The sequence below is a fragment of the Lissotriton helveticus genome, chromosome 6 (genome assembly GCF_964261635.1).
Source record: "Lissotriton helveticus chromosome 6, aLisHel1.1, whole genome shotgun sequence".
Lineage (NCBI taxonomy): Eukaryota > Metazoa > Chordata > Amphibia > Caudata > Salamandridae > Lissotriton > Lissotriton helveticus.
The window spans coordinates 1227737390-1227809478 of NC_136067.1; positions in this window are offsets into that span (position 1 = coordinate 1227737390).

The following is a 72089-nucleotide window of genomic DNA, read 5'->3' on the forward strand; positions in this document are numbered from 1 at the left end:
CTCCCACCAGCCAGATTGAAATTAAAGAACTCTTATCTGCCTCATGGGGGCAAAAAGGCTGTTGCGGGTCATTTGAAGGGTAGGGCTAGGCCCAATACTTAGGCAGGTGGCCCCCACCCATTTCTCCATGAAAAAGATCCCCGGTGTCTAGTTAGCTTCCTGTCCCCCTGAGGGCAGATTGAAATGAAATGAAATGATGAAATGAAATGAAATGAAAAGATGCTTGCTAAAGCGCACTGCGGCCAAGCGGCTTCCTGGCGCTGGGGGGGAGTCAGATTCTACAGTGCTACCAAGGGACTAAACTAGGAAGGCCTGGGAGAAAAGAAGAGTTTTTAAGGCTTTACGAAAGGAGGAATAGATGGGGATGGACCGAATGGACAACGGAAGGCTGTTCCAGAACTGGGGGGCCAAAACCGAGAAGCGGGTACCACCGGTTCGGGATTTGCGGAAACGGGGTACTTGGAGGAGCAGATGAGAAGAGGAACGAAGGGTGCGAGTCGGGGTATAGGGAGTGACTAAGGAAACAATAAAGAGAGGAGCAGAGTGGGTGTAGGCCAGAAAGGCTAAGCAGGCTAGTTTAAAGAAGGAGCGGAAGTGCACCGGGAGCCAGTGGAGGGACTTGAGGACAGGCGTGATGTGAGAAAATTTGGGGAGATGGAAAATGAGACGAGCTGCTTGATTTTGGATTGCCTGTAGCCTTCGTGATTCGAAGGCCGGGATGCCAACATAAAGGCAATTCCCGTAATCAAGACGAGAGGTGATGAGAGCCATGATGATCGATTTAAGGGCAGTGGTAGAAAAGAAACGGGAAATTTTTCGGATGAGACGGAGGGACAAGAAACAGGATGAAACAACGGAGCTGACTTGGGCGTGCATGGAAAGGTCATTACTAACCTTGATGCCCAAGGTGCGAACAGAGGGAACAGGGGCGGGGGGGGGCCAAAGGAAGGGGGCCAGTAGGAAGGGGACCAAGGATTGGTGGGACCACCCGTGAGGACAAGCTCCGTCTTGTCCGGATTCAACTTGAGATGGTTCGTGATCATCCAATCCGAAATAAAAACTAGGGTTGAACTAAGAAAGGAGGGAGAGTCAGGAGTGGACAGGTCAAAGATGAGCTGAAGGTCATCAGCGTAATTGTACACGGAGACCCCCAGCTCCTGAAGAGAAAGAATAAGAGGGTAGATGTAAAGATTAAAAAGAAGAGGGGAAAGAGAGGAACCTTGAGGAACTCCACACACAAGAGGGCGAGGAGGAGCGGAGAATCCTGCGAGATGGACTGCCTGGGTTCTGCCCTGGAGGAAGGATGCTATCCAAGAGAGTGCAACACCTCTAATGCCGGCTGCGCTGACACGGTCGATGAGAATGACGTGGTCGACCGTGTCAAACGCAGCCGACAGGTCGAGGAGCACCAACGCCTGGGGAAGGCCGAGGTCAGCCTTGCCCTTGAGCTCATCCAGAACGGCGGTGACAACACTCTCTGTGGAATGGCCGGGGCGGAAACCCGCCTGATGGGAAGCTAAGAGGCAGTGTTCCTCGATGTGGGAGGACAGACAAGAGGTGACATGTCTTTCCAAAATCTTTCCGAGGTAAGGGAGAAGGGAGATGGGCCTAAAATTAGGGGGAGAAGAGGATCCAAGCCCGGTTTTTTGATGATAGGGAGGACTATTGCGGATTTAAAGGAGGAAGGGACGGAGCCAAGAGCCAGGGAAGAATTAAGCAGGGTAAGAGGGGGTCCAGGACAGGAGGTGAAGAGAGTTTGAAGGATCCGGGCCGGGGCACAGTCAGCTGGGGAGCCGGACTTAACTTTAGCAAGCAAAAGAAAAAATTGTTCAAAGGTGATAGGGGGAAAGTGATCCAGCAGCAGAGGTGGCGGAGGGGGAGAAAAGGTAGCTTGAATTTGAGAGACAGTGGAGATGTTGTTTTTGATAGCAGTAATCTTGTCGATAAAATAATTGTTAAGAGTGAGGCAAAAAGACTGAGATGGGGCAGAACTGATATTTGTGCGGTCAGAGGTAGCAAGCTGCTTGACCAGAGAGAAGATCTCGCGAGGTTTATTAATAGAGAGAGCAACCTTCTCTGAGAAATGGGCTGTTTTGGCCGACACTATAGCTTTCTTATAGCTATTCAGTAACAGTTTGTACCTAGTGCGGAGCAAGGGACAATAATTGCGTCTCCAATGGCGCTCCGAGCGCCTGAGACTAAGTTTGAGGTCTTTAAGTTCACTCGATAACCATCTATTGGCATCGTGAGGCCAGACAGATTTGACTTTCTTAAGGGGAGCAGCGATGTCACAGGACGAAGAAAGCCAAGAGCTGATAGCATCAGCTTGGGATTCAAGAGGGAAATCCGTCAGATCAGGCGCTGTAGAGGCCAGGGAGGAGGAAAGAAGAGCGAGGTCCGTCTTGCTCCAACAGCGGACTGACACATTCTTGGTGAATGGAATTTTAACAGGGCGGGCGGAAAAAATATTAAAAGAAATCATAAAATGATCCGACCAGATGCAGGGAAGGATAGAGGAAAGGGAGATTTGGCGGCGCAATGACCAAATTTGGTCTAGAATATGGCCCTTGTCATGGGTAGGGAGAGTGATGTGAGGAGAAAAGTTGAGTGACTGAAGAGTGGCAGAGAAGTCTTTGGAGGCAGAGCATTCTCTGGGATCGTCGGGCCAGTAATTGAAGTCCCCAAGCAAGATTACGGACGAGTTGTTAACTGCCAGGGTGGCCAAGAGGTCCTGGAGTAGTGGGACAAACTGAGGCATGGACTGGGGAGGCCGATAAACAAGCACAAAAGTGAGGGGATCAGTGAGATTGATGGACCGAGCAACCAGAAAGTCCACATAAGGTATGGGAGGGTGGTCAAGGAGCTGAAATCTGAGCGTTGAGCGAATGATCATTGCCACACCGCCACCGGCTTTGCCCGCCGGGCGATCCATGCGGAGAGCATAGTAGGTGTCTGGGAGGATAGCCAGAAGATCAGGAAGTGAGTCTGTCTTAAACCAGGTTTCGGTAAGAAAAGATAATCGGGGGAATCTGAGGATAGGAGATTGGAGAGTTCGATTTGGTGCTTGACTGCCGACCGAGTGTTGAGCAGAAGAGCAGAGGCTACGGATGGGGAGGGAGACGGGGGGAGTGTTGTCAGTTGGGCAGGAGGTAAGGAAGTGAAGTGGGGGGAGAGGGGAAGTGAGCAAGGGCAGTGAGCCGCAAGGACACCAAGTGAGTCAAGGTGAAGTGTCAGAGAAGGAGAGAGAGGGTTGGGGGTCATGAGAGCAGATAATTGAGTAGGGGAGTATGTCAAGGATTGAGCAGGGTCTATGGCCCCTGGTCCCGGCCGGTCGCGGACGGGCGCAGACAGGCTTGCCTTAGGCGTGCCTTTGGCGCGCAAACGGCGCGCCCGCTGCGCCCGTCCGCTGCGCATACGGGGGAAGCACATGTTTTATAGGGCCGTTAAGGGCGTGGCCAGAGAGAGTGGGCGTGGCTGGGGGAGCGGCTCGCTGAAAGGCGGCGAGCGAGGGATCCTGGGACCACTGCAGCGTCTACCTCAGCTGCGCGGGAAACTGCCAGGCAAGGGAGAGGTCCCTGAATGAGAGGGTAAGTTTTCAGTAAAAAGCGCGAGGCGAGCGCTGTGAAGGACAAACAAGGCTTAAAAAAATTAGGGCTTTAAGTATAGCTCCCGCGGAAGGCAGGGGAGAATCCAACTGATTGAGCTCGTAGTCAGCTCCTCTTTTAGAACCCAAAGTGGGCGTGGCCAGAGAGAGTGGGCGTGGCTGGGGGAGCGGCTCGCTGAAGGCGGCGAGCGAGGGATCCTGGGACCGCTGCAGCGTCTACCTCAGCTGCGCGGGAAACTACCAGGCAAGGGAGAGGTCCCTGGTCCCAGGTCAGAAACCTTGGGGTCATCATAGATGACAGTTTATCTATGACACAGCAAGCCAATAAAGTGGCAGGCATATGCTTCACCATTCTTAGATGGCTTCGCAAAATTGTCTGGATGTTACCAACTACCACCCAGAAGACCGTAGTCAATGCCTTAGTTACATCCCGGCTTGACTACGGTAACATCTTGTACCTGGGCTCAAACAAAGCAGGAATAAGACGCTTGCAACTCGTGCAAAACGCTGCTGCCAGACTGCTTTGCAGAATCCCTAGATACGCCAGGATCACCAAACATCTTAGGGACCTGCATTGGCTCAGGGTTGAAAACCGGATTCGCTTTAAAACCCTGAATTATCTGTTTAAAATCAAAGCTGGTACTGCCCCCAAGTATCTACAAGACCTTGCCAAGCCTTACCTCCCCAATCGCAGCCTCCGTTCATGTACAGCAGCGAACTTCGCGGTGCCGAGGTACAAACGGGCCAGAATGGGCGGGAGATCCTTCTCATATCTGGGTCCAACTCTCTGGAACACACTGCCCATCCATATACGCAAGGAAGAAAACTATACAAGTTTCAGGAAAAGCGTAAAAACCTGGTTGTTCAACAAATAATTGCCTGCCGATTGCTTTCTCTTTCGTTGTGTCATGTGCTTTGCTAGTCCGGCGCCGGGAAACCCTTTGTGGGTAGCTGCGCGCCTTATAAGTGCTATAAAATAAATAAATAAGAGGGTACGTTTTCAGTAAAAAGCGCGAGGCGAGCGCTGTGAAGGCGAGCGCTGCCTCAGGGGCTGTTTGGAGGTAACAACCTCCAAACTGCCCCTGAGGCAGGATTCAGCAGAAAGACTTTTGCACCTGGGAGGAGGGGAGAGCATTACCTTTTGTGAGCAGGCCTCTTTCTCCCTCCAAATACACTGCTTGGTGGCCTAGTGGGCTTTCGGCCATTTGCCAGGGTCAGATTAAAGGAAAGACATCTCTTATCTGACACTGAGGGTGAGCAGAAAGACTGCTGCTGGTTATTTGCATGGTTGAAGGCTGGGCCCAAAACCTTGGTTAAAGGCTGGGCCCAATACCTGGAAGGGCAGCCCCCCACACATTGTGCCATAAAAAAATCCCTGTTGTCTAGCGGGCTTTCTGCCCCTACTTGGGGCAGATTGTAGGTAAGAATTTCCAATTTTACCCTAGGGGCAGAAAGGCTTTTGGTCCTGGGGAGGGGGGCACTAGCCCATTGCCAGGGTGACTGCTGCACCTTACCAAATAAAATGCTTGGTGGTCTAGTGGGCTTTCTGCCTATCTGCCCTCGTTGGGTGGCAGAAAGGCTGCTGGGGGTTATCTGGCTGGATTGGGGCTAGGCCTAATGCGTGATAGGGCCACCCGGATCCATTTTAACATTACTAAACCAACCCCTGGGGTATAGTGAGTTTTCTGCCCATTGGAGGTAAGAACCTCCAATCTGCCTGGGGGGGGTAGACTTTTGGGACTGGGGGAGGGGTGAGCACAAACTCATTGCAAGGAAGCAGCTCCCGCCTAAATAAATAGTCCCTGGTGTCTAGTGGGGTTTGCCCTCCAGCAGTGATCCTCAAGCAGGGATCCCCTAGGGAAATGTACCATTGGAAAGGGGAGATTATCCCCTTTCTAACAAGACCTCCCCCTTCCAAATCATTACTTGAAGGCTGAGATATGCCCCCAAGAACTGATGAAGTGAAAGTGAAATGAGCCCCTCAGCTCATTTCACTTTCTCTTTCTCTGAAATGATGTCAGCGCGCCATGCCCGCAGATTATCATTTCAGACAAAAAAAAATAGCCTTAGGTGCTCGGGAAGCTCCTCCTGTGGAAAATGGATATTTTTCGTTATTTATGTCCCATTATACACCCTCTCTTTCACGTCCCGAGCTCATCATGATGGTAACTAGACAACCCGGGCACATCAACGTAAGGTTGCACGCAAACACATCTCTTCCTCAAACTGCAACTGTACATTCTTATGGTCAAGCCGAGAAACGAGCCCCCGTTGTAACCACCCCCGCTTATGGTTAAGGCAATTCCGAGAAATAAGCCCCCGTTTGTCAAGACACGACAACAATTCCGAGAAACCGGCTCCTGTTTGCTAAACACATGACACCAGACATCCTGTCACGACCATTTCTCCTTTTCTTACCAAAGGAACCAGCCTAGGGTTATTTCTTAACTCTCTGCCTCTGCCTCTGCCATGACTTCCTCTCTATTGTGACACAGTTTCATCTCAACTGCCATGATCTCTGTCTGATCGCCATTCTTTGTAACTGACATTACTCAAGGGAAGCGCCTTCCTCGTTTTTGTGTATAATTGCCATGTTTTCTGTGATTAAAGTAGAGACTTTTCCCGAGCCTCCTTAGGTGACGGAGCTCTCCCTTAACTCGAGTTACTGAATAAAGACCCCGAATTCTAACCACCACGGACTCTGCTCTTCATGCTTGACCTTATTGATATTATTGAAATTCCGATCAAGGTAAATTACTAAAATATTTACCACAGTTAATTGGCGCCTGAACAGGGACTTCCCTTTCTCCCCACACGCCGGTGATGCGGACCCGAACCTATCTCTCCAGACACCGACGGACTTCCAAGTGCACACTGCAGGGTGTTCCTGCATGAACTCCTTTGTGTCGAAGAGGGACCGAGCCGCGGCCTAGCCATCCACACGAGGCGATGAGGACGACAGCGGAAGTCTCGACCCAGAGCCCGAAACTTGTGAAGTTGCAGAGTCCGAGGTCTTCAGAACCCCGACAAGTCCCTGATCAAGAGCGCAGCACAACAAGTCCAGTGACCTGGGTTTTCAAGGTCCTCAAGTTCTCTGCACCTCGGTGAGTACTGCTGGGAGTGTATCAAGACGGGTTCTGATCTTTTTCAGAAAACGGTCAAGACGGGTTCTGATTCTCAGAGCACGGTCAAGACGGGTTCTAGGTTTCTAGAAAACGGTATGTTTGTATTCTGATACTCAGGGTATATCAAGTTATCAAGTGTAAATTTGTGTTTTATTTATTGACGAAAATGCCTTTGTTTTCTAAATTGTGTAAACTGGGTACCCGGAAGGGGTTACTGGAACAATCTGTACCAGTCCCCCCAAAGGATACTCCTGGTTACTTCATGTATACGAAATATGGAATTGGGGCCATCTTGTATTTGGATCTTTGGGAAGGTTACACTAAAGATTTAGAAATTGCGATCAGATGGCCAAAGAGTGGACATGGGTTTGAATTGTATCATGGCGGTTGAAAAGAAATGTTGGGAAAAAAAAGCAAGACCCACGATGTTAGAGAGTGTCGAAATATGGCGAAAGGAAGCACATCGAAGGGAACAGAAAGAGCAAGGGAAAGTAGAGAAAGCAAAGAGAATGTCGGAAGAAAGTAGGATGAGAAAGTTACAGGAACAGAATGATGATATTAATTTTGAACAAATGAAAAGGGAGGTCTCGGCCTCTGTGATGGGTATATATCCCGTCCTTTCGCAAAAGACAGGGTCCGAGGATAGTTCAGACCCTAATATCCCCACGGCACCTCCACGTCCTAAGGTTCCTTCCATGCCCGAAGACTTCATTACCACCTATTTAATGGAACCACCTCCTGCTTATACTAATCAAATAACAGCCACACAAGTAGTTACCCAGACGGAACCCATCCCTGACACTAAGGGTGGCGTTCCACCTATGTTAGAATGTGAGTACGACCCCATTCCAGGGGAAGGTTCACAAGTAAATGTCTCCTATCGCTTACGGGAAGCTCTAGAAGGCATACGGGAGGTACCAAATATCACGAATTGTCTGAATAAAATTTACGAGGCTCTCTGAACAGGAGAAAATTTAGAAGCCCTACAAGAGGCTATTAAAAATAGACCTATCGCTCATAGAAAATGCCTCTCACGATTTATGCTTACCTGTTTTATCCGCATGATCTCAAGTGCTGGAAAAAAGGTTCCCGACGATCTACTTCAGCTAGATCAAGCAGTGGTAACGGGAAGTTATAATACAATAAAATAAATAGATCTATTTATCCCTCTCTTTACCAGTAAGGTTTCCGACTCTCACCAAAAAGATGCCCCTACCCAGGAGACCGAGAATGAGGGTACAGACGAAGACAGAGAAGACGGAACTGCCTTTCACGGAGCAGTACGTTCTCGTATCCCTCGCTCCCTAGGTAGCGGACAATTCAGAATTAAGACTAAAAAATTGTCAGCTTCTTCAGATAGATTATTCCAACAAACACAAGAAGCTCTGGATGATTGGATGGACGACAAACCTCCACTCACCACACAAGAAAAAGAACTTACTCGATCAAGCACCCATTGGGTATCCCAATACTCCATATACAGCCCTGACATAGTCGCTCAAATGTTTTTATCGCTCCCTATCACATCTCAAAGACTAGCCAGTATATATATGGTACAACACCTCATTACCTTGTACGAAGACACTGGCTACCCGCCAAAATGTTACGTCCTCTCTTACGGAATTGTCTAGAAGGAAGGTGGGTGGCAAGGGGACAAGAATTCCTCAATATTTTCCTGGATCAGCGACAGTTCTATGTCCAATGCTTTTCTGATATATATGACTCAAATCCCCCATAGTATGGCCAAGGTCAATTTCCCCTTCGAGAAGTACACCCTGTCGTGGATTCTGCAGGAAAGCTACAACAGATATTTGTCTACACTCCCTTGACAAAATTAGAAATTTTAGAAATGAAGAAAATGGTCCCTTCACACGAAAAAGATCCTACGGGTTTCCAGTGGGGACTCAAAGATATTCTTCAAATGGGTTCCTTTACTTATAAGGATCTCAATATTCTCCTAAAAGTCCTGCTACCTCAAGGAACATACGACAAACTAAAAGGAAAAGATTGGGAGGTTGAAGGGAAAAAGGTAGCATGGGCAGATTTAGAGAAAGAAGAAACTTCTCGTGATCCTGGACAAGGCCTGGGATCTCTAGTCCTGGAACTCCCTCGCCTTCTCCCAAAAATACTCTCTCAGTTGCTGGCCACTAAGAAAGAAGATTGGGATGCTATCTCTGCATGCAAAAAAAAACCAGATGAGGATGTAGGGGACTATTATACAAGATTAGAGAAATGTTTTCTTATCAATAGCGGTCTCTCCTCAGGTGGAGACGCCTATAGTCGATTGTTTGTCTCAGAATTTGTAGAAAATGCCTTACCTATGATCAAAAGTAGAGTATTAAAAGTTGAAAGCACTTGGCAAGCTAGTTCCCCTTCACAAGCACTTCAAATGCTCCAGTATCATCAAAACAGAATTAAGGACAAACAAGAACAGGAGAAAAGAAGGACAAAAGATACTCAAATTAAGATATTGGTAGCACAGACTAATACAATTCATCAGACCTTTAAGCAACCTCCAGCATCACAAGAAAATGTTACCTGTAATTATTGCAAAAAACCTGGCCACTTTGTACGTGACTGTCCAGTATTACAACACAATATTGCCACTGGAAAGACACAACCTCGCACCTATACCCCTCGACCCCATGCTCCCACATCAGCTTCCCCAGCTGATACTAAACTAGCGACACAACTCTACCATTACCCAGTGTCGTCCTATCCTGAATTCCCCACAATTTCATGTGACAGCTGGGAGGAAAACGATAGTCGTCCACTGATCCCGGTCGACCAAAAGGGTCCCTATGTGCATGCTAAGCTCCAAGGTAAGGAGACCAAATTTCTGATAGACACCGGGGCCAGTAGGACGACAGTGCAACACAACGAAGTTCCCAAGGTACCCCTCTCTGGCTCAAATAGTATTTCCTTGGGTTTTTCAGGTACACCAGTCATCAACAAAGTTTCTGAACCAGTATCACTTCAAGTTGGCCCTCTTACAACTTCCACCAATTTGGTACTTACGAAGTCCTGTGCCGAAAATGTACTTGGCATCCAGACACTAAAGGAACTGGGTGCTGTGATATGCTGTTCCCCGGAAGGAATACAACTATTCCTCCGAGATTTCAAAGGTCATTTCACCACACAAGAGTTAGATGTCAGATTAAGGGGCATTCCTGCTACATTATGGGCTACTGATCCAACAGACGTAGGATTCATGGATATTACACCACACATAGTCACATTAAAGGAAGGTGTTGTCCTACCTCGTGTCCGACAATACAAGTTACCTCCAGACGTGGAACAGGCCCTTATTCAGATTATCGATGACTTGATACAAAAAGGAGTAGTCAGAGAAGTACCTTCAAACATATGTAATTCGCCAGTTTTGCCAGTACGAAAGAAAACAGATGACGGTGCACCACCAGTTTGCAGACTCGTGGTTGACTTACGTGAACTCAATAAATGTGTGGTACCACAATACCCTGTGGTCTCTGACATCAGTACTCTACTAACAGCTATAGATCCTGATGCCACACATTTTACAGTTATTGACCTTAAAAATGCGTTCTTTAGTATACCCATTCACCCAGACAGTCAGTACCTATTTGGATTCTCACTACAAGGTCGTAGTTTCTGTTTCACAGGAGCTCCTCAAGGATACACAGAAAGTCCAAGTATTTCCAGTCAGGCACTTAAAAGACAGTTGGACGACATTGTTCTGCCCTCCAATACGACATTGTTACAATATGTCGATGACTTACTGATCACTGCACGTTCCGAACCAGAATGTGAACAGGCCTCACAAATTGTCCTAATGTTTCTTGCACAACATGGCCACAAAGTTTCACCCTCTAAATTGCAATTGTGTTTACAGCAGGTGGCATACTTAGGACACCTGCTGTCAAAGGAGGGTAGGGCACTCACACCTGAAAGAATCCAACTCATTTTTAACCCCTTCCATGCTCATGACGAAACGGTTCCGTCATGAGCATCGGATGAGCTGTGCTCATGACGGAACCGTTCCGTCATGAGCCCATAGGCTCATTAGAACCTTCAGCACAGCGCGAAAATTCGCGCCGCTCTGAAGGGGTTAACATTCCTGTCCTTAAGACACAGAAAAAAGTCCGTGCTTTTATTGGCCTTACTTCCTATTGTAGGCAGTGGATTCCCCAGTTCGCCTACTTGGCCAAACCCCTGATACAACTAACGATCTCCGATTTTGCCACCTCTTCTCCATTGCCATGGACACCTGAACATACTTTTGCTTTTGACACCCTTAAACAAGCATTATGCTCTGCACCTGTCCTAGGTACACCTGATTATAACAAACCTTTTGTCCTCTTTGTCACGGAACGGGAAGGTACAGCCTTGTCAGTACTCACACAAACACAGGCCAATAAACATTGCCCCTGTGCCTATTTCCCCAGTACTCTCGACCCTGTTGCACAAGGTTTGCCTGCCTGTTTAAAATCCGTTGCAGCTACGGCTCTGGCAATCCGACAAAGTGATTCCATAGTGCTAGGACATCCTCTTGAAGTGCAAGTCACACATGTAGTAGAATTACTTTTGAATAGGACACAGACACAACACTTGACCATAGCTCGCCTCACAGGTTATGAAGTCACATTATTCCAACCCCACATTATCATCAAACGATGCAATATCCTCAACCCAGCTAAGCTACTGCCTGCTGTTCCAGTTGACAACCAGACTCACGACTGCTTAGAGATAGTCGAACTAGTCACAAAGCCCCGGTCTGATCTTGTAGATATTCCATTAAATGCACCAGAAAACACACTGTTTGTAGATGGTTCCTGTATGCGCCTCCAAACAGGCGAACTTTCTGCAGCTTATGCTGTCACTACAGAAAATACAGTCCTACTGGCAGCTAGAATACATGTACATTCATCCCAAGCAGCAGAACTCATAGCTCTTACACAATCATGTGAATAGTCAACAGGGAAACGAGTCAATATCTACACCGATTCGCAATACGCGTTCGGGGTAGTCCATAACTTTGGTACGTTATGGAAGGAAAGAGGTTTCCTAACCTCTCATGGAACTAAGATACAGCACGGAGATCTTATCCTTCAGCTACTAGAATCAATACACAGACCCACAGAAGTAGCTATACTGAAATGCAAAGCACACACAATGGTCATAGACTCTATCACTAGAGGTAATGCTCTGGCGGACGCCACAGCTAAACATGCTGCTCAGACAGGAACACTAAATACTGAAACTACTGTTAGGACTGTTTGTCCAGTTATCGATCCTACCAAAGATGTAGTAGACATCCAAAACCAAGCTACAGAGACCGAAAAAAGGAAATGGGAAGAAGAGGGAGGTTCTCACACAGATCGGGGTTGGGTAACAAAGGATAGGTCCAAATGGTTTCTCCCTGACATAATGGTTCTTGTAATCATAGAAACTGCCCTTGGTCCCGCACATCTAGGAGAAAAAGGAATGTTAGACGGTCTAAATTTGATATGGCATAATAAGCATCTACGTTCAGCGGCCAAACAAAAGGTACGAACCTGTATGATTTGCTGTCAGTTCAATCCCGGGAAAAGTGTCTCAGTTGAACAAGGAGGGTTCCATCCTCCAAATTACCCCTTTGAAGTCCTCCAAATGGACTACATACAAATGGAGAGATGTCGGGGACATAAGTATGTCCTCGTATTAGTCTGTCCCTTAACCCGATGGACTGAAGCATACCCCGTCCCAGACTATGGTGCCCAGATGACAGCTAAACAATTGATGAGGGAATTTTTCCCTCGGTATGGGATGCCAAGAGTCATATACTCTGACAACGGACAACCATTCTCCTCCAAACTGATGGAGGCTGTTAGGATACACCTGGAAATTCCACTGTGTTCGACACCCCCAAGCGACAGGACTAGTCGAACGACATAATCAGACCCTAAAGACCAAACTAGCTAAGGTATGCGCTGACAAACAAATAGACTGGGTTACAGCCCTTCCGGTTGCTCTCTTCTACATGAGAATGGTGGCACATTCCCGGACGGGTCTGTCACCATATGAGGTCACATATGGGAGACCTCCGAATATCTGGGGTGTCCCATCCCCTAAAAAGCTAACTGATATTGATTCAAATGTATTGACAGATTACCTAGCTTCTTTGATGTCTGCACTACGTTCTTGCCGTTCACAGGTGGCCGCAGCCTTTCCAGACAAGACAACGCTCGAGGAACACGCCCTACAACCTGGGGACTGGGTTCTAGTCCGGAATTTCTACCGCACCAGTCCCCTGGAAAGAAGGTGGATGTCTCCCAAGCTGGTACTACTCACGACGAGGACTACAGTCAAAGTGGAAGGACGAAAAGGGTGGCTCCACTCAAGCCACTGCAAGAAATTCTTCGGATCAACTCCTACTGACATTGTTACTAACTCCAAAGACATTGAGACAACAGACTTTATTTCACCCCTTTCTAAACTTTCCCCTCAAGAAGAGTACAAATCACGGCTGCGATCCCATCAGAAACAAGCTAGAGACATTGCATCTGACCTCGACCTACCGGTGGCTATTTAAGTCCAAGACGTAGTTTCGGTGAAGCGGTTGCTGGGAAGTGTCGGGTCACATATGCAAAATTGACTCAGACTAGCCGCCCAAAACATGGAAAATACATTTTGTATAAAATTATTACGTAACAAAGTTTCTATCTTCCTACTCTTTATGATTTCTATCTTTTGTATCACGGCTTGCCTAGGTTGGTTCCTTCATCTAGCTTTTCCACCGTCTTCCCCCACGCCTTTGAACAACACAGCTATGCACTCACATGTAGATCTTCCTCCACATCTCGAGAATAGAAGAAAAGAATTCTTCAATAACACGTTCATCTCCACGCTCCACCAGCACCAACTGGTTATTAACAAAACCAACTGTTGGGTCTGTGGTTTAATGCCACATTCCGTACACGGAGGAATGCCTTTTATCCCTCTCCCTTTTGGCTATGCTGGATCTACCTATGCCCTCTCTATGATATTCTCCGCTTCTATTAGAAACATTCCTGAGACCAAGGCCAAGAACGCTAGTACCTGGAACGAGATAAAATCAAAGACAGTACGAGCTGCTCAAAAGATGGTAGATTTCACCGCGACATGGGGACGAGCAGATAATAATGAAAATACCAATTATTCCCTCTTTAACAACACTACCTCCTTCAGGGAAACATTCTCAGTGCAAAAGAGACAGACAGAACAGGGAGGATGGGCTGTGCCTCATAAGGGCCTATTCTGTGTAAGAGGAAAGGGCAAGGGTCAGAAAATTGGAGACAGTGAGTGTAATAAGACATACACTCTACCTGATCTGAACTTCCCAACGATGGCCACTGCCCCCAACACCTATTTCATCTGTGGACCTCACGCACGTACTTGGCTACCCCAAGGCTGGTCCGGGAAGTGCTACGTTGCATTACTCCTCCCCCCTACCTACACCGCCCCAGCAGATTACCATCTAAGTGACCCTCCGACTGTAATTAATAGACGGCAAAGGGGGGCCATAGATGCTGAAGATACAGCGGACCAAGAGGCTGGCGATTTCTTTAAAGGAGTTATCCCTTTCTGGGGCCCATGATCAACAGCCGCCACATAAGGCAACTGACTTGTGTAGTCCAGGGAGCCATAAACGAGACAGCTGGTGCATTAAGCAACATCACGGCTGAGATGGCTGCCGACAGACTCATGACGTTGCAGAACCGCATGGTTCTAGACATCATATTGGCCGACCGTGGTGGCGTATGTGAACTGATCGGGTCCAGCTGCTGTATATCTCTTCCAGATAATGCACCCTTGGTGTATTATGCTATTTCCCGCCTTCATGTACTTTCCAGAAAACTAGATGCAGACACTGATGCCTGGTCCCTGACGGTTTGGCTCTGGGGCCTCCTGTCCTCATGGGGATGGAAGGCGCTTACAGTTATAGGTCTTGCTCTAGCCATTCTCTTCCCCTGCTGCCTCTGTATTCAGTGCGGTCCAGCACTCTTTAGTTTCTGTATCACTACATACATTCCCAGATCCCAAACTAGAAAGAAAAACAAGGAAAAGATTATGTTTCAGGAACAAGTGGACAACCTAATGCACATAGAGGTAGGTTAAGAGAAACAATCTTAAAAGGGTATATTATGGGACAAGGAGGGAATGTGGAAAATGGATATTTTGTGTTATTTATGTCCCATTATACACCCTCTCTTTCACGTCCCGAGCTCATCATGACTGTAACTAGAAAACCCGGGCACATCAACGTAAGGTTGCACGCAAACACATCTCTTCCTCAAACTGCAACTGTACATTCTTATGGTCAAGCCGAGAAACGAGCCCCGGTTGTAACCACCCCCGCTTCTGGTCAAGGCAATTCCGAGAAATAAGCCCCCGTTTGCCAAGAAACGACAACCAATTCTGAGAAACCGGCTCCTGTTTGCTAAACACATGACACCAGACATCCTGTCACGACCATTTCTCCTTTTCTTATCCAAGGAACCAGCCTAGGGTTATTTCTTAACTCTCTGCCTCTGCCTCTGCCATGACTTCCTCTCTATTGTGACACAGTTTCATCTCAACTGCCATGTTCTCTGTCTGATTGCCATTCTTTGTAACTGACAATACTCAAGGGAAGCTCCTTCCTCTTTTTTGTGTATAATTGCCATGTTTTCTGTGATTAAAGTAGAGACTATTCCCGAGCCTCCTTAGGTGACGGAGCTCTCCCTTAACTCGAGTTACTGAATAAAGACCCCAAATTCTAACCACCATGGACTCTGCTCTTCATGCTTGACCTTATTGATATTATAGAAATTCCGATCAAGGTAAATTACTAAAATATTTACCACACTCCTCAGCTCCTGAGACTGAAATGAATAAATGAAAATCCATCTGGTGTGAGCACCAGAGGGATTTCTTGCTGCCAGATGTGCTGCTGTCATCCTCATCACCCAAGAGCTGCTGCGTTGGACGGCTCCAGCACATCCTCAGTGTGAACATTTCTAAAGTTAATTTGACAAAATACCTAATTAAAAACTCAACTTCCCCATTGATTACGCTTCTAATAATAAATATTAACAAGTATTGTCAGAGCCAATAGGTCTCGCCTTTGCAAGAGCTACTGGCTTTGTCAAAGTGTTTAAGCCATGCTGTACACCAGTGTGGCTGCTGTTAGTGGTGTAGATGAGTCACGTGGCATGTCATAGAGTGGAATGGTAAAGAGACAAGTAGAGTGTGGTATTGAATTCAGCAGCATACAATGCACTGTTGTAGAATGCAGTGGCATAGAGTAGAGTGGTGCATAGTAGAGTGCAGTGGAGAAGAGTGGAGTGGTGCAGAGTGGAAGAGTGCAGAGTGGAGTGGCACAGAGCTGAGTTGTGTAGAGTATAGTGGTGGAGAATGCAGTGGTGTAGAGTGCCGTGGCGTAGAGAAGAGTGATTAGAATGGTGCATAGTGGAGTTGCATGGAGTTGTGTGATGTAGAGGGGAACAGCGTTTACAACGCAACATTTACAACGAAGTACCTTTACGACGCAACCATTACAACGCAACTTTTACAACGACTTGCGCTGGGGCGCTCTAGAATAGGGAATAGTTTTGATTTACTATCCAACACCTTCCCTACTATCCACGGGGACTGGAGTTGGAATAGTAAATTAAACTATTCACTATCCAGCGCCCCCAACGCAAGTCGTTGTAACGACTTGCATTGTAAAACTTGCGTCGTAAAGGCATGTGTTGTAAAAGCATGCGTTGTAACGACGTACATCCGATGTAGAGGGTATTGGTGGGCATTGGTGAAAATAGAGTCAAGTCGAGTGGCATAGAGTTAAGTGGTGCAGACTAGAGCAGCATAGAGTGGTGCAGAGGTGAGTGGCAGTGGAGAAAAGTTCAGTGTTGAAGAGTAGAATGCCAGAGTGCCGTTGTGTAGATGCAGCAGTGGCAAAGAGTACGATGATGCAGAGTAGAGTGCAGTGGCATAGAGTGCAATTACATAGAGTGCAGCTGTGTAGAGTGTAGTGGCATTGATAGCAGTGTTCAAGAGTAGAGTGGCTTAGAGTGCAGTGGCACAGAGTGGAGTGGCACAGATTGGAGTAAAGTGACATATATTGTGGTTCCATAGAGTAGATTGTTTCCTAGTAGAGTGAAGTGGCAGATAATGGAGTGGTGCAGGGTACAGTCCAGTTGCGTGGAGTGGCACAGATTTTAATGGGGTAGAGTAAAGTTGTGTAGATTGCAGTGGTCCAGAGTGGGGTACAGTGCATTGACGTAGTGTGCATGGGCATGGAGTTGATTGTTACAGAGCAAATAGCACTAGTGTAGAGTGTCTTGGCATAGAGTGCAGTGGCATACAGTGCAGAGTGCAGAGTGTAGAGTGGAGTAGAGCAGAACAGATTGGTGTGGCCCAGACTGGAGAAGTGTAGTGTGCAGTGGTGAAGAGTGCAGTGGTTTAGAGTAGAGTGGCGAATAGTGCTTTGGCATAGAGTAGAGTGATACAGAGTAGAGTAGCATGAAGTGGCATTGAGGGCAGTGGCGTAGAGTACAGTGGTTCAGAGTGCAGTGGGGCAAAGTGTAGTGGTGCAGAGTAGAGTGGAGTGGTGTGAAGTGGTGCAGAGTAGAGTGAAGTGATGTAGAGTAGAGTATGCATGGTGTGGTAGAGCACTGCCATTACAGACAAAACATTTTCAATTGAAATGACCATTTAACTTGCACAGACATAACGTTTTACTAATAAAAGTATACCATACACAAATGAAAAGGTGTGGAAATTATATCACCCAGTGTAATGATTTGTTTTGATCATAATAAAGTATTTGTTTCCAACACACTTCAGAAATAACAACAAATGTGCTTCATTTGTGTTCTTAATTCTTATATCTTCGGATTTACTTACTGAGTTCCTTTAAATGTTGCAGTGTGCTAGAAATAATTATTTCCTACTCCCTGTAGTGTCCTGCAAAGACACAGTCTAGTTGTTCTCCAGTGTAATTCTACACTGAACACCCACCCACCACAGACGTCACTGGGTCAGGTGACTCTGTTAATAAAAGAACCCAAGCGCACGTGCTCAGGGCCAGTTGTACCCAGTAACTACCTGTGTCTGCGTCAGTCCTTTTAGCAATGAGGGCCCAGGGCCCCCAACATTACATTGGCGACAAGGAGGGCGGACGCTAGCCACGCGTGCCGCAGCTGAAACACCCCGGAAAGAAGAAGGGAAGTGCCCATGTGCAGGGCATTCCCCTGGGGAAGCGGCGCCGGCCGCCGAGAGGCCTGCAGGGCGTAAGCCGAGCCCTGGGCCTGCCTGCAGACACGAAGGTGACCGGGAGCCTACCCCACACCTTTGAGCCCAGCCTGCAAGGCCCCCTGCGTGGGGTGATGAAGAGCGGACCGACCGGAGCCAACCCGCGTCGGCCGCGACTGCGCCCCTGCCTGGGGTGAAAAGAGAGAGCCGTGCAGAGCCCATCTGCATCGGCCGCCACCGCCCGGTGAAAACCTCCGCGGAGCCCACCCGCGTGGAGGAGGAAGGCCCGTCGGCCAGAGGTGAACCCGAACGCTGAAGCGACCCCCTCATGATTGAACATTTGCGGAGCCCACCTGCATGACCAGCGCGCCTCGCCGGGCGTAATTGCAGCCACCTTAATTTTCAAATAAAGCAAGGCTCGCGGAGCCCACCCGCGGCCTGCCTGTGTGAAGTGTGGCGGCGGGGGAATGAACTTCACCAGAGAGCGCCCGAAGCGTGAGGGAAGCTGCGGGGCGCCGATTAACAAAGCGGAGCCCACCCGCTGCTAAAGTGACACTGTGCCCCCGAAAGTGCGAGCGACGCCGACGACTGGGCCCCCAGTAAAGCGAGGCCAGCGGAGCCTACCCGCGGCCTGCCCGGAGCGTCCCCTGTCCCCGCCGCGTGTGTGAATGGATGCGGCGGGGTGAATAGTCCCCGGAGAAGCGCCCGCAGCGAGTGAAGAGCTGCAGGACACCAATTCATGCAGCGGAGCCCACCCGCGAATGGCCGCCTACCTCGCCGCACCGCTGATCCCTGTGTGCACGACGGAGGCAGAGAACGGCCCGGAGACCAGCGGACATCGACTCCCCTCCCCCGCCGCACCGCATGAGGAAAGTGAGGCTGCGGCGGCGGGGAGAGCAACAAGAGACTACCCGCAGCCTAGAGGAATACAGACCCTCACCCCCGCAGCGTGTGAACTGCTGAAGGCTGCTGCGGCGGGGGTGAGAAAAGGAAGAGGAAAGCATGTGGCCCGAGGCTGGTAGGAGCAGCACCAGCCCCCTCTTCCCCCCGCGCAGCATGTGAGCAGCGAGCCGGCGGAGGGGAGGTGAAGCCAAGAAGGAAGCACCCACCACAAGTAGCGTGAACAGAAGGAAGCACCCACCACGAGTTGCACTGCATTACTCCTCTGCCCCCAAGTGGTCTTCTGCCCCAGCAATAGCGGAATATCACAAACACTCACCACAGCAAGGAGGACTGTTTCCACAGCCTAAAGGAGTCCTGGTGAACGAGTGTGAGCAGCAGCCATCGACGAAGGTGTTCTTTCACGAGGACAGTGAAAGCAAGCCTAAGAAAAGCAACGCTGCCATTCTAGTGGACTGATGCTGGAACTGCAGCCAGGAGAAAGGTAATAGAAACAAGCCCGCGACAAGGCAAAGACTCAGAGGAAGCACAGGGCTGGAGTGACAGCTGCAGGCAGCTGAAGGACAGTACAAGAACGCGCCAGCGTGGTGTCAGGCAACCACGCAACCGCCAAGGATCAAGAGACACTGCACAGGAATGCGCCAGAAACGCAGAAACACGCCACGAGGCGCAAGGACGCGCAGGAGTGCAATAACTCCACTGAACCAGCGAGGAACACTTCCGGAACGTGCCAGAACATTCCGGAACGTGCCAGGAGCCAGCGCAGGAACGCGCCAGAAGCAAAGCATTGCGCAGGACTGCGCAAGGAGTGAAGGAACTCCACACAACAGGACAAAACAACACTGCGCAGGAACGCGCAAGGAGTGAAGGAACTCCATACATCAGGACAGCACAGCATTGCGCTGGACCGCGCAAGGAGCGAAGTAACTCCACAACCACCACGACCGAGTAACGCAGGGATTGCGTCCTCGGAGACCTGTCAGTAGGTCACAGCGAAGATGACTTGCCAAAAAGTCACCGCCAGATGCGAACCAGTCAGTTGGTCACCCGAAAGAAAAGGAGAAGATGACCAGGCAGTTGGTCGCCCGGAAAGAAAAGGAGAAGATGACCAGTCAGTTGGTCACCCGGAAAGAAAAGGAGAAGATGACCAGGCAGTTGGTCGCCTGGAAAGAAAAGGAGAAGATGACCAGTCAGTTGGTCGCCCGGAAAGAAAAGGAGAAGATGACCAGTCAGTTGGTCGCCCGGAAAGAAAAGGAGAAGACGACCAGTCAGTCGGTCGCCCGGAAAGAAAAGGAGAAGATGACCCGGCAGTTGGTCGCCCGGAAAGAAAACGAGAAGATGACCAGTCAGTTGGTCGCCCGGAAAGAAAAGAAAGGAGGGACAGTAGAGCCAAAGGAACCCGACGAGATAGGAGAGTCACGATGGGATGGACCAAGGAAGGGTATCCTGATTGAAGGCAACAGAAGTGATCGAATAACAGGAAGATACGACGACAGGTCTAGTCACCAAGCCAAGTGAAGACAGTGTCCTACCACATGGACAAGACCAAGGGGACGACATGTAGAGGGCCCGCTACATGGAGAAGCCTGGTTAGCATGAGTAAGCAAGAAAGAAGACTGAACCGCGTCGAGGAAGTGAACGAAGAGGAAGAATGGAGTAACACAACATCACTCCACAGAGGAGGAGAGAGAACCACAGCACACAGGAACATCGGTGCTGTCCAAGGAGCATCGCAACAGTCAGCACACAGGAACATCAGTGCTGTCCAAGGAACATCGCAACATCTGTGTGGATCCCAGTAATCCCTACAACCTGCATTCAAGGAGACCAACCACGGAAGAACCGTATGGGTGCCCCGTGAACCTGAATCTTGCCGAAGCAGAGCATACCCGAGCACTAGACAATCCACCCTTGTGGACTACACAAGACTCGACTGTGGCCATGTCTGAAGTTCCGCAGCGACCCGCACAGCCCACGCGATCAAGTGGCAGTCCAGGGGACAAGGGCCTCGGCCGCATGTCCTGTGAGAGAGGAATCCGGATGGGAGAGGTGCAGCAGCGGCAGCTCCACGACAGGCAACAGGAAGCACGAGGGCCCCAGGTGAACAACTGGCAGCGAGAAACGGTCTGGTGAAGACACAGAACCCATGTCCTAATGGCAAGATCATCCTGGCGGATGACATCAATACCCCGAGGACATCATGAGAGACTTGGCGGTGAGTCCGTTAGCAGTTCCTCAGCGACGCTTTTGCGCTGCTCATGCGCAGCCCCGCACGGTCCACCCGGTCCCATCGTGTCCGGCAAGAGGGTCCTCCCAGCGTCTCTAGTGAGAGAAGAGTCCAAGCAGGAGAGGCCTGTCTTCGAGGCTCCAGTGAGAGAGGAGTCCGGCAAGAAAGGCAAGTCGGAAGTTACTTGGCCGGACGGAGGTGTAAAGACATCAAGATCAGCAAATCCAAAGAAAGACCTCTCGTGCCATAGTCGTCTCCAACAACCAACAAGCGTGGTCATCCACTGGACTAGGAACACCTGCGAGACCCTTCAAGGGTCAATCCCATTCTGCTCCAGGTACCCCAAGTGCTGAACAATGTACATAAGCGCAGCAAGACAAGGATGATCTGAAGTACACCGCTGAGGTGAAGCTCATCTGACTGACTTTGTAATCCAGGAACTGTTTTCAACGTTCTCCCACCCGATCGTCTGAAGAAAACCTGTTGGGGCTGTAAATTGTTATTATTCTGTTTTTTTGCAGGTTGGACATTTTGTTTTCTTTTCCCTGAACCTTGGGAAGGATGTAGTGTCCTGCAAAGACACAGTCTAGTTGTTCTCCAGTGTAACTCTACACTGAACACCCACCCACCACAGACGTCACTGGGTCAAGTGACTCTGTTAATAAAAGAACCCGAGCGCACGTGCTCAGGGCCAGTTGTACCCAGTAACTACCTGTGTCTGCATCGGTCCTTTTAGCAATGAGGGCCCAGGGCCCCCAACATTACACTCCCAATATCCAATAACATTGTCCCGTAAATCATCTCATTTTGAAGTCAGAGAAAGAAGAGTAAACAATCACCCTCGGAAAACAGCGCTACTATTCAACATTAGTGTTTTCAGCATTGAAAAGCGGCCATTATTGGAGCATCCATATTGTTGATGTGATGTTCTTGGCAAAGTTCTGTATTTTCCAAATGGTCACTGGTCGTACTACATATATTGAGTGTGTGTGTAAAGTGTTAACAATTGTCTATATACCAAAACTGATTATGTTTTTACAGTGTTGGTGCAGATTCGTTTTTAGAAAAGGAGCTGTGTAGTTCCCACTGTAGTACTACATACACAGAGCTCATTCCTCAGCCTCCATTCAGCCAGGCTGTTTACTGTTTGTGAGCTTTGACACGCCTACACCTATTGTACTTTAACAATGGTTGTTGACAGGAACCCTGAGTACGTCGGCATCAGTGTTTGGCATAATTCCATCTGCCCAGAGGCTTCTTTTCTTTCTGATAGCAGGCACCTTCGAGCCATTGTTTGGGATGAAGAAATGCTTCGGCTCTCAGGCACAAACCGCGCATCAAATGAAGGATGATGGGCAAAGAATGGTCAGTTTCGTATTCGCCCTCCTTGCGAACATACAGACAAACCAATCTAAACCAGCTCCTCTGGGCAATTCAGGCTGAATGATGCTATGTCCTGGTACTGATGACCCCTCTCCTAGATTGGTTAGCAAAGCGATTGAAATACAACAATAAAATGATTTGTATCCAGTTAGTATCCTGGATGGAAGGTTAGGAGCTCTCCAGCCAATTAGAATGATGCCTTTATAGACTGCTGTAGATATCGTTACAGGCCCACAAAGGAAGTGTTATGTGCTGCCAGCGCCAAAGGTCCCTACTGGCTTTGGGCTCTGGATGCACAGAGGGAGCAGGAGCTGCCTCTTATATTAAATACAGGATCACAACAAGCATTGATTAGATTAACACAGCCAAAACGTGTCTCTCGCCTTTTGAGAACTAGCTAAAATTAAAGAAAAGACTGCTACAGTATATAAAAAAAACAAGAACGTTTTTTCGTAGAATAATGCATTTCTAAGGTAAATAATTCTATGAGTGAGGAGTCAGTGTACTTTTTAGATGTAGAAGAATCTCTCATACATATCAATAAAAGCGCTCCATAAGAGGCAGAATAATAAACTAATGAGCAAATAGCATAAGGTGAGAGAGAAATACTCCTCTGGGTTGAGTCAAAGCCCACACTGTGTACATGTTAAACTACCAGTACATAGTATTCCAAATAGCTGCACTGTCTAGCCAGACCTACAAGTTTCTCCATTCCTCTGTGGCACCACTCCCTCAGCCTCACCTGGCGTAGTCAGCAGTTCTCAGAAAGATATCTAGGCTCGTCCCCTAGCTTTTGCTGAGAGGGAAGCCCGGTACATTAAAAAAATGAAGTAGAGAAAAAATGTTGTACTCTTTTTTGCTGATTGTGTTTCCGTCAACACTATCATAAGGATATGTCTGTTAACTGGTGGTGGCTATTGAAAAGCCTGGCATTTTCTGTCTTCTAGGTAAGAGACAGCTCTTTTTCATACAGTGCTCCCTGGATAAGTTTAGGGGGCTGCGATTAGTTGTTTTGCCCTTACCTGGAGAGTAATAACAGATTTTAATTCCTCTACCACCTCTCATTATGGGTCTCCTTGCCTGTGGATCAATGCTATAAATATAGGGACGGTACATAACCCACAGATGTGGTCAATAACACTTAATTAACTGAGCTTTATTCAACCACCCAGATTTATTGCACTTCCTGTGGACATCAAACACATACTGCCAATGTTGGTGAGACCCCTGCACTTTGTGGGGTTCCACAAAAGAGGCGTTATGTTGATTCAAAGCACTCCAAGGTCCTGGACCGAGAACCACAAACGAAAGGCTGTGTTTTCTTTTGATATCGCATCTTGTCACCTCATTTCTTTTTTAAGTTACATGTGCCTGGGCACCCACAAGCATTTAATTCTGTTGTGAACCTAAGGGGAATTACAATGCTTAATCTGAGACAGTGGTTTCCAGTGCTAGACACGGGCACCTAGGTGCGAACACCAGCACTTCTGACAGTCTGCCACATGGTGGTGTTGTTGTCTAATTTGTAGTCCAACACAAAAACTGTTGTTTATTCATTCAATATAGAATAAAATTACTAATACCTGCTGCCAAAGCCATTCGTACAGGTTTGGGGCGTGTAATAGTCAGAATCATCATACTTGTACAAATGTACAGTTAGTAGTTGGTTATTACTGTCATTGGTAGAACTGACAGTGGTAATGGGGGGTGCAAGCGGAAGTGGTCTCCTGACGAGCACCCTTGCATTTAGTTTTTTTTTTACAAATAAAGCACTGGGAAGTCCCAATGCCCCTGCAGGCCCAGGGGGGTCCCTGATTCTGGCTGAGCCGTGAAAATATGACAATTCCTAAAATGTCATAAGAATATACTTATCGCAAAAATGACATTAGATCTGCATTCAATGAACATGTTTATCCTTCAATTGATACCTGATGGCAACAGGTCTCTTATACAAGAGGCTGCTTATGTGCAGATTCCGGACTGAGATAGATGGTTTTCTCACAAGCTCAGCCCACACACATGTGGTCACATATTAGAGAGTAACCACCACAGAGCCTCATACCCTAGCTGCTCAAAAGACACTGACGGCTAACACTCTCAGCTAATTTTCATAGAATTTACACTGAGTAAGACTCTGGTGGAGATTCTCACTCACAGTAAAAGTCCAAACCAGGGTGGTCAAAAATCGAAAAATGCAAGGGGGGTTAAAAGGGGTGGAAAATACTTTATTACAATGGTCATTTGGGAGAAAACTGTTACTTTTACAGTTTGTATTTCACTGACCCCAGTTGATGCAAAGAGAGCATCCAATATGTTGCTAATATTCAAATGGAACACACACATTAATCAAGGAGGGTAGCAATATTATAGATTGAGAGCACTCCTTGGCTATTGAGGAATGATTAGGGCAGGACATACACGTTTTATGAGGAGACTGCAAACAATAACTATAAATGGGTCTTGGTGAGATTTTTGTTATGGCTGAATAGTTGGGAAGAATTGGGTCGTTTCAACCTTTCTGAAGATTCTCTAATTTTGAAAGCTTCCCCCAATTCAGCACAGGGCATTTTAAAAACCCTTCGGGCACCTCTATCTCTCTTTGATGATTTCTGACCCAAGACATTCCACTGGTGTTGCATGTTGGAACAGAAAATCCTTGAGTCCTGAGAGCCCTCCTGTGGGCACTAGGTAAGGTGATATGTGGAGAAACTCAGGGGGTAGTGCATTGGAGGTGGAAGCAAAATCGTTCTCTGTGTTGTTGCAGTGTGTAGTCAGGGGGTGAGGAGGGGCGTGCACTTCACACTGGATGTGGGAGGATGCGCAGAGACAGCATAGAACCAGTTGCGAAACAGTAGTAAACCAATTCAATTCAATTCAATTCTTTATTCGGTTTAAAAAACCTTGTAAGATACAAACATACTATCATAATACATCATGTAACAATATAAACTCATCATAATACATAATGAAACAATAGCAGCGGGTAGAATATCCAAACATTTCATATCAACATTTCCTTTGCATAAATACCTAAAATTCAGTTCATTTTTTTTTTCCAAGCCATCCATTTGATTGACTAGCCACAGTAGTAAACCACTTGCTGCCTAGCATGGCCCTTTGCAGCAGTAGAATCCTTTTTCACTGCAGCAAATATTAGGAAAACATTAAGGTGAGTAGTATGTGAATTGTGACTCTTGCTAAGAACTATTAGTATCCTGTTCAGCGGCAGCTCCTCCGCTAAGGCGCAAAATCCTAAAATTACACCATTAGGTCAATTTTGTCTAATTAAGCACTGTTCTCAAGTGTGCAATAATAACTCAAATGGCCAGCACACGAGTGGCTGTTTCTGGGGCCACTTGGGTTTTTTACACTATTTTTACGTTATCTTTACTGTGAAATGAGTCCTTGCATCAGAAATGTATGTGAGGATGCATTCCAAGTTACAATGTAACACTAAATTACAGATTTGTATTTCGCGCAATTATGTGTAATTTTGTGCAATGTTCCTGGACACTTTGACTAATTAAACAAAAGAAAATGACATACATTTTGTATACCTCTAATTACATTAGGGGGGTTCTGTCTGCAATTTCTGTTTGATAAAACCTAGTACACATTGTGAGAAGAAATAGCAGATGTGTAGTTTCATGTTTTGTAATGGAACTAAAATGATCTATTAGGACGTTATCAATTCCAGAGTGCCAGAAGTGTAATCGGGCACAAATTGTGCAGCTGCTAATTTGCGAACCCAGTACAATTGCAAATTACCTGGTGACCACTTGTACCAGATTTTAGTGGACCAATCATGGTATATCCCTTATTTTTCAGGTGAATGGTAAGCAATGACCATGTATTCACTTCAGAGTATTAGTATGCTATACATTTTGGGTCATATTTATAAAGGAGTTGCGTTGCTTTTGTGCTACACAAGTTGGTGTATGAGCACCACAACCACAAAATACAATTGATCAAGCCGTGCTAGGTTACTTTGCGTGGCCATGAGTGGCTTGATAAATCCAGAGTAAACCAGTGCAAATAGATGTGTTGAATTAATATACTCCAGTGAGGCGTTCCATGAGTGTAGCGTGGGTGTTCCCACGCACAACCATGGATTTTGATGCATTCCCAGATTTACCATAACTGGTAGACACGGGAATGCGGTAAAATGCTATGCCTTCCCAGGTGAGGTGTAATGAGGAGAAATACAGATATTTCGCCTCGTCACTTTCTCTTATACAGCACGCATAGAAAGAGGAAAATGTGTAAGGGGACTATTTTTGTGCTGCAAAAAAACAATCCTGCCTACAATTCAGGCACCCATGCACCATGGTGCAAGGGTGCCTGAGTTGGAGCTAGGCAGCCCATTGTACATCAGTGCTGGGAAAAGGCAGGAATGTACCCATGAGGCATAGGGTCAGACTGATTTGCATATAGCCATGTCTGAACTGGGGTGGCAGAGTGGGCTAAAGAACGGTGATGGATCAAACCCAGATCTTTTGACTGGGTGTGAGTGTTTGATTGGTTCAGATGCTCCATCCATCACCACCCCCTTATGTACCGAATCTTTTACCTGCCGTTCTTCAGTGCTTTTATTTGAAATCCAAAGTCTCTGAATGTTATTAGGACTGTATTCGCATTTGCACCAGATGGAGTTCCTTGGCCGCACTGACCGACAGCCAATTAACATTTTCTTTCAGACACTCCCCATTATGCACAACAACTCCCTGTCAAAACACCACTGAATCAAAAAAGCAGCAGCTCTGCATTGTGCTTTGTCTCGAATTGCTCAGTGAATTCACCTGTATCACAATCGCTCTCTAGGCAGTGATACATGTCAGCTATCAGCTCTGTGATTAGTTGTGTCTGGGTGTAGGCGCGAAGAAGCAGTATTTATTGTTTGCTCTTTGCCCGACCTCCTGTGCTCCAACTGGACCCTTTTGCTTTATGGAAATGTGACAACAACAACAACTGAGCTTTCAGACCTGCAAACAACCATGTTCTGAAGACGTGTCGGTCGGACACGGTTGTATGAATTATTCATGGCTCTTTTCAACCGGTGTGAACTCAGAGCTAAACAATTACGGCCCGGGGACTCTGCGGGTAATATGATAGTTCTAAGCGGTCCAATAATCGCACAATAACAAAAATCCCGAATGCATGAATTTATTGGAATATTTGCAGTACAAGAAAGGAACGTCATTCTAATTGGCGAGCCCACACGAGAGCCATCAAGAACTGAAAGCTGGGAACTTTAATGGAAGGATTACTGTGAAATAATATAATTTATTGGGAAACCTTTGCAAGCATGTAATTCCATGTTTGGTCAATAAGCAAATGCGCGCCAAAGCTGCATACAATAAGAATGCAAAAGGTATTCACTCTAACTCCGTGGTATAACCTGGTGTCATGCAGGTTGGCTTAAAAGAAAATCCTAAATAACTGAAACTGGCACGGTAACACTGTTCCCCTTGGCAACTACTGCAGTGCCCCAAACATATGATACCCAGTCCTGTCATCTCTCACACTTAGTGATGTTGAGGGACACCACGCAGTTTACTATACCCTTATCTATATTTTAAAACAACTAAACTAAAAGACAAGATTCTCAATAATAAGCCTTCTTACACGTACTTCACTTAATTTAGTCCAAGCAACGTCTGATAAGAATATTACTTGTACTCTTGACATTTCAAACTGAGAAATACACTTTTCTGTCGCAATAGTTCCATTTAAAATTGACAGCAAGATATTATCTGTACTGTTTCCATTTTTTCTTCACTGTACAAAATACCAATTGGAGATTGGCTCCGATCGGTTGTGAATACAATACGAAGGGAATATGCGGTTGTTTTGAGAAATGCTCGCTTGTGATGCTCCATTGTGAACTATAACTTATTGCTAACGGCTCATTTTGCTCCGTAAATTAAAGAATTGCTGTTAAGATTTATAGGCAAACTGTAGGAATCAGGTTCAAATGTGGTCGGGCCCGATTCAGGTTTTCACCTGAAGTCCATACATTTTGCACTATTGGGTAGCCATAATGTCAGATATTCAGAGCTCAACAAAAAGTCTGTATTTGCAATCAATACACAAGTAAGTGATTGCATAAACATGTTAGGTCATCGAGGTCGATTAATTGAAATGCCAGTGGTAGCAGAAGTCACATTACCATTCCTTTGGCTTTAATTACATCAAAGGAAGTGACATCAAAGGACCTTGGACCCTGATTTTTCCTTGGGAGTGATGTTACTTGACCTTAACCCAGCAGACATCTTTGAAGTTCCAGAATAACTGTGGGATTAATTTAAAAACAGAACACAAACGTCTAATTTGCATACTCCTATATTACAGTGCTGACATGATCTTTGTTAGTGGTGGGGTGCAATACAATAATTGCCCTAAACTGTGGTGGGCAAAGTGAATGAGTCAGACCTCTCCTAGGAGGGTTTGGAAGGGCTCTCCCCTGAGAAAAAGTAGGAAAAAGGGGTCAAATAGTGTATTTTATAACAAAATGTTCACGTAAATATGCTAACATGCTATGGCACCAGTAAAAACAGGAGTCCTTTCATGGTGTACCTAGTCAATGAAACTTGACGCTCTCCAGGAGTTTGCACACTTTTTTTCAAAATGTGCTCTGGGTGCCCTGATATGCTAGCACCGTATTGTGTCACAGGTGCCCTTTATGCCAAGAATTACTGAAGTGTGCCAGAACCAGTATTTTACCATGGGTGGCCGTTAAGTCAAGAATTAGAGTCAGTAAGCCAGCACCAGAATGTTGCCCTGGACGTCCCATATGCCATGTATTACCTCTAGTATGCCAGTATCAATATTTTACAGGTCCCTTTCATATTCAGAATTACCTCCAGAATGGCAGTACCAGTGTTATACATGGGTGGCTTTATAAGCCAAGAATTACCTTCAGTATGCTAGGGCCAAAGGAAGACTCACAAGCATTACACCACATTCTCACTTATGCACTTACATTCATCCACTCACAGTCATTCTCACCTTCTCACTCTCTCTCAATCATTCTCACTTACTTGCACCCATCCATTCTCATTCTCCTGAAACTCAATGTTACTCTCACGTTCTCGTTCATTAGCACTTAATCGCTCTTAATTACTCACTCACATTAACGTGCGCTCACTGGACTTCATACCCTTTTACTCTGAAGCATCACTATTGAGGGGACTTCATCTCCCACACTGCCCTACGTCAAGGAGGGGTCATCTTTTCCCAGCCGCCTCCCACTGGTTCACTGATTCTCACGCTATAAAGCTCCAACACCAGAACCACGCCGCAGGACATGCCCAGGCGTAGCCCGGGCCTCGGTGGGGCTCTCACCGCACTGCGCTCCTCTATTTCAATTGAGAGCATGCTGGATAGGGTTGTCGGGATTGTGGCTAATGAGATAGATATGACGGAGTGTAGACTTTCCATTGAACATGCGGTAGCATTGATTCTCATGTCTGTTATGCTGTTGACTCTGATAGTTCATCCCAGGGTGGCAGGGGGCAATTAACAATGGGGTTTGCAGTACCCTCTCTGGGCCCCAGCCATGATACAGCCCCCCCATAAACATGGCAAGCACATCAGTAATGAATGACCCTCCAAGGTTGCTGATTGGCCCCATTGCAGCTGTTAAACGGAAGCACGAGCTGGGTAAGAATGGAGCAATAAAATGGAAGCAACTTTTAGCTGGCTAGGGTAACATTGGCCAGTTACTGTCTTGGATTCAACAGCCATCAATCTGTCACATAACCACACAGGACTCCAACAGTCAAACTTGTGACTCTTTGATGTGCAATCCCCTTTTTTTGGGATACATTATGTTTGAAAATTGGCAACATCATTGAGAGTAAACTCAAACCTCTGGCAGTTTGTTTGGACAGGATCAAGGGTCTTTGGGGTGCCAATTCGAGAAATGTACAACCTGAATGCTTGTGCAAGCTGCTAATGTTGTTAATGGTGCAAATGTTAATTCAACACAGTTGTTACCTAATAATTCTTCACATACAGGCCGGTTGGGTACAAGCAAAGCACCATTGCCTGCTGCGAATGCTAATGATTCCAATTTTATTACTGTGTCCGTGGGTCTATGCAATAATAATACTAATTTTGAAGGGATGTAGCCTACCATTGCACACTGTTCCACACCTTTTTGTTCTGCACCTTTAACTGGCCCAATATCTTTAACTGTTGGTAGCTATAATTGCATTGCTGGTGGTACTTCTGCCCTGGTCCCTGGTCACAATATTGTGAGTCTACCTGCCCACGGCCTGCACATATGTTTAGATCTTGACAGGGGTCTCAACCCTTAGAGCTGGCCAAGAGGAGTTCTGGGCTCAGCTTAGTAATAAGGTGGGCTACTGGTTGCTTAAATAAAAACATCTTAACACGTGGGGCTTGAATGAAATTTTAATGGTTGGAAGAGTGGACTGGGTGGGTCAATCTAAGAAAAACATCTCAGGAGACTCCACTGTTGTTAATTTTAAAAGACCCAGTAGTGTGCACCCTATAGTGTCCAATAACAAGTACCACAGCTTGACTGTGACCAATGTTTCTACACTACCCCTTTGGTATTGTTATCACCCTTCAGAACTCTCTCAGGGCTTCCATGCACAGTCAACTTCTTACCCTGGAATTATACCCTGTAGGAATACTTTCCATTCATTCAATGATTTTGAAAAAGTAGACTGACTTAATAGGGCTCTTTTCCATGCATGCAGGACTCTAGCATTAATGGTCTTTTTTTGCCTTCCTCTAAGTCTCATAATTACTCTTATGTTATTGATGCAGATGATGGGAATGGTTCTGAGTGGTCAGAATCACATCCTCTGATTTCCCTTAATGAGGTTTGACCTCCATGTTTAACTGTTGCCAATCTTGAGTCATGCAGCAGTGAGCCAAACAATGTTACTACTCGCAGCATGCCGCTCAAAATATTGAGCTAGTCTTAGTTTCAAAATCCACTTACCAGATTGGGTAACGTATATAAAAAAAACTTACGACATTATTTTATTCAAGAAACTTGGCATCCATTATTTGTATTTGTTGAAGACCTTTATTTATAACGGTGGTACACAAAGCCCAACAAAAAGCCCGAAGGCTTAGTAGTACAGTACACAGCAATACGTCAGTGAATAGAGGATTAGTTACAGATTTACAGAGGTCAAATTTCAAATTTCAAATCGTAAGGAGAGTAGTATCAGGACAATTTAAATCAGAACATTGATGGCAGCCACTAAGATCAGGAGAAATAAGTACGCGTTTCGTTTGTTATACAAATACTGCAACTATCCTCATAGGAGGAAGCATATGAATGATCAGTAGTACACACCAATTAAACTTCAATAATCGGGAAGTCAGTCCACTATATAGCTCATAAGAAAAAAGAAAAAAGGATAGAAGGCCCATAGAACAAAAAGAAATAAACGAAAAACCCTCCGTCCCACCCCCCACCCCGCACCCCTGCAGTTGGCTACGGCCTACCCCCCCTAGCAGTGTGCCTGTCGCCCCAAAAAAGGAGTCCCGAAGTATAGAAAGTAAGAAAAAGGTCCTAACCTATAACTACAATAAGAGTAGTGGGAAGCGGGGAGGAGCCTTCCACCAGTCCCTCGGCGGTAGTGAGACAAAATATCAAAATTCAAATATCGACATACAATAATATCGATGTTTTAATTTCGATAGTATAGAATATCGATGTCCAAAATATCGACAGACAGAATATCGTTTTTTGAAAGGTATGTATGTTACTAATATCGAATTTTACTAAAATCGAAATTTTGTTTAGTGTTATGTATTTTATTATGTTGTTTATATGTCTGTTAAACATGTTTTGTAATGTATGTTTGAAAATGTGTAAATTTGTTTACATTTTGCGTTTTAGTATCAGAGCGGGTTGTGGGTTTATAGGGGAATAGGGTGGGAAGTAATTTAATAATAATTAATTAATTAATATATGTTTGTAAATATTTTTAATCAATAATTAATTGGTAATTAATTAATATTAATTAGTTAATTAATTAATATAATTTGTACATATTTTAATTAATAATTAATTGGTAATTCATTAATATGAATTTGTTAATTACATTAATTAGAGTAATTTTTTTATATATATAATTTTTTGTCATTGTTAATTAATTAATTGGGAAAAAATAATATTAATTAGTAAATTAAATTAATTACAGCTAATGTGCTAATATATTTACTTTATTGTTATTGTTAATTAATAATGAATTGGCAATTAAATAATATTAATTATGTAATTAAATTATTTAGAGTTAATGTGCTAATATATTTAATGTGTTGTTATTGTTAATTAATAATTCATTGGTAATTAAATAATATTAATTATGTAATTAAATTATTTAGAGTTAATGTGCTAATATATTAAATTGTTTGTTATTGTTAAATAATAATTAATTGGTAATTAATAATTATTAAGTGATTAAATGATATGATGTATTTATGTGTAGTGGGTTGTGTGTTTATAGGGGGATAGGGTGTGATATAATTAAATGTAATTAATTAAAGAGATTGTATTTTTTTGGTATTTATTGTTAATTAATTAGTAATTAATATGTGTTATTTAGTTCATTTATAATTACATCAATTTAGTAATATTAATTGTTATTAATTGATTAATTGAAATTTATATTAATTGTCTTTTTTATATGTAAAATGTAAATTGATACTTGTATAGCGCACTACTCACCCGCAAGGGTCTCAAGGCGCTTGTATGAATACCGCTGTGGAACCCATCCTGGCTTTCCCTGTGAGGTGTCCACTCCTGGGCACCCCCAAGGTGGAGGCCAGGCATCCTTAGCGTTGTGGGGGCCGTTGTGGAGATTAAGCAAGCTATTGCCCAGAGTTGCAGAGTGGGACTCCATGATTGGAATAGGCACCAAGGCGAGAATTATCAGGTCCGTGGAATTTTGAGCCCAAGACCTGCCGAGGCGGGGAATTGAACCCTGGTCCTGGGCTAGACCTCTGCATCAGGGTCTGCCGCTCTAACCATTGAGCCACACTTCTCCAACCATTGAGCCACACTTCTCTCTGTAGTGTGTTGTGTGTTAAAGGGGGAGTAGTGTGGGAATTAATTTTTACCCCCATGCTATCCAACGCTTTCCCTACTGTTGCACCCTCTGGAGTGGGAATAGTAATTTTTACCCCTACGCTATCCAACGGGGAAACAACCTTTACAATGCAACTTTTACAATGCACTACCATTACAACGACATTTTTACAACGCAAAAACCATTACAACGCATGTGTTTACAACGCATGTTTTTACAACGCATGTACCTTTACAACGCATACCATTATAACGTAAGTATAGGTAAGTATATAGTTATATTTTAAATTATATATGTTTTAGTTTTTTAAAGGGGTATTTTTAGGGTTCAGGGTCAGTTTTCAGTTTTTGGGTAAAAGGGTATTTTTAGTGTTCAGGGTCAGTTTTCAGTTTTAGTGTAAAGGGGTATTTTTAGGGTTCAGGGTCAGTTTTCAGTTTTTGGGTAAAGGGGTATTTTTAGGGTTCAGGGTCAGTTTTCAGTTTTTGGGTAAAGGGGTATTTTTAGGGTTCAGGGTCAGTTTTCAGTTTTTGGGTAAAGGGGTATTTTTAGGGTTCAGGGTCAGTTTTGGGTTTTTGGTATTTTCAGGGTTCAGGGTCAGTTTTCAGTTTTTGGGAAAAGGGGTATTTTTAGGGTTCAGGGTCAGTTTGGGGTTTTTGGGTAAAGGGGTATTTTTAGGGTTCAGGCTCAGTTTTGGGTTTTTGGGGTACAGGGGAATTTTTAGGGTTCAGGGTCAGTTTTGGGTTTTTGGGGTACAGCGGTACAGGGTAAAAATAAAATAAAATTTAATTTAAATTAAATGAATTAAATGAAATTAAAAAAAATTAAATTACATTAAATTATATTAAATTAAATTATATTATTTTCGATTTTTTTAAATTAAAAAAAGTAATATATACTTTCCAATACTTACGTTGTAATGGTATGCGTTGTAAAGGTACCTGCGTTGTAAAAACATGTGTTGTAAATACATGCGTTTTAATAGTTTTTGCGTTAATTTATATGTAGAGTTTTTAATTTATTTTAAATGTATATGTATTAGTTAAAAAATTTTAATCATGTTTTAATGTTTTATTTAATATTTGTAAAATTATATGTATTTTAAAATTATTTTTACATAATTATTAATACATTTAAAAAAAACGATATTTTTAATTTCGATATTTTTGTACTACGATATAAATTTTTCGATATTTTTGTACTTACCTTTATGAAGATATGACTCCGATATTTTTGATTTCGATATTTTTGTGTCGATATTTTTGTATGTAGATATTCTGTCTGTCGATATTATGTCATAGATTCCCCTCGGCATCTCCCTCCCGTAAGTCAATAACAGCACAGAGTGTAAAGTCCGGTAACAAGAACCATCACTAGCAAACAAGTTTCATAGCACAAGTTCGGCATATGGTGCAATCAGGGAAATCAGCACGTCGCACATCTATCACGGTCAGCAACGATGAAACTGTAGGATTGTAGTGGGCCGTGTTCACCCCTGTCCCGTCTTATCTTTTCTGCCACTGCTTACCAAAGTGTCCCAAGCGAGCGTGAACAGCAGCCCAAAAGCGTCAATTTGAGTCAACCATACCACGGCCATACCCTTCTCACGCTGATCCAGTGATCCCGGCCAGGGCCAAAAGTACACCTTCCACATGATAGGCAGCGGAGCTGGGCCAGGGAGGAAAGTCTCAGTGTCAAACAAAAGCTGGAGTGGCCCCCGGGTGACCGGGAGCACGACTTGAGGTGAGCACTCACGTCGCGATTCCAATCCGAAGACCACAGGTCGTCCCGGGCAGGCAATATTTTCAGCAAGGGACGTTTCGGGGCTAGGGGTCTCAAATCTGTCAGTGCCGCATAGTGCCGCCATCTTGTTGTAGACGGGCATAGAGGGAGGCATGTCGCTATGTACACGTTGAGCAGCCATTCTCGATCGCCCCAGTGCACACACGATATCATCCACCTTGCTGGTCAGGGTTCGGACATAGTGCATCAGGTCGTGGCGAAGGGCGACAATAGCTGCCATAAGACCACCATAGTACCCGTCTCTTCCGTGCCCCCTCTCCATCATGTCTCTCTGCTCCATACGTCCACGTTCTCCTCGTGACTCAGTCTCCTCGAGGCTGCACTCCATAGTGCACGTTGCGTTCATTGGCAGAGACCCACTGATTCTGGTCAGGCAACACACAAAGGGGCACTAGATATCTGCGTAGCGCAATAGTGACCGACAAAACCAATATGGTGCGATAAGCCACTATCCATAAAAAGGGGGGGGCAGCCCCGCTCGATGTTAAGTAAGCAGAAATTCGGGAGCCTCCCGCCGACAGCGGGACAATGCACCAGCAGTTTTCTCGGCAGCAGATGATCAAAGTTCCTGCGACCGTGCGATTCACCCCAAACAAATCGTTAGGCACGCCTAGGAGTCGTACCTTCAGTCCAGCAGGATATGTGTTTCGAAAGTCGGCCGTTTCTCGCCAGAAATGATCCGACCGGCTCCTCTCAGTCGCAGACGCCCGTTGTTGTTCACTTGGTGGCCAGCCCCGATATCTACTCGAGGCCCCGGTCACAGGGCTGCTACGGGCCGCAAACTCTAGCTGAGTGCTTCTCCCGTTTGCGAGTGGTCTCGAGCCTCAGGATTTCTCCGCGGGTCGTCGGAAGTTGGCATTTTCCTCAATATGCCGTTTCGGTGCAGGATCGCCGGCAGGATATGCGCACAGGAGGAGACGGTCTTTGGAGCCGAGGGACTAGGCGCCCGTCCCGGACGCCATTTTGGCTCCTCCCCCCATTATTTGTATTTGTTGACGGATTCCAGTGATATAGCATCCCTGCCTACACATCATGTGGCAGGCGAGCATCGGGTGGTTTGGCAATTTGGATAATCAGTTCTTGAAACTCATAATTACAGCTTTCAGAGTTTAGAAGTCAAACTTATGTTTAATCTGCATATCGTGAATTTCTATAACAATGATTTTATTGGAATACCCAACACTAGATCCCCCTGTTGTTTAAATTAATTTCAAATTTAATGGAGAACCTAGCATCCACTGTTCAAATTTTACATCTGTACCTCTCCCAAGATTTTAATTCATGGCTCCCAAAAAAGGTGGGGGCTACTGGTCTAATGTCCTACCCGATTAATAGAGCTGACATCGATCAATGTAGCAATGAACTAATTGCTTTTTTTCGTCCCTCTGACGTGGTAAAGGCACTGGACAAGATACCCACATTTAGGGGTTGAGGGACCCCTTTCTATTATAGATTATCTTTATATCACACATAATTTAGAGGATTTATTGGTACCAGGTAAGGTGCCGCAGTCTAGCTATACTGATCACATTCTCATTGAAATTGCGCTGATAGGTCATCAATAGAGTACGTTTAGGAGGGACACTGTGGCCTGTAATGCTCACCCTAACATGAGGCCGGTGTGGAGGATGCGAGATCCTATCCAGTTTTTAAATAATTTAATTAGGGCTAATCAGGATTTGGCACTACTATGCTTATCAAAAGAAGTACATTGCTCATTGTTGGTGGGGGCTTTTGCTGAACTTTGTTTTGGAGTACGGAAGCCCCTTATGAAATCTACCCGACTTACACCTGCCACCCTGAGGTGGATTAACTCTGACTGCGCAGCAGCAAACAGGACACTTCGTTCTGCAGAGGGATTCTGTTATGAATGCTGTCCTGTGTAAGAGATACAAAAAAAACTGCCAAGCGATATCAGGCGCTAGTTGAATCCCATTGGAAAGCATTAATTCAGTCATCCAAACCTGGTAAGAGCAAGTTTTTTTGGTTAACTGTGTCTGAATTAAAACATAAACACAGGCCACCCAGCTCCATTTGTTGCCCTATTTTCTAGTAAACTTTGGGAGGAGCACTTTGGTGTTATTAATGCAGCACCCTATACATTTGCACTAGATCCTCATTCAGCTTCATGTTTTAGGGTAACCCTAACAGAGGCATCTATTAATCTTAGTTGCTTTGAAAAGATGCGGGCCTGGATGGGCTCCCTATAGACTTGGGCTCTCCTCCTTACTAATCTTTTTAATTGTCTTGCTTGATCCCCTTTACCTTTTACCTGGAGCTCCTCAATAACAGTGCCCGTCTTCAAAAAAAGGAGATCAAGCACTACCAGGTTCAGTGATTGAATTGATTGACAAATCTGTTAAAATACTGGAAATAATTATAACACATTAAGCGACTGGGTGGCTGATGAGTCAGTATCACATCGTTGCCAGTGCAGATTTAGGCATAAGGTAGGAACTATTGAACAATGTCTTAACCTCAACCGTATCCTTGGGAAATACAAAGTGGCCAAACAAGTACCTTTGTATGTAGCATTTATGGATCGATCATCGACTTTCGATGTGTGAATCGAGCATAATCCCGGCACATGCTTATGCATATGATTCTGCCAAATTTTTAATGGTCAATGGGTTTCCTTGCAGTCCCCCAACCCCCAGAGGAGGTTGTTTCATCGGAAACATCTAGGTCTCAATGCATACCAACAGCCATTTGTGGGGCCGAGGTGTGGGGGATCTCAAACTTTGTGGCCAGTCAAAGAGAAGAAAACAGATTCCTACAGAAAATTGTATGTGTTCATTCCCCTCTCTGCCTCTAATTTTATTTGTCACAAGGAACTTGGACTCTCTTTTATAGAAGCCCAGATTAAGATCCGGTGCGCCTTATAATCCCTCTCAATCTGGAAAAAGGATGAGGCAGTATTAATGAGTGGCATATTAGCTGATTGCCTTTCCTTAGACAAAGGGTTAGAGATCCCTTCGATCGCATATGTTAATGCTGTATATAGTGAAACAGTTTTTTACAGACCCATCAACCTTTCATAAGACCAATACAAAGAGTGTGGTCAGTGCTTTTTACAATCTTGAGGAAACTCGGCGGCTAAAGCTTTTAGTGGAACAGAGAACCGTTGTTAAGTACTTAAATCTGTGTGAATCTGACAGTACACTGACACTGACTATATATGGCGTGTCCACAGTCGCTAGGAGCATTCTTTATTGTTTCCATTTAGGTCTAACACTTTAAAGCATTTGCTCTGTTTCCCTCTGTGCGAAACACACATTTCTTGATACTAGGTCATGCCAGTGTGATAATTTATCAGGAAAAAGCATGTTTCATTTTACGTTTTTTTGTAAATTTTATGCACATTACACAAAACTGTGTTTAATACCCCTTTTAAAAAGTACTGCCGCAATTTTGGCCAATGTAGACCTGTGTTTAGATTGTTATTACTTTTATCTGAAATGGTTGTTATTTCTTAAAACTTTCTGTGCAAGCACGCACGTTCTGAATGCTATAATTTTCCATGCCTTGTACTGTTTAACAATTTTCGTATCATAATACTATGTAGTGTATGCAAATTTTCTTTTCGAATTCTATGAATTGTCATTTTAACTGCACCTGAATTGTGTCTTTGCTTTTATGGGAGCTTTTTATGCTTCCAAATAAAGATTTGATTGATTGGACTTGCACACTCTTACTCTCACTCCCTCATTCTAACTCACCGTGACTCTATCGTTCTTACTATTGAAAATCAGTCTCATCTATTCTCACTGATTAACTGCCACAGAATGTCACTTTCACTCACAGACACATACAAACACACACACTTACCCTGAAACAGCCTCTATCACACAAATACACTCTCACCCGCAAGCATGCACACAACATACGTTTAAAAGCATTTTTTACTTACCTCAGCAGCCATCAAAGATCCAATTCCAGCTCCTGATCCACAATTTTTTATTACAATAATACAGAATATAATATTATTAGTCATTGTTAGCATACAAATGTGCCAAAAACAAGAAGGATAGAACTGCTCCTTATTTTTAGCACTAATTTGACCACATCTGAATCCAGGGGGCACAAAGGAAAGGTTAAGTTTAATAGGGGCAAGTCAGCAGCCACAACTGCGACCCCTAAATTACATCCATGGTAACAGTGCTACGTAACATACCATAACGGTCCATTTCTCCTCAAAATGTCTATTTACAACTTGGAGCTATTGAAATTCCAGTTAAGTAAGTGATGTTTTTTGTTGATTCATTAAAATCATTACAATTAAAGTTAAAAAAATCTGATATCTTAAAACACATACAATTTACTGTATATCCAGTCAATATGACCCATGAAACTTAAACATACCAATTTGTTTGGTGAGATGCTTCCCAATATTACTAACAGCTCTAAAATAATTTGGGCTACAGTGGTATATGGAATCTCTGTCTCAATTACACCATGGTTTTGAGGTGCCTGCTTTCATACTCTCTGGCAGTCTGGTGGAACCATGACAGCTGAAATTGCTCAATTTTGTGGCTGAAGGTGATCTTTTCACTGGCTCTATATATTGTATTGATAACTACGTATTAATACAATAAGGTGCTAAAGTGTAGCTCTTGATATTTAGGGTGTTCTAAATTAGAAAAGATGCAAGCTTATATATGTATTGGTATGTTGTTTGCATCATCATATTGGTTCCCTCAAAGCTAAAATATCTATTTTTTGCTCAGTATGTTTACATCTGAGCAAAAACCTCTGTGGTCATTCCTTGGCACTTTCCAATCAATCAAAATGAACTTAATTCAATCTAATTAAAAATAGCCCATAAAAGTACAATAAAATACATTACAAAGCCACAATATCAATCGAGGGCAAAACAATACAAATAATATAAAATTAATTTATGTGAAGGCAATATAATGCTGTGGTTTTCCTGGTTCCAAAAACTTCAAAGTCTCAAGTGTTTTGAGGACAATCAACAATACAAATTCAACTTTAAAGCCCTCCTAAACAGATACACATTGACCTGCTGACCAGAGCAAAAAAGAAGGAGAATAAAACCCTCAAATAAAAGAGGCCACTCTGTGCTCCTACTAGTGGCAGGTCAAATATAGCATCTCAGGGTTGTACCGCGAATCAAGGGAAGTCCTGGCATATTGACAGAAATCATGATCTTATGTCTTCCTGAGCAGGAGCACAAGTCTAGGACAAAATTAGGCTTTTACTAACATTTCGTCTGATGTTGATTGTTAAAAGCTGAGGAAATAAGACCTGTATACAAAGTATGTGCATAATGTATCACTGGGGCTTTAAAAATACATATTCACGATTTTGATGAGACAGAAACTGAAATCAACATATATCTAAAACCTTGTGTTGGAACCCAGACACAAGGTCACAAACCCAGATGCCACACCTAAGTGCCTCAAAGTAAAAGCACAACTATCCTGCAGGATGAATTGATTTGAAGTACTCAAATAGATAAAGTGCTGATAGTGCTGTACATCGAAAAGCAAAAGTTGTTGGAGACAAGCAGTCAATGGTGGGGCAATCAGATATAATAAGAATGGACACAATTAAAGAAATATCTAATAAGAGGCCCCGCTGTGTGCTCCTACTCATCGCAAGGGTCACCACAACTGACATCACAAGTCAAGAATAGACCCATAAAAGTCTTCTTTGATCTTACTCATGAGTCTTCCGAATCTTCATACAAGTCTAAGGTAAGTATAGACTGTTACTATTATTTCATCGGTTGATAAATGTTGGAGAAAATAAAGTGCCCGTGTACAATAACTTAACCCCTTCGATGCTCATGACGAGCTCAGCTCGTCATGCAGTACACTGCTCGTGTGCTCATGACGAGCTGAGCTCGTCATGAGAAATGGAGTAAATGAAAAGTCAGCACAGAGGGGGAATTGCCTTAGCACTGAAGGTGTTAAAGGAAATTTGATCAGTTGGGCTTTGATAGTGCATGCCCTAGGTTTACAATAAAAACGTCAGAAAAAATATTATGTGTAAAGTGCTTTGTGCAGAAACCTAGTCACAGGGCCAAGAATCAAAGGTGCGCTCCCAATTATTACAACAGAGAAAAGCGACTAGCCTATAAAAAACGTTTAATCTGAACGTCAAAAGAAGAAAGTACTGATGGGACTGTGTATTAAGTAGCAAAAACGGCTGGGGACCATCAATAGGGTTTTAGTGGGATGTAGGAAATGATAGATGACAATGTTCTAGCTTTTTGCCACCTTTCAGCCTCGTACCGTGTGTAACACATGTCCCTCATTGACCTTTTTGTCAAGGAGGGTAAAGTTGTGTGATTTTCAAATAAGTCTGGTCTGGACAGGGCTATGGCCATGTTCCTCACTTCCCTCAACCATGGAATTTCAAGACCACGTTCCAGAGACAGGCAGTTGTCGATTATCGCTCTATTTAGGGTCTGTGGGTCATTGGTCCAGACAGCATAAATAGGTGCGTATGTATTTTATCCACCAGAGGAAATAACCTGAGCTCCATGAGGCCAATAAAGGTGGCGGTACATTGGGGGAGTGAGAGCAGATGGTGGGCAAACCTATTTTCAGTGATCTTAGAGCAGTTGCCTTGTTGATTCCCCAAATCCCTGCCCCCTCGTTCACCACACTAAAGCATTTAGTCTGATAAATTGTTAACATGTGGCAAACATATCTTTTGATAATCTGCTTTGGGTGGAGAAGCACACCTGTGTTTAACTCTTTTTTGCTAATTTAATGTAATTTTTCAAAGTGTGCTGCAGAGGTGGCACGTTTGTCCTCAACCGTGCCTTTCTGTTTATGCACCTATCTCGAGTGGGGATCCCCCTCGACCTCTGTGCACTGTAGCTGGTGTGGTTCTAAACTAGAAAGACACTATTTTTACAACTCAATTTTTCTCAATATTCTCAAATGTTTCTGCTTATTGTCACCAACACTTTTGAACGCAAAGCTAAATCATACCACTACACATTAGTTTTCCTGGTATCATAACCAATCTTTTAAACAAATGTATTCATTCAATAAACATTTTTAACATAATGATGCAATCTTCTGCAAACATTTTCATAATTTCACAAATGATTCCCAAATGATGCCCAATGCATTTCGAGCCCTGTTGGGCTCTTCCTCAGGGGCCTGAAACTGAACAATATACATCGTATTAGTATTTAACTCATCATTGTTACAACGTTCAATGTTAAATGAAACTTCCTCGAATAGCAGAGCGACACATTTGTTAACATTGATGTCTCATGCAAATGACGAAAATAGTGTTTGGTGGCTAAAAAAGGAGGAATGTACAAAAACTTATGCTAAATGATAGTTGGAACAAGAAAAAGAAAGAGTTTCCTTCACCTTACCCTGATGTGACCGAAATACCTAATCATGCTATTACTCACTCAAGGAACCGGAGTGATAATCTGCAATCAAAAAAACAAAAACGCGACACGATTTCAATTCCTCAAGCAATGGAAAACAACTGAACCTTGCCATTCACTATATAAACTCGGCTCCCGCTTACCTCACTTTGAAGACCAATATCACAACTCAGTATTCGTTCAATGAAACCCTCGCTCTCAGGAGCCTTGCCGCTTGAACCACCTCAAAAACAAATGACCATAGCTTTAACGGAACGTGTTACACACTCCGCCTGCTCTCGAAACTAATTTTACATGCACTCGAGTCTCTGCTTTACCTCCGATAAAAACGGGCTTCCTGAATTATGCTTTCCGTCACCTCTCCGTGAATTTCACTCTACAATCTCAGCTGCTTAACCACTTTTTCCGGCAACGCTACATTTAAACCGTTGGAGCTTCCATCTATTTACCACACCCTGTCTGTACTCGAAACTGACAACAGACTACTGGAACACCAGAATGGTGGATGCCATCTTTACCTAGTGCCTAGGTTGAATCTAGGTTGAATCAAGGAACCTTACTTCCGACGTGTACTTCTTCTTGAATGATCGCATGAACAAAATAAATATGATGAAAGTGATGAGTAAATGTGAACCTGGACAAGAGATGCGTTAGCTTTAAACTTGATAAAGGAGCCAGCCCTACAAAGATGGAGAGATCTATTCCAAGATGGAAAACTAATTTCATGGAGTTCATGTCAGCAAAATTGGGGCTCAGTTTTCTCAAAATACAAGTACTTACAGATTCAAAGTTGGGCAAACCACGAAGAATCAGAGATTGGACAGGAAAATGAATTTGAATTAAAACTGGAACTAGTGGTTTTTAAGAAGGAAGTTGCTTGCTGGTACTGGCGAATACTGGAGATGGAGGATGGGATATTTGATCTACCAGAGACCCTGTGGAAGAACAGCTTGCCAAGGATTGCTACAGAAGACCAATGGCAAGTAACTATGAGCATGCTATATAGAATTGTTAAACCTGCCAATCTAAGGCGAAATGTTTTATTTACTATCCACAGGGCATACTGGTCCCCCTACAGGCTTTCTAAATTTAAGAATGGAGGATTGGTGGAATGTCCAAAATGTAAAGCCCCAAATGTTGATGACCTCCATATGTTCGTATCATGCCCGAATATCAAACAATTTTGGATTGACGTGAGTAACTCCCTCTCCAAATCATTGAATCAACCCATTGAGGTAAGCCCCGAATTAATTATTTCTGGGAGACATGATTTGCAAAATAGAGTTTTGGGTAATAATGTAAGACTTATCTTTTATGCTATGTTATTAGCTCGTCGGGAGATATGTAAATTATGGGTCTCACCACACAGTCCTACTTTATTGGACTGGATATTAGCCATGAGATATATAGCAAAGTTAGATATGTTAGATACCTCTAAAAGAAATAGAGGTTTTTGGATACCCTTCCTGCTAAATTTTGGTTAAAGTTATATTTATGTTAAAAGTCCAATGATTAAGCCCGTGCCTGTCTCGCTGGTATTTGGAATCGATAACGAGGAATAGAGATGGTGGAGGATACACATCTTGGGTCAGGTGGTCAAGAAGGAGTTTCGAGAGGGGACCAGACCCAAAAATATGTGCTGTTCACGCCCCATTACTCTAGATCAGCCCAAGAGACAATAACAGCCCAGAGGTGGGAAAGTAACAAAGATATGGGCGGCAAGACGGCAAATGAGGATAAAAAAAAATAAAAATAAAATGAATTTCGGTTTGTCAATGTGTTTGAAGCTGTAGGACATGGCAAAGGTTTTACTTATGTTAACTTTCAAGTCCAACCTGCAGAATTAAGACAATCAAGAAATTAAGAAGATCGAGAAATTCATTACTACAACGCCTTGGTTCAGGGTATGACAGCTTTGATCATGTTGAGACATGACTATGCCAATTCTCTTTACTTGAATGTTCTTAAACATTTTATGCAGATGCTTCAGTTGGTCCAAAACAAGGCTGCTCAACTGATTTATCTGCTTATGCACCTGTTAGTGATCCCCCAATTTAAGAGGTTCAGGATAGGTGGAGTCATGTTTACAGTCACTGCTCCTTGTGTCTGGAACTCCCTGCCCCTAGAACTCAGGACCACTTCAAATTATGGGAAGGTCAGAAAGATGTTGGAACAGTTGCCTAGCACCCAGACAGCGCTTAGTATATGTGCACTTTACAAGCAGCAGTAACAAAACATAGCATACTAACCCTTCTATAAAGGTTAAAAAATAGTCTAATAGGTGCTGTAACACCATGGCAGTTTGGCCATAAGGAGAGCGGTTTCTGCATAAAGCAAGGCTGGTTTTGTTTGTTGTTCAGTGTATGCAATGGTTTTAATTAACTGTATAATAAAGATTTGTACGCATGACAGGTATTCTGCCAGACCTCTAAATTTACATTTGATGAATATAAAGCACAATATGGGCCTGTGGGCTACTTTACGTATAATGATGAAACCAACTCATTTCCTTGAGATTTTCATGGAGGGTCAGGGAAATTGGATCAATATCTCAGACAGAGGCTTCCAGATAGGCAATTACTTTTAACAATTAAAGATTGATTTACCCTCTTTTAATCTTACCACTCAAGGAGAATAGAGCTCACCTCGCCTGGTGACTTTCAGAAGACCACTAAAACCCCTACAGATTTGAGTAATGGTGAATACATAAAAAAGAACATCTGCAAATTATACTTTGCCCACCTACCAGCTCATCACATTATAGCAGGTCAGCCCATCAGGATTATAAAAGGGGAAAACATATGGTATTAACAGTAACTTACACATTTCGATAGAACCGCAACCGGTCCTAGGATGCTTGTTTCTAGTCCAGGGAGGACCTGTCCTGGCAGTTCGGGCTGGACTGTTCCCATTGGGCACAGGGTCAAGACTACGTTACATATGGCTGGGTCCAAACTGGAATGGAATGGTGAGCAAAAATACGATGAACTTAAGCCCAGATCTCTGTACTGGAGTGAATGTATGCCATTGTTCTGCATTCTGTCCATTAATTGTTCTTTTTGCATTTGTCACCCCGAGTGGGACGGGTATGCCCTGATGTGGGTCCGTGCTCTCATTGCCACTGGAATCAAGCTATCCTGGCTGAAGCCCAAAACCAGTCCTAGGATGCTTATTTCCAGTCCAGGGAGGACCTGGCCTGGCAGTTCAGGCTGGACTGTTCCCATTGAGCACAGGGTCAAGACTGATTTTCATATGGCCGGGTCCAAACTGGAATGGCATGGTGAGCAAAAAAGGATGGATTTAGACCCAGATCTCTGTACTGGGGTGAATGTTGGACATTGTTCTGCATTCTGTCCATCAATTGTTTTTGCAGCAGGGCACCACCAAAATGTGGAATGTGCAATAATTATAAAATCCAATAAATTCTGGACAGTTTGGTATCACAGTTTAATCACATTAGAACGAGCCTTGGGCATGTTCTTATCATGCGAAATTAAGAAAGCATTTCAATTGTTTATACACAATAAAACAAGACAGGCACAAGTATGCATCCTTGTCAACAAAATGTTTTCAAACATTCTGCCCCTATGCTATATCTCAACGATGCCAAGATGCCCACATGAAGAGAGTGAAAAAGATCTACCAAGGTATGATGCATTCCCATGCTAGTTAACATCTCACATAATTTTGGGTGGTTTACTCAGTCAAAGGCAAAGTTGAGGGCATTGAAGGATAGTCATAAGGGGCTCTTCTTAGCTACTGTGTAAATATTTACTAGCAGATGTACGCTTAAACTTTGTTCCAGTATAACTAATCCTTCTCTGAACCCATATTGGGCCCAATTTAAACTAATGGAATTTTCCACCCAAGCCAATAATCTTTCTAAGACTACTTGGCCCGTAACTTTAATGATTGAGTCAAGCAAAGAGATGGGTTTGTAGCAGTACAGATCTTGTCTATTGCCTTTTTTAAATAAAGGTACTCCAATTGCAGTGTTCCAAATGTTGGCAGGTTGATGCTGCAAGCTACGTTTCGAGTGCTGGTGATAGTCAGGGCACACCAAATTGATGCCTGTTTTGTAGAGGTCCATAGGGATTGCATCTGGCTCTGGGGCCTTACTGAAAGGGCTTTGGAAGACGACAGAGATCGCCTCCTGTATCTTGAACTTGATAGCAAGAGGGGTACATGAGGCAAATACTTTTCCCAAGTCTCTTCTCTTACAGTTAATTTCCTCTTGTTTAGGGCGAGTTTGTATTCAATCCTGTTTCTAGCAATGTCATTCCGATCTCTGGGACTCGCATTTCAGGCCCTAGGCACATGTCCATAAGCTTCCCTGTAGGTCAAGTCAAACCAACTTGTGTACTCATGTTATTGCTCCTCATAGGTCCAGGTCCTTTCTGATATAACATCTGATGCTAACAAAGGCATCAATGATCAGTACACCAGGGCGGTTATCATTAAGCAAACACACAGTGACCTGGGCTACATTTGCTCTAATTACGTTGGTAAAAATTGTGGGAATGTCCACAGTATTTGATCTGGCCCTTATCCTATATCCCTAAATTCTAGATCAAAAAACCCTTATTAGGAGGAAAAGCACTTTGGGGTTGTGATCAATGTATTCATTTTCCCTGGTTCCACCAGAGTGGACAAAGTATGCAGTTGCCACAAAACAAAGCAATAGCTAATACCTGTCGCAGGTCACAATGAATTAAAGGTTCCATTAACTCCACAGTGGTCCAAAGCCTCACTCAATATAGGAGAGGCCTTAATCTTACTACCTCTCTCACTCTTTTTAAGTCATCATCATAAAACATTGGTATTAGAGAAGAACTCGTAGGGAGATGGAGTAATTAGTGGACAAACTTGTTTTTGCTTGAGGTTAGAGAATCTAGGTTGGCGTTTCCCCAAATTTCAGCCCCATACAAGGCAGCAGATTGGGTCTTTAGTTTGTATAATTCAAGTGCCAGGAGTAAGGTTCTCTAAGCTGTTCCCCAGAACCTCCTATAGTTCTCTTCTCAATATGTGGAGGCCATGATAATCTGCTGTCAAGCATTATGTCAGGATATTCAAATCCGAAGACATGACCTAGTTTTTCATTAGCCAGGGACAAGGTGTGCATTAATAATTTGTGTGGTCTGACTGTAATAAATATAGTTTTTGAGATATTAATCTGAAGGCACTTAGATGAACAAAAATCCTTAAAATTGACCAAAAGCTGCTGAATGATCATGGGGTCTGGGATATTAAAGGGGTTTCAACATTGAATAGGAGTGTGGGCACACTGGCCCAGTCCAGTTTTGGAATCAGGGCAGAGGACAGTCCAACTGGAATCAGGGGAGGGACAGACCAGGGAAACAGGTCCAATTCAGGCAGGAATCCCATGGCGAGATTCAAACTCGCAACCGCCATTACAGGTGGTAATTCCCTCTAATGTGACCCTTGAAGCTAGCCCTTTGATCAACTTATCTAAGTACATCTTAACTGGTGATGAACAGAAGGTCCTAGAAAAAGGCTTATCATTTGTTCCGACAAACTTGCCCAACAGCTTCAACCTGAAATTGGAGCTCCATCAGTTTTTTCGTAAGGTATGTTTGAAACACTATTTCAATAAAACACCATACCAGCCAGTTTTCAGTAGTACTGGGTTGAGACCTCCTTCGACCTTTACACCACCGGCTCATATGATGCCACATAGACTGTTGGCATATGAACAAATGGTAATGGGGGATGTCAATAAATTACTGAATGAAAAGAAATATGTAAAGTATAACATCTCCAAACAGGAACGCACAGCCTTGGAAAATCTGAGTAAAAATCAAAATATAGTGATTAAGCTAGCCGATAAAGGCGGGGCTATAGTTATCCAGGATAGGGATATGTATAAGACAGAAATTACCAACCAATTATCTGTAGTTGGCAATTACAGGAAACTAACATCTGACCCCACTAAAGATATTGCGATCACTATTCGAGGAGTGACCGATAATGCACTAAAAGAGGGCTTCATAACTAAATATGAATATGAGTACCTTAACAATATTCATCCCCGGCTGCCCACAATTTATACTTTACCTAAAGTCCATAAGAGGCTTAATGATCCACCTGGCAGACCGATCATCTCGGGATGTGGTTCGATTCTCGAACCGCTGTGTAAGTTTATCGACATATTCATTAAACCAATAGCAGAGAATACTGCTTGCTACCTGAGGGATACAATGCAAATAATAAAATTGGTGGAGGAGAAAGCATTTGATGGTACGCAGGAACTAATGGCTACTATGGATATAACCTCGTTATATACTAATATTCCACAGCAAGCTGCCCTTGAGGTTATTAGAGAGGTACTAGACGATAGAATGAGACCACATAGAGTCCCCACGGTTTTTATAATCGACCTCCTAGAGATTGCCATGAAGAAAAAAATTTTTGTTTTTGATGGCGAATATTTTGTACAGACAAAGGGCGTGGCAATGCGGGCCAGCTTTGCCCCTAATTTGGCCATTATTTATATGGACCAGTATGAACATCACTGGATCTTGAATGAGAATAACCCATACAAACAGCATATTGGTTTGTGGCGTCGCTATATAGACGACGTGTTCCTAGTGTGGAAAGGTCCAGAGGAAGAGCTACTGGCCTTCCACACTTGGTTGAATGGGAAGGATAACAACATTCAATTCACCATGGAACATAGCAATCGGGAGATACACTTCCTAGATATTACAATAAGGGAAGAGGATGGGTACCTACACACCACCTTGTTCCGAAAATCGACGGAGAAAAATACCCTCCTTAGGTACTCCAGTCACCATCCGCGCAACCTCAGGGACAACTTACCTTACGGTCAGTTTCTGAGGTTGCGTAGGAACTGCAGCCACAAGGCTGACTATTTTTCAGAATCATCTATCTTGATGACGAGACTTTTAGAGAGGGGTTACCCCAGAAGTCTTGTCAGGAAGGCACGTAAGAGAGCATGGTTCTGTCATCGGGATGGACTTTTAGAACCTAGAATAAGAAATGATAATGATGACAAAAGGATGGTGTGTGTGACTACCTTTAACATCAAGAGAATTATAAATAATCATTGGCATTTGGTAGCTGAAGATACTGGTTTACCAGACCCCCCCATGCATGCCTTTCGGAAGGGAAGAAGTGTGAGAGATTATGTGGTACACTCGATGTTAAAAAAACTAGAAGTGCAAACACAGACAGTATTGTGGAATTTACCCCCTGTGGCAGGACATTATAAATGTGGAGCCTGCAAGGCCTGCTCGATGGTCATTGAAACAAAGGAGTGTATTTACAACAACTATACACACATATTAAAACATCATACCAATTGTAATACCATGGGTGTAGTTTACGCCATCCTATGCCCCTGTGGGTTCATGTATATAGGCCAAACCACACAGAGGGCAAAAAATCGTATCCTGCAGCACTGCAGTAGGATACGCTGTAAAGTACAGGGAGCCCCTTTAGTGGATCATTTTACTAAGTTTGACCATCATCCTGAAAGTTTAAAATGGTGTATAATCGAAAAGGTAATACCAAACCCACGGGGAGGCAACTTTTCAAATGTCCTAAGCACTAGAGAATGCAGATGGATGCATTTTTTCGATACGGTGAATAGGGGTTTGAATGAGCATGAAGAATACAGTAGGCAGATGGCGCTAATTCCTAATGGGTAACAGCTAGGCTTATGATAGATTTTCAGCTGTATTCTCTGATCTGGATCTGTTGTATATCTGTACCCTCCGACTCAGTATGTTTTCTACCAATATGGTATTTATGCACATAGCAGCAATGGGCCAGGGCTCTGGTCTTAAATGTGGATATGTATATACTTAGTTTCACATTAGACTGTATGTATTGTTTGTAATAGGAATTATATGTCATTTGTTGTAAATGTATTATGTTTATTTAATTTGGGACTGATTAGCCTTGTTATTATGAAAGAATTCTACATTGCAAATTATGATATGAAAATTTCAATACATTGCTAATTACGATATGAAAATTTAAATATGTCAAGATTTATGGTCATTTGCTTTGTATTTTGCATCGTTGCATTCACTGTAACTGAATGTTAAACTGAATCAGCACGTAATTTAACAATTGAGTCAGCATTCGATCACGGGGCCACCTATGGAAGTCCGTTTTCTTTGTCCATACTATGAACAATCACGTGACCGCACGTCGCTGACGACGTTGTGTTTAACTCGGGATACACACTCCGGCTTTTCCGCTAATCTGTTTGAGACTCGGCTCAACTTGCCAAACGCGGATGTGGGATTGACTTGGCGGCTGTTTGCTTCGACTGAGGTAATTGGGAAACGATTAGTTAACCAGGCACCATATCCGGGGTGCAATTCGAAATAGTTTACGGTTTGGCCGTTTTCACTGCTCTGACCGAGGCTTTCTCCGCTCTTTGTCATCATACCCTCCTCATCGAGTAAAAGCTTGAGGTACCGTTTTGTAACTACTGAGTGAACTAGATTGGCATAACGATTCTAATTTCAGCTTCTTATTGACCGGGGCTATTTCCCCCCTGTGCAGGTTTACCAGTACCGCCAAAATTAATTTCTGTCAGCGGTCCATTTTGATACTCCCACGCTGAATTGTAGAAACTTTTTTCAGACGCCTTGTTTCCCAAGTGCGGGTGAGTGATCCTTCAAGGTATTCATTTTTAGCTGAGTGACCATTAGGGTTTTGGAACCATATTGATTCTCCGGTCCCCCTTTCATATTTAGACAATTTCTGAAGACGTCAGAAGTACACATTCTCCCCATTGATTGGAATATAGGAAGCATTGAATATTGGTGAGTTAATTTCTTGAAACTAAGTAACCACCCCTATATGAGTTTGGACAGCAGTTTCAGTGCTTATTGGAGATGGGCACTGAATCTGGTTTTTGTCTCCCCTATTTTGTTTAGGTGGTCCAACATTGGCCTGACGTCCGCCATTAACCTCTCATGGTAATATCAGCCCAACTTGATTTATGACAAACTGTCACTACATGTACATATGATTATTTACACGAATCTGTATTATTAATTATAGGTTAATCGATCCAGCCCTTACCGTCCCCCCTCCCCGTCCTGAAGAAGACCCGTAGCAGAGGCCTTGAAATCGCCCGTATTGCGTTAGGGTCGAAACGTCGACGACTACAACCTTTCCCACCCCAGCCTACACCCAGCTCCCCATTTCCATTGTAAATTATGTATATAATAATGTATGGGTAGGCTTTTTGTGTTCTAAATGGCAAATCTCGCCTTTTGATTGTACTAATCTATTGTGCATTTCTTTTCAATTCACCTGAGCACCCCCTTTTTCTGAATCTATCACTTATTCAATTTTATCTATAGTTGCTTTGGATCGTCAAAAATTTTTTTAGTATGTAAATAAATTTGTGATATACAACAATTTTGTTTTGCAACTTACATGTTGGGTTGAATGCATTTAATATTGCTGGTTGAAAACTATACATCTCCTAAAGTGCAAATTGACTTTGCCAAAGACTGAACTTGTTTAAAATAATTGCAGGGTGTACATCTATTGTGTCGTGAGTTATATCCAGGACCATTTTCGATATACAAATTGCTACCCAGGTCCTGTGACTAATTGGGTTAACCCCATTGATTCAACAGTCCAGTTTAGGTGCATCTATATTCCCTTGTAAAAGAGTCTCCACTACGTTGTTGACATATAGGAAAAAGAGGTTGGGGCCAGGACACTGCGTATTGCTCTCCGGGTCCCCAGTGAACTTGGGCATAATTGCTCTGGTGGAGGCTAATTATCTGGGTAAGGAGTTCCTCCAGGACCCTGAGTTCCTTCAAAGATGCCCAGAGCAAGTCAACAGTGACTCTTAGGTCGACAAATGCAATATATATGTCCTTCTCTGAATCTAGTATACTTCCAGAGGATAATCCGCTACCTTAAAACTTGGTTGATAGTAGTAACTTTTGGTTAAAACCCTGCTTGGTATGGGGACAAGATTTCTATGTCCCAAATCTAATTGTTAAGTTTACATAACAGTTGTCTAGCATGCAATTTCTAAAGGGCATCTAAGAGGCAATTGGCCTAAAAGTAGCCGGGTTTCTGCAATCCTTTTTTTTACAAAAGGGGATGATTTCTGCTCCTTTCGATGTGTCGGGGATTGTGACTCCTGCAGCAATGAATTAGTGTATGAAACGTCACTGGCGACCGAATCTCTGATGGGCAAGATAAGAATGCATTGAGAAAAATACTTCTGGCAACATTTCTGGGATAGGTTTTCTAGTGATGAAGACTCATAGGAAAGGTCACATCTCAGAAAATACTAGTAGAATATGTAGGTTGCCTATGCAGGCAGAACAGGGATGGGAAATATTTGGCAGCGGTTATGAATGATCACTAATGAAGAGGACAGATAATTATCTATAGCTTTTTAAGATGTCCCAGCTAGGAAGCCTGTCTTAGTGTTTTAGCTTTAAAATCTTTGAGGCATTTAATTTAAAGTTCTGGGAGCAATTAGGAGTTAATTGAAATCTTGAGATATCTGATACATTTACAGAATGGTCAATTACCCTTAAAAGTTATTTGCTTTTAAGAATACTTTCAAATGTTGTTTCAATTACGCACGAGACAAATATGCTTGCCTTTTTGTTAAATAGATATTATGGCTTGGTTGTTTGAATCTACTGATGTAATACTTTTTTTAAACTATGAACTAATACATTAGAAATAAAAAATAACGGTTTCAAGTGTATTTAAGGGTGTTGCCCTACTTGTGCTCTAGCATTTACTTTCAGATGCAAATGTTGTTTTGAAGCATTTTTCAAGGATGGCTCTGTCTCAGTTGCTGTCAGAAAAAAATGCATGCATATGTTGAATACTATTAATAGCATTTATTATTTTGTTCACTTTACATGTCTGTATAGGCATCTTGCAGTTTAGTTTATGACTTTGAAAAATCCATTACGTTATTATATGACAGACTCTTCTTTAATGCTGAAATAATATTATCTTTTATTTTCATTTTTATAAAGGAATGTGAAACTTTTTTATGCAAATACGTTTCTTGCAACAAGGAGACATCCAACTTTTCCTTCTTTGTGAAGTAAAGAACATTTTTCTTTTTACTGTTGTATTCACACTTTTTACTTTCCATAGCATTATTGCACCTATTGTAATTTTATTTTATTTACCTGTATATTTTCAGTATTTTTATAAGATGACACTTTTTGAAATCTTAAAATAACTTGATTTTATTAAGATGAATCACAAATTTGGGATGACACAGGGGGAAAATACTTAGCTATATTTTGACCATTTTACACACCACCTGCTTTTTGTACATTGATTTAATAATACTGCATATTGCAAAGAGTCTGGTGAAGTTTGTGTTCTACAGTTCCTTTTCTTTGAGACTTATAGACATGTTGTAAATCACAATACTTATTTAAATGGGCCTGAATTATACATTTTAATTTGCTTTATAAGAAACTTCAGTCCTAAAAATCAGGTTCCCAATAATGCCAAATATATAATTATTTTTTTGTTTTTGATGATGATCTCTACAGATCAATACATAACATTTTATATTAATTATTTTTAAAATATACAACACATTCTTAAAGGATATGAAAATTGATTTTAATGTCTTAAAATCATAGAGCAATATGAATGGCCATGATTATGAGTTAAGAGCAAACGTGTGTCGATTCTGAGTGGCTGGAATTTTTCACTGACCTATACAGCCTCTCACTCATCCATTCACTTATCCACAAAACACTTAAATACCCATTAGCACATCATTACAATCACTCAAGTACCCACTCTCCCATCTATACATCCACTCACACAAACATTTAGGGCCCATTTATGACTTTGGTGGTGCGTCGCCGGGTTCCCCGCCACACTGCCAAAGCTGTGGTTGGGCTACCCACCAGATTAGGAGTTTCTTCCTGTTTAGTGGGCCATTCCCATGATAGTGCCTCTAAAAATGGGCAAACCAATGGGAACGCCAAAAACAGTTACTCAATAGCATGGACTGAAAAGTCCATGCTGTGCAACAGCTGGGGTGCATGCACAAAGGGGGCACATGCACATGATGTGCCCCGTGTGCATCCACAGGGTGCAGAGGCACCAGGGGGCCCTGTAGGGCCCCCTTTATTCCCTCCCCGCCACGGTTTTCATGGAGGAGGAACTGCCATGAATACCCTGGGAGAGAGGGAACTCCTAATATGCTTGCTGATACCGCGGCAGTCCGTCTCAGCATATTGATGCCTCTAAACTGCAACAACACCACCAGGAAATGGCACTTCCCTGGCAGCTGTTGCGGGGTTGTGGTGGTCTGAGTGCCTGACTCCTAATAGGGTGGTCTATAGATCATCACCTATATACCCAATCAAACAGCAACTCATTTATCCATACATCCACTTACTCACCCAGCCACTAATCTATAGACCCATTCACATAGTCACTCAGTCACCCATACAGCCACTCACAAACACACTCATCCACCCATAGAGCCACTCACACAGCCACCACAGCCTCCAATACAGTCCCTCTCACAAACACAGTCACCCACCCATAGAGCCACTCACACAGTCACTTACCCATACACGTACTAACACACCAACATATTCAGCCATACAGCCACTCACACACCCACTCAAACGGCAACACAGCCACTCCCACACCCACTCCCACACTGATACAGACAGCCACAGTGCCACTCAGATGACATTTATTAGAAACAGTATCACTCCTTAGTAGTACAAAAAGAATAGTAACTTAACTTATGCAGTAGCTTAGTATATATCATCAACTCTCAGAAACTTTTACAAAAAGCACTCGCTGTATGATGCTATAAGTTATGGATGTCATCATAAAGGCAAAATAAAGGTGAGAAACAAGCAGAAAGAGGCAAAATAAAGGTAAGAAATGAGCAGAAAGAGGCAAAATAGAGGTCAGAAACCAGCAGCAAGAGGCACAATTGAGGTCTGAAATGAGCAGCAAGAGACAGAATATAGGGTAGGAGAGAGCAGAAAGATGCAAAATAATGGGGAGAATGAGCACAATGAGGCAAAATAGAGGGCAGGAGCCTGCTGAGAAGCAGCGGAAAAACAAATTGAAATAAGCAGAAGAGGCACAAAACTGAAGGCAGCAGAGGGTAGTGGACTGGTAGGCAAGCTGGGAGGGGAGGCCGTCACAAGGGGAGCTGGCACGAGGACCTGCTCCTGTGGGCCCGATGCTTTTTTAGCATGCACCCCCTGACTGATTGACTCAGACACTCATGTACCCATTCACTCACCCACCCAGAGACTCATTTGTTCACTCACAGACTTTCAAAGACACTCATGCACATCTCACAGACCCAGTCAGAGACTCATGCACCAACTCATAGCCCTACTAAGACTGATGCATCCACTCACAGACCTACACACACACTCATGTATCCAGTCACAAATCCACTCAGACACTCATGCACCCACTCACAGACCCACTCAGATACCCATGCACCCACTCAGAGATCCACAGTGGCACTCCTACACCCACATATACAGCAATGTACACACCAATACAGTCATTCACACGCCGACTCACAGGCCCATAGAGCCCCTCACTCACCCACAAACCCATTCAAATACCCACACAGAGACCCATACAGCCACTTACATGCACCCGATCTCAAAGGTTACAGGTTACAGTTAGGAAATAAAAAAAATTAAAATGTCAAATTCACTGAAAACCCCATTGTTACAGAGACACTATAAATAGGAAATAGAATTAAAACAACCTTAGAAATTCACTTAAATTTTTTTTCAGGGAGGTTATAGTTAGGTTAAGATTTCACTCATAAATTCAGTAGTTATAGTTACTTGAGCTAACAATAACTTACACCCCAACAATGCAATGATGATGACCTCATATATTGCATCACTTATGACATGGTCAGTGACATTACTGATGACAATTATTAATGATATTAAGAATAAAATCACCCAGAAAGGAAAAAGCTCCTTTTAATGCCCAGTGGGGTCACTGTGGGACCCCCCCACCATATCTGGGGGGTCAAGGTATTCATCCCCGGACCCCTTTTCTTTATTGTTTATATTTTTCATGGGACTTGGCTTCAAGCTGAGTCCCAAGATGGCTGCCAACACCCCCTGGTTGAAGTGTTGGCAGCCAATCAAATATCAGCATGGGTACAGTAGATCTGCGAGTCCACTGCAAGGATCCACATGCCTAGATAGCTACATTTTTCAACTTTTAATATCTCAAAACCTACTGAACGATGTTCACCAAATCACATAAAGCATGCTTTCTGCACCAATATCTAGCTGAGTGCCAGATTTGGTGGATTTCTGTTTAGCGGTTCGGGCAGTAGTTGTGTTCAAAATCCCTATGGGAAAATACATGGGTAAAATGTTTTTTGGCACCGATCATTTTTCTCGGTCTCCGCTTGACGGATCACCATGAAACTTTCAACAAACCAACTGAACCAACTAAAGTAAAAGTTTTGAATATTTTGTAAAGAATTGGCAAGTGGCGCCAAATATATTGGAAAAACAAAAAAAGGCTTCTTCCTTCCTATGGAAACTGGGTCCTAACTATAACTACCTACTGTTTACCTCCAGTTGGTATATATATATATATATATATATGTATATGTATCTATGTATCTATGTATATATATATATATATATATATATATATATATATATATATATATATATATATATACGAAGAATCCTGACCGCCAGAGGTAGCGGTTACAGCAGGCGTAGACCTCCACTCCAATACTAGGTGTTCAATCGAATTACAAACACCTAAAGAAGCCACATCACTTATTCCAGTGCCAGCAATCCATATTTATTTTCAGCAAAGTGCAAGAGCAAGTGCCCTCAATGACGCGTTTCGCTCCGCAAAGCGGAGCTAGATCACATGACGCGTCAGGAGTAGGCAGTGCAAATAAATTCAATTTAAAAGCCCAAGCGCCTAAAGAAACAGGACGCAAGGGTTGCAACAAAACAGATAGGCCACCAATTCACAATTAAAGCAATAGTGCAAATAGAATATGTTTCCAGTATGTAAACATAGAAACCCAGTTAGAGCATAGTGCTCAAATGACATAAAGATATAGCGTCACATGATCTTATCTAACAAGAATTCTAAGGGAGTAAATTAACTATTGCAAATCAATTTTGTCAAATTTACAACAGTCAATGTAAATGAACCAAAACGAAGAGCACCTCATAAATCTTCACAAATAATAATGAAAATACAAAGCGTGCTTCAGAAGTCAAATGCAAGTGCATCCAAACATTCTTATATACATTTGGTCACACAAATTATACCCCCTGAAAAAGTTGTCTTCGACCGCTATCATTAACAAATTACATGTCTAAATGTCAAGAAAAAGTGCCTAAGTGCTAAAGTGCAAGTACTTCAAAATCGTTTCATAATCAGATGAAATATATTTTTATAGCTACAGAGGACTTGAATTAAAAACCTACAAGCATAAACAAGAAAGGCAAAATTTGACAATCAAATAAATCATATCCACATGGAATAATCAGAAACAGAAAATCCCAAGGAACAGTAATCAATATAGGAGAAAATTTCGGTTCAGTTAGGTTAAGGCAAAATACCCACAATTTACAGAAAATGATGTAATTCATCAAAAGCATTTAACCCATTAGGGGACCGGGTATCAAGTAACAGTATGAAATATGCTTCCCTTTGGCGCAGCAATTTTTCACGATCGCCACCTCTCCCTGGATTATTTACAGAACACAGAAGGGTGTATGTGAGATCCTTTAATTTCCTGTCGTGTACCGCTTTAAAGTGGCGAGCCACTGGATAATTCATATCAGAGTTAACTATGGCCCTGATATGCTGAAAGATACGTTGGTGCGCTGGTAATTTGGTGCTTCCAATATAGGATAACGAACATGTGCAGGTTAGTTGGTAGACTACAAAATCACTGCTACATGTCAGATGTTCTCTTATTGGAATCAACCTATCATTGAACGCTGATACATAGTGTGTGCCATTGACCGCAAAAGTGCATATATATATATATATATATATATATATATATATATACATTACCTACTGGCGGTCGCCAGTAGGTAGTTATAGTTAGGATTGATTTCCATAGGGAAATCGCAACATTCTATTTGGAATAACTTTGGCGCCGGTTGAGGAATCAGCCTGAATTTTTCAGCAACTTTGCCTCGCGGGTCTCCGCTCCTTCCCCGAAAGTTTGGGGGGGATTCGTCAAGCAGGGGCCGAGATAAAAGGGGGGTCCCAAAACGTGTTTTCTCCACGTTAATTTCCATAGGGCGGTCGGTCGCAGTTTTAACCCGAACGGCTGAATGGATTTTCACCAAACTTGGCAAAATTGTAGGGACTGGTAGCCCGATGTGCCTTTGCTATGTCTCAAGATATGTGCTCCAGAGGATTTTGAGTAATTTAGGTTAAAAAAAAATTATATATCTGTAAGCGCGCCCCGGTACGCGCACCGGGGAGCGCTCCGGGCGCGCCACGCGACTTGCGCACGGAAAGCTGATTGGCTCTCGGGTGTCTGTAAACATTCGAAACAGTCCGGAGCGGCCGCCATCTTGTGTCTCGGTAGGATCGAGACACAAGAGGTGGTAAAAACAAAGGGGGAAATAACCAAAAGGGGGCAGGGTAGACCCCCCCTGACCCCTTAGGTTTGATGTGGGGGCCATAAAAGGGTCCCTCGGGTAAAAAAACATTTTTAATATTTTTTCGGTTTTCGCGGGGGGAGCGCCCGGTACGCGCACCGGGGAGTGCACCGGGGAGCATACTTTGGTGAAAAATAGTGAAAATAATAGTGTAAAATAATTTTGAGTGATTAGAGGTAGGGTAGCTCTGAAAAGAGCTTTTGGGTTCTGTGGCTGTTTTAGGTACCTACTAGTACGTCCCACACACACCCACACGCACACAACCCCACACCCCCACACCCACACACTCCCCACACACACACATCACACACGCACACCTCCACCCACACCCAAACACCCCACACCCCCACACAGACATCTTACACATCCACACCCACACCCATACATTCCATACACCCACACTCATACACACACCTCACCACCCCCCCAACACACACACACGCACACACAGATACCTCCTAGACACACCCCACACATTCCACAGACACACCTCCGCCCCCCACACATACACACACACCTCACAGACACACCCACACATCCCACACATACACACATATCTTACACACATACCCCCCACACCCACACACCCCCCACACACACCTCACACACCCACATTTCCACCTACACTCAAACACCCCACACACCCAGACCCGCACACACACCTTACACACCCACACCCCCACCCACATCCACATATTCTATACACCTACATACACCTATACACATCACCCCCCCAGACATATACACACACACACCTCACAGACATACCCCACCATCCTCCACGCACACCTCCCCGCCCCCACACACATGGGGAAAACTCAGTGAAACAGTAAAATGATAATTTATAGTGCTTAGAGGTAGGGTAGCTCTGAATAGAATTGTTGTGTTGTGTGGGTGACTTAAGTACCAACATGTAGGTGCCAATGCAGAGTCATGTTTTTACAGAAGTTATTGTGGTATATGGAATCTATACTATAGTCTGTCAGGAAAGCAGAAAGAACATGGAGGCAGGAGATGAAAAAGAGATGTCAAATACACATTGGAGATAATATAGTGGGAGAAAGGAAGTATCTATGAGCAAAATGACTATGTAAAAGAAAAAAGTTGCACAGTATACTATAAGTCTGACTTTACATTATAATCAATTTGGTACTAGTTTAAGAATTACATATAAAAATGAATAATGTCTCAAACAATTTTAGAATTATTAAATATAAATTTATTCATTTTCTAAATTAAACATAACTTCTATCATTTGACTGTCAGAAATGTCCTCATTTTGTAGGAGGAAATCCACAGATTCTACACATTGTAGAAGTTCATGGTCTCGTGATTCGTCCATGAATTCGAAGTCATTGGGTTCAATGATTTCTTCATTGTCCGTCTCTAGGACAATTTCAAATGAAACGTTTTGTTCTCCTTCCATTTTGGCTGAAATGTGCATAAAAAAACAATATATCAGTAGAGATAGGGCACTGTTGGGTTTAAGTTCAGACAGGTAGTTTGGATTTTTTAACAGTGAATTTATCTTTGGGCAGTGTATGGTATCAGACTGGAAGTAGAAATATTAAAAAGTGTATGTGACGAAGCCTAAGTAAATTCATAATTATACAAGACAAGCCTAAATCCATCCATAACTATAACAGAGAAGTCTATCTAAATCTATAACTATTACAGAGGGATAGTATATAACTATCAGAAAAAGTTTTCAAATTAACTTAAAGTGCACAATATACTTCAGTTTTCAAAATAACAACTTACCTTTCAAAAAGAAGTTGAAGTTCTTAGTGAAAATGTTCTTGAAATGTACTTCAGGAAGTAGTAGTCAAAATGGCTGTGTTTCCCTCTCTTTCTTTATATATATTCATGTACATAACCAATCAAATGTGAGGAAAAAAAAGTAGAAAATGAAAGTAACTTTTTAATCGGTTTTCAATTCTAACACTTCAGATGTGTTTCTGTGAAGTAATTTACCTCAGGATATTTAGAGAGGTCTACAGGCTAAATGGCTCAATGGAATTCCACCAAATTTGGGAAAATGGTAGGGATTGGTATGAGCTATTCTAAATCAAATCAAATCAAATCAAATCAAATCAAAATAAGCTTTATTCGATATTTACATAGAATATCATAAAAGCATTCAAAAAGAATTTTTGGTTTAAAAGAAAAGCTTCTCACATTTATAACGTTTATAACAATTAATTACATTTTCCATAAGAAGTAATCTTTCGACGGACATCGTAATTAAAAACATACTAATATACAATAAAAGCTTTAACTATTTTAGCGATTCAAGTTATACCTGCTAACTTATTTCTAAATTTAAGTAGTAATTTTAAAAAATATTCCATTTCACATATAACATCCTTGTCCTCCAGCTCTTGTAGGCGTTCAAAGGCGTCTCTGCAGGACCTTAGGCCCCATTTTCTCAGCAGAGGTCTCAATAAAGATTTCCTTGGGGTGGAATAATAAGTGCAAAATAATATGGAGTGAATATTTGATTGGGCCGACATGTGATCACAAGGGCATAGGCTCAGATTTCGCGACCAGTCATTACATTTTGGAAAAGTTATTAAGCGAAAAAAGGAGCCCAGCCTGAATCTTGTAAGCAGCATTCTTGTATAGCAGGAATTGTCACTGGACAGATATCGTTGTAACCCTTTATTCACTGTGATCCTTTGATAGGCCTGAACTGATTTGTTTAGTTTCTGGGTCGCCCACCTTTTGGCTTCTAGGTGATCCAATAGGGTCTTTCTAAGTTCTTTTCTTGAGATATTCTCCAATGTCGTTGGGTCGATGTAATATTCAGGACGATCTATATCTTGGAACATCTTTTTGACATATATAAGCCATTTCATATGTTTTGCTCCCTCCAGTTTAAGAATATCCATTATTATGTCGCGATTTAGAGCAGTCTCGGCAGTGGTCCAAATTTTGTGCCATAGAAGCGGTGGCTCAACTTTAATTAGATCCATAATAAACGGTAGGTCTAATTCTATATGCATCATATAGACTGATGTGGCTTTCGATGTCGCTAACAGGTATCTTAGGAAGTTGTTTTCTGCCACTTGGATTGATGAGATGTCATTTTCAATACCCCAGAGGCCAGCCCCATAGATGGCTGTGGACACACACTTGGCTTTATAGATCTTAATAAGTTGTTTAACTGGCCTCCCTCCTATTTTGCTTGAAAAGTCACGTATGCCTCCAATTGCTCTAACAAAGGCAAGTTTCCTGGCTTTAACAGCGGAGTGCCATAATACCTTCCTGTTTATACTTATACCAAGGTACGTGAAATTGTCAACTGTCTCCAGTTTTTGATCCTTGATAAAAATCGGGCATGGAATTTTCTTTCTGCCCTTACTACAGGCCATAGAAAAGGTCTTCCCAATGTTGACTTTTAGGCGCCTTTCATGCATATAGTTGGTAAATGCAGCAACAGCTCTTTGTAACCCCAATCTTGTTTGTGAGATGATAGCCGCATCATCGGCGTACAACAAGATTGGGATGGGTTGGCCTCCCACCTTAGGGTAGTCACATTCGATGTTTTTTAGATGCTCACCGATGGCATTTATATAGAGGGAGAAGAGCAGGGGGGCTAGGATGCAACCCTGCCTCACTCCTCTATTGATGGTAAACCTTGGCGAGCATTCTCCCTTCAAGCCAAACTGGACCCTGGCACCAGTATCCTTATACAATTTCATGATGAAGGCAAGAATTGATGGGTCCATCCCTAGGCGGTCAAGAATTTCCCACAATTGGTCATGGACCACACAGTCAAAAGCAGAGCTTAGATCTATATATGTTATGTAGAGACTTCCCCTCTTAATCACCACATATTTTGACATAATAAGATATAAGTTCAAGCTCTGCTCTATTGTACCCCTTCCCGTTCGGAAACCATATTGCAACCTTGAGAGTATGTTCTCCTCTTCTGTCCACTTTTGCAAGCGTTTCAGGATGATTCGCCCTGCGATCTTCATGGTGGCATCGAGCAAGGAGATAGGCCGATAGCATGATGGTAAATGCCTGTCTCCTTTTTTATATATGGGTATCACTATTGCTTCGGCCCAAGTTGGAAGTTGGCCAGAGGCATTCGCTGAATTCAGAACAGCAGTTAATATTGGTGCCCACATATGTATCTCGGCCTTAAAAACGTCTGCAGGGATGGCATCCGGACCAGGCGCCTTCCCGGACGGACTCTCCCTTATAGCTTCAATCACCTCTTCATGTAAAAACACAATATTCGAAATACTTTTGCTCCTAGAGGGAAATGTTAAATGTGTAGACAGGGTAGAATCCAGAGGTGTGCCGTTTAAAGGACTAGGTTTACTATATAATTCTTGGAAATTGGCAGCCCACATATCACCCCCTATTGCAAGGTCCAGGTGTCTCTTAGTTGTTTTTATCCATGGGAGTGGGGTGTTTAAAAATTTCCAGAAGGCTGAGGAGTCCCTATTTTCACTTGTTGACAAAAGAGTCTGCCAGGCTTCTTTCTTAAGAATATTTTTTCTGTTTTTAATGGCAAACTGGTATCGAAGTCTGGCTTGACGAATCTCCATAACTTGTTTAGGTGTTGTGTGGAGGATTTTCTTGAGAGATTTTAAGGCTCTTGTACACTCTTTGTCGAACCACCCTTTCGGGGTAATAGGGCCTTGCTTAAACTGTCTTGTAAGTAGCGTTTTCAGACTATGTTGAATTTTCAAGAAGGCTTCCACAATTGCTTGGGGATGTTCTTCGGGGGACAAGCAAATGTGTATCTCCTTCCATCTCACCTTAAGTACATTTTTAAGAAGATTAGCTGGATTAATTTTTCCCCATTTGATAGAATAACCATTTAGGGTACCTAGTCGGATGGGTTGTTCGTATTTAGGTCCGGGATTTCCATGGCTAGTGGTAGAAAAAGGTAAGACAATGGCTAGAGCAAGAGGATAGTGATTTCCAAAAAGGTGGTCCAAAGTATCCCAACATGATAGGTAAGAGGCATGCACCCTCGAAAAAAGGATGAAATCAATGGTGGAATTTACTCCTCTCCCATGGTATGTCGGTTTAAATGGTTTCAAAGGGGATAGTAAAACATTTGCAAAATCTAAGTTAAAAGATGCCATAAAGTTATTTAATAATTCCCCTGTGTTTGTGTGGATAAAGTGGTCGGGCATATCGTCCTCTGTTTCCTCATCGTGCGAAGGAGAAAATTCGCACAACCCCCTAGATATGTTTTGGCAGGTATAACAGTTAAAATCACCCACAAGTGCTGTCATACATTCCCCCCCGCATTTCTTTGATTGAGATAATGGAATGCGACAAATCATCTAGTGTTTTCTCCAGCCGATCTAAGGGGATGTTATTATACAAATTAATAATTAATAGACTCAAAGCTGAGCCCAAATCCATAACTAAGATTTGGTAAAAAAAAAACAATACACTTTTCCGTACCCTATGTCCCACGTCTACACTTACATATATACACAGTCCCCCCCGGTGTCTACCCTGATCACTCTCTATCGCTGCTGAGTGAAAAGTTTGGAAACCCAGTAAATGTATCGGGGTAAGGACCCAGGTTTCCTGGAAACACAGGACAGAATATGAGTTAACCACCTCCAGCCATGCAGGTTGAGTAGTGTTTGATGATATACCCGCCAAGTTCCAACTAAGGATGTGTAAACTGGGGGATAGATCTTGTGTTACCATGCAGGTAGGTAAAGTTTTTGTAATAATATGGTGGTCAACTGGGGGAGAACGATGTAATGGCAGTTGCATGTTAATTCCATTTGCCAGGTCTTTTGTTGACTCGATATTTTTTGGAAGACTCTTCATGGATGGTGTATTTAAAGGTATACTAACCTTTTCCTCCCCCTCCACCCTTAGGTTATTCTCAAAGGAGAGTCAGTCTATGTCCTCCAAGCCATAGAGCGGCTCATAATAATTATTACAGGGAAAATTCCAAAGTGGAGTTATTGGAGGAAAATAATTGCCATAGCCAGCTTGGTCATATCTAGGGGTTTGATAGGTTTTGTTTCTCCACAACCTGCCATTTTGCAATTGTGGATTAAAGTTGGCAAAAATATTTTCGCCCCTATTTCCCTGTCCTTGAATTTGGAACTTCCGCCTTGATCTTTGATGATGTTGGGGTGTGAAGTTCTCTTGATAGTTTGTGGCGCGATATGGTTTTGGGGGCATTAGGGCTTCTGGGTAAAAATATAATAAGGATTTGGGTGAAATAGGGCCATTATTAGTAGCAATAAACCAATCCATTATATGATTTATAACTCTGGGATCTTTGAAAGTAACTATTATTACATCGCCCTCAATATCTTTGGGGCGTAACCCTACCCAGCTAGTTCTCCTCACCATGATGATATCACCGTTTAGGTGTGGTGGCAATGGCCTGTTGTTTTTTAGCCAATAAATGACCTTATTTTTGAGGCTAACAGGGTCTTCATATCTTACTTCAGATGATAGGGGTGGAACCCCTGTTAGAATGATAACATTGTGGGATGCTGCTGGAGGTAGATCCACATGTCTCTCACCCAGTGGTCTCCTATGTTTCTGGGCAAAGGTCTTCGTATCCCGCATGGGCTTGGTATTTCCCATTTTTGCCGAATCCACAAGAGATTGAATTTGAGCAGACTGTGCTTGACGGTCTGCCGGCAATTTGGATGGAGCCTTAGGAACTTTGTTTGTTTTACACAAAGGAACTGCGGAAGTTGGTATGGTACATGTTTTTGGTGCTATTACAGTTATGCCACGGTTGGATGTTTTTACCTCTTTATTAACTTTCTCTTTGTCTTTGGTGATCGATGGGGAGTTTGCCATATTATTACTATTTACGATGTTTAGGGTAGGGGATCCTATAAGAGTATCCAATTGAGTTCCTAATTTCCTAACTCTCTCCACTATTGGCATGAGTAATGCTTTCATAAGGTGCTCCATCGCATCTACAAAGTCTTTCAAAGTTGGAGGAGCCTGAGCCATCAGTGACTTATTAAGGGTATTGGTAAGGACATTTGGCGCCCCTTCTACTATATTATGTAGTTCTTTCATTAATAGATCCTTTTGGGGCATTAGTTTGTGAATAATTGTGTCGGCGTGGCATAAGCTTTTCTTCCTTCGCTTTTTTGGAGGCGATTTGATTATGGCCTTTTTCCTTTTCACTGAATTAATGCCTCTCGGCATTTTAGGGCCTTTATGTTTAAAAGTAAATAGTTCACTTTGTCTTTGCTGTCCCGCCTCTGAAGGGTTGGATTTCTCCCTGACACATGTGCTTTCATGAGTGTTAGTAGGTTTGGGGGTATCGAGATCAATGAGATCAATAATTGTATTACTGCTAGAAAGGGATTGCTCCAATTGGTGGGTGATAGAAATCTGATCTTTGGGGGACGAACTAGACTGAAAAATTAAAGGAACATTGTCCGTATTAAATAAATCGTCATCAGAAGTTTCCTGGGTTTGATGATCCGCCTGGGCATCTAGGATAGCTTTAAAACCGATGTTACAGGCTGTGTTTTTCAATTGCTCAATTGATAGCCGTCGAGCTGCACGGCGCTCTGCCAGGGCCAGCTCTCTATCAACTTCCACGTTGGCTTTTATAAAGTATTTGTCCAATGGGCCCAGGATAGAGGAACCTACCCTGGAAGGTAAAACATCATCAGTGGGTGTAGACATGCTCGGCTTGTAATCCCACTCTTACAGATTGTTGACGTACAATGTCTTAACTTTTTATACTTACAACGACGGATGGATGGCCAAACCAAACCTTGTCTGGCCGGGCTGCGACCCGCGCGCGTCCCGCGATGCGCGTCACTAACCTTGCTTAAGTATCCAGTGATAGGAAAAGGGGCGTGGCACTGGAAGGGGGCGCGGCTCGCTCAGGAAGAGGATCCAGCTGGTGCTGGTGGATGCTGGTCCTCGCAGTCCCGGGGCCGCGCCTCTCACCTCCTCTGCGGCCAGGCAATCAGTCTCCTTCCTCTGCTGAGCTGGAACAAGCTGAGGGAAATGCTAGTCAGCTACTCCTGTAGCGACGTGGGAGCAAAACACAGGGCAAATCAATCCTCACGGCGAGCGGCCCCCGCATAGCGGGGGCCGCGAGGAGTGAAGAACGTTTTTTTGAAGTGGCGTGGACTTGGGGGGGGCGCGGCTCGCTCGGGAAGAGGACCCAGCTGGTGCTGGTGGATGCTGGTCTTCGCAGTCCCGGGGCCGCGCCTCTCACCTCCTCTGCGGCCAGGCAATCAGTCTCCTTCCTCTGCTGAGCTGGAACAAGCTGAGGGAAATGCTAGTCCTAGCTGAGGGAAATGCTAGTCCAAGCAGGGATCAAAGCGGGATCAAAACGGCCGTCACCGCTTCGCTCAGCATTCACTGAGCTCACCCGCTTCCTCCCCCTGCTCCACCGCTGCTCTCTGCCCGGCATCGGAAAAAGGCAGGCTGTGGACCGGGCTTTGGACCAGCCCTGCACCCGCACCGACGCCGGGTGCTCCGGGTGCTCCTGGCTGCAGTCAGAGTGTTGTGCTCGGGGACGGGCTGGAGCCACAGGATCAACAGGATCGGCCCAGCCCAGACCTCAACCGCGGCCCAGACCTCAACCGCAGCTCCTTGACAGCCCCCCGACGGCACCTCGGTGAGGGAGATGCGGGGGGGTGGACTGCGGGTAGCAGGTGGTAATGAGCGCGGTGGGGGATTTCGGGTCCTCGATCCGCGGTCTGCGGTCTGCAGTCGACTGCCACGGACTCTCCTGTCGGCGTGTGAGCTATTCTATATTTGGTGAAAGTGTCTCCAGTGGTTTTTATGTAAATTGACTTTTAAAATTTTTTGGGGAGCGCTTCACGGTGCGCGCCCCGGTACGCGTACCGGCAGCGCTACGGGAGTCCTCCATTTTGTGTTTCGGTAGATTTGAGACAGAAAATGGAGGACAAACAACGTTGGGAATGGGTATAAGGGGGCAGGGTAGGCACTCCCTGACCCCCTAGGTTTTGTGAGGGGGTGTTAGGAGGCCCATATAGACCTAAAAAAAATTATTTTTAAATTTTTGCGGGGGGAGCGCCCGGTACGCGCACCGGGGAGCGCACCGGGGAGCGTACTTTAGTGAAAAATAGTGAAAAAAGTTAGTACCAATGCACAGTCTTAAATTGAGGAGGAATATTCTATTCCCCTCATCTGAGAAGTGCACACCATCTCCTCTGTAGATATCTTGCATGTTGTAACGCAAGTTGTTGTTGTATATTGAACCCATTCCATAGTCTCTCATGTAAGCAGAAACAGATTTATTCACATGTTTCCGTGCTTTCTCAAATTGTGGACAAAATTGGTTGGACCAGTTCCATTTCTGTCTTTGGCATATATTGGAAAATACCAAGGCAGTTTGAGGAAAAAGTGCCATCAATTGCCCAAAGATGTCCTTTAAAAGCATTTCCAGACCTAACCCAGTCAAAGTGCCTAAGTCATTTCCACCACAGTGAAGAATTATGAGGTTAGGGTGTGGCAAATGCAAAAAGGTTTTCACCAATGGAATCAATTGGTAACATCTCAATCCTCTCTGGCCAATCCATTTAATGTTCACATTTTGTAAATCAAGGTTGTGAAAATTTCTGGTAGCTGCATACCTTTGAGCCCAGTGGATATAGCTATGTCCAATAATCCAGACAGAATACATGGTGAGAGGAGATTCTGGTGCAGTCAGATGAAGTGTGGGAAAGAAATGGCAGTTGGAACAATAGGAGTTTGCAAAAAAAACTGTAGACTTTCAGTGCTCTTGAATCACAAGCAATGATTGGTAGATTGAGATAGTTGAAAACTGAAAGTTAGGGTGCATGGTTGTGTTATGTGTAAGAAGTAATTTGAATGGTTAAAAAAAGTCATTTAAAGAAACATTGCACCAGATAAGCTGGTGTATTCGCAGGTCAAACATCCTTTCTAAGGTGATTTGCAACATTGTAGAATAAACTTTTAAACCTGAGAGCTCAGTGAGGAGGGAGTTGCTATGGTAACAGGTAAAAAGGGCTGAGGGGGGAAGGGTGTTGGTTTGAAAATACAGAGGGAAGAGTTTTGATTGGTTACCAGGAGCAATATGTGTGTACAATTAGAGGTTTTCTGTGCCATTAAGGTTTGCAGTGCCTGGAGAACATACCTTTTGCTCTGCTAAAGAAATATTGGTGTGTGTATCTGACACTGTTCTGAATCTCCTAAAGCATTTGTAAAGGTGAGTTATGATTCATTTAATATACATAGAGACTTGTATACTCTATGGAGAAGATTTGGAAGCAAATTGTGGTTTTTTAATGTTGCTTTGTGTCATGGTTTTTGATAATGTTTGGTAAAAAGTTTTTACTGCATAGAGGAATTGTATTTTGTAAAATTGTGAAGTTTTAGTAGTGACATGGAAAGCTTGTACATAGGACCTGTGCTGTTTTTTTTAAATGTGATGTCAAAAACGATTTTGGGAAAAATGAATGGCTTTTACATTTTTTAAAAGGAATAAAGAATGTGTGCATGTTTAAAGAAATAAATGTGACTCTTTACAATGATGTTACCTGTGTTAACTCAGTGTAGGAAGCATATTGAGTTTGTTTGCATAGAGGAATTGTATTTTGTAAAATAGTGAGGTTTTAGTAATGAAATGGAATGCTTGTACATAGGAACTGTGCTGTGTTTACTAAATGTGATGTCAAAAACGATTTTGGGGAAAATGAATGGCTTTTACATTTTTCAGTATAATGTGGCGCAGAGGTTTAAAAAGTGACGCATCTACCTACATGCGTCACTTTTTAAATATGGTGCAACAAGGCACATGTTTTATGCTGCCAATGCGTCACAAAAATTGACACATCAGTAGCGCAAAACTGACGAATGGCTTTATAAATGAGGCTCATCTTTTTCTTGCACACTACTCCAGTTTAGTCCTCTCCACTGCACTCTTGAACACAAGCCTCACCTTTTGTGCTCCCCTGGACAGTGTTCATCTGATCTGCACTCTTGCTTAGGTGTCAGAATCCTATCACATGGGGAAAGCTGCATGTAAAAGCGTTTGCCTCAGTCTTATCCCTGCTGTGAGGCAGATGCTTGTACATAGGATCTGTGCTGTGTTTCCTAAATGTGATGTGAAAAACGATTTTGGGGAAAATGAATGGCTTTTACATTTTTGAGTATAATGTGGCGTAGAGGTTTAAAAAGTGACGCATCTACCTACATGCGTCACTTTTTAAATATGGCCCAAAAAGGTACATGTTTGGGATTTCCTGGGGAGCGTAGGTGGTGAGGCTTGTGTCTAAGAGTGCAGTGGACTAGGCTTCATGAAGCCTATGCCTGACTACACTCTTAGACACAGGTGTCAATTTGACTCTTAACAATGATGTTACCTGTGTTAACTCAGTGTAGGAAGCATATTGAGTTTGTTTGCATAGAAGAATTGTATTTTGTAAAATTGTGAAGCTCCATGTGAAAGCGTTTGCCTCAGTCTTATCCCTGCTGTGAGGCAGATGCAAGATTTTGATGTAACAGTGTCCTAAAAGTGACGTAGTGAAATCTCATATATTTTACTGCGTCATTATTACGAGGCTTTTTGCGGAGAAATGACCCCTCTGTGTACATTACACTTGACAGAGGTATAATGTGGTGCAGAGGTTTAAAAAATGACGCATCTAACTACATGCGTCACTTTTTAAATATGGTGCAACAAGGTACATGTTTTATGCTGCCAATGCGTCACAAAAATTGACGCATCAGTAGCACAAAACTGACACATGGCTTTATAAATGAGGCTCATCTTTTTCTTGCACACTACTCCAGTTTAGTCCTATCCACTGCACTCTTGAACACAAGCTTCACCTTTTGTGCTCTCCTGGACAGTCTTCATCTGATCTGCACTCCTGCTTAGGTGTCAGAATCCTATCACATGGGGAAATCTCCATGTAAAAGCGTTTGCCTCAGTCTTATCCCTGCTGTGAGGCAGATGCTTGTACATAGGATCTGTGCTGTGTTTCCTAAACGTGATGTCAAAAACGATTTTGGGGAAAATTAATGGCTTTTACATTATTCAGTATCATGTGGCGTAGAGTTTTAAAAAGTGACGCTTTTACCTACATGCGTCACTTTTTAAATATAGCCCAAAAGGTACATGTTTGGGCTTTCCTGGGGAGCATAGGTGGTGAGGCTTGTGTCTAAGAGTGCAGTGGACTAGGCTTCATGAAGCCTATCCTCGACTGCACTCTTAGACACAGGTGTCAATTTGACTCTTTACAATGATGTTACCTGTGTTAACTCAGTGTAGGAAGCATATTGAGTTTGTTTGCATAGAGGAATTGTATTTTGTAAAATTGTGAAGCTCCATGTGAAAGCGTTTGCCTCAGTCTTATCCCTGCTGTGAGGCAGGTGCAAGATTTTGATGTAACAGTGTCCTAAAAGTGACGCAGTGAAATCTCATAGATTTTACTGCGTCATTATTACGAGGCTTTTTGCGGAGAAATGACCCATCTGTGTACATTACACTTGACAGAGGTATAATGTGGTGTAGAGGTTTAAAAAATGACGCATCTAACTACATGCGTTACTTTTTAAATATGGTGCAACAAGGCACATGTTTTATGCTGCCAATGCGTCACAAAAATTGACGCATCAGTAGCGCAAAACTGACACATGGCTTTATAAATGAGGCTCAT